Source organism: Patiria miniata, unplaced genomic scaffold (assembly GCF_015706575.1).
Source record: "Patiria miniata isolate m_02_andy unplaced genomic scaffold, ASM1570657v1 HiC_scaffold_26, whole genome shotgun sequence".
In the NCBI taxonomy this organism is placed as follows: domain Eukaryota; kingdom Metazoa; phylum Echinodermata; class Asteroidea; order Valvatida; family Asterinidae; genus Patiria; species Patiria miniata.
In genome coordinates, this window is record NW_024037065.1 from 2048029 (window position 1) to 2120117 (window position 72089).

Consider the following 72089-nt stretch of genomic DNA (forward strand, 5'->3'; position numbering starts at 1 on the left):
TAAAACATGCTATTTTGATCATTTTTTATGTCTCATAAGTGCACTCTGAATGAAAACATGTAAATTATTTCAAAGTGTTTCTGTTCATCATTAAACTTCTTGTAACAATGTATACAGAAAACGATCAAGAGAAGTACTCAGAAAATAAAACTTCGTCAAAAAGCAACATGCTTATGTGAAGATTTCAATTGCCAGGAGGACATTTGGGAAGCTTGCACAAGTGCTTTGATCATTTGTTATTAATAATAATAGCTTCTATTTGCGGTATGATTTTCAAATGGGGGAGGGGCATTAATAAAAGGCGGCACTTCCTCAGAAAAAAAGGCACCTCCCGTCGGTGTGAAGGGAGAGAAAATTGTGAAACTGTTTTCGTTCACATTGCAAAAAAAAGTTACCCGCAACAAAATTACTAATACCAAAATACACTTTTTTAAATGTTTGCGTTAAACTTTTTTTAACATTTTAATTTCCTTACTCAAATAATTTACAGTATGCTAGCCTTTTCCTGCCTTTTTTTTTCACTTGAGAGAGACATTCGGCCTCAAGCACACCCCGGCAGTAACCTCTCTGGGTTCGCCCTTAAATTTGACTAGCTAAGCCTATGCAAAGGGACCATTTTTTATCGTGAGAGGGGCGATGTTGCTTTTGATGGCCGGTTAGTAGCCATTTTTTAGCGCATGAGGAGCACTATTACATGTTTTTTACAGGCCAGTTTTCCATCTTGAGAGGGGCACACTATAATAATGTTGCGAGCAGGGTACTACTTGTTATGCTTTTGAGGGGCAGTTTAACATCTCGATAAGTTTTTGGGAGAGGAACACTTTTGTTTTTGATAGCCAATTTCAAATCTCGAGAGGGGCACAATATTCTATTATTGCGAGAGGGGTACTTGTGCTTTCGAGTGATAGTTTTCCTATCGAGAAGTTTCACAAATCTGGAGAAGGTTCACGCAAGGGTTATTGTGTTTTTGAGGAGCAATTTTTCATTACATGAGAGGAGACAATATTTAAGCGCAATCATTATTATGCTTTCATGACTTCGTAGGGGCAGTTTTGTTTTCATCTCGAATGGGCACATTTACGACCCGGAGATGGGCACTTTTGTTGCCCGGGGGGGGGGGGGCAAGTTCCCCCTTCTCCCTAGTTCTGCCGCACCTTGGTGCCACATTTCACGTCTCCTCAATCTTGTAATATTTTAATACGGAAAGCAAGAAGTGCTCTTAAGACATGGATTAAATACATTTGTACATTTCTTCTCATTTGCCAATTGCCTGCTCATGACGGGAGGTGTTCCTTTCGTATGGACAATTCCGTAAAAAATGAACCCTTTAAGCTCCCTTCCTCTCATTGAAATAAAACAGTTCATTGCTATACTGATATTATTAGTGGATACAACAACCATTTAATTTAGAACTGGCTTGAATTAAAGCCGAATAGGCCTATATCATTATTTATCAAGGTTTCTGGACTGAACTTTAAAAAGGTGGTTGTGTTTACAATTACATAACGTGAACATTACATGAATGTCTTTATTATTATTCTTGCACTAAAAGAAAGCTGATGAATTGGGCTTTCATATCCTAGATTTTGAAAGTGCTACATGCAGAACTTATTATACTTTGTTTCACGAAAGCCAAACAAAAAACACAGTAAAATGAAAATGGCAAATGGCAATCCAGTGCGGTCACTATTTTTGTAATGAAAACTTCATTTTGATAATATTTTGCGTTCATTGTATGAGACAAAATGAAAAATGTATCAGTAAACTGAAGGGTCCTCTTGAAGTAACTTGATCATAAATGCGTGAAAACAAAACAAATAAATGAGAACAGTTTAAACCCACGATTTGTCAAAAAAGAGACCATAATTGCGGAAACCAAAATCTTCTAAGTGGCGAAATAACGCGCGTTTGCTCATCTACTCATAGTTGTGTACACGGTTAATGCGCGAATGTAGGGTAAAACACTGCCCTAGATCGACTTGACCGTTTTCACGAAGAGCGACAGTGCATTTTGCCCTAGAGCTATATGATTTTACCGCACAACGCCATGATAATATGATGCCCCAAAGCTGCTAAACCTGCTGGACTGACTGGAATCCTGCTGCTGCGTAATGTGAACGTGTTTTTTTTTTGGGGGGGGGGGGTAGAATCAAGTAATACAGTAAAGGGACCCTTCTAGGCCCCCGTACAGCTTGTGCTGTATTTAGTCGAACACTCTTTTCAGATGGCATTATCATTTCACAATTGTACGTTGTGGTACCAGACCAAAACGTTAGTCTTATGTGCTGTGTGCATCTGCAAGCTCAAAACGCTTTTAAACAAAAAATGTGAGGGGGGCCGGTGTATGTCAATTTTAGCAGGAATTATATTTCCATCTGGACACTGGAGCTGAACATTTTGTTTTAATGTTTTGTTTTTTCATATTTGGTGTGCTACTATTTCTTAAAAGCTGGAGCTTGCCAAAATGAAGAGCTTATTGTTGATGTGAGAAGAAAACTGAAAACACTGCCTCAAAACATCAGGTGGCCCACAATTGTCAAATGTGTTTTACAGGACATGCAATGCAGTTAATATTTATATGAGGTGAAAAACTTTATGATAAATGATCCAATGTATTTCATTTCTTTTAATAGGATACTATTTCCATTGCATTCCAGTTTGTCAGATTTACTATGCTAACACAACTGTCATTTTGGCTTATACAAAAAACGAGTAGATGAGAGGATATACATATTACTTCTGTGGATAATATTTATTTTATAGGTTATACAAACAGTAGATATAAGTACACATTTTTGGATTTACTGGTATTATGTTTCCTTAGTTGTTCGGTATAAAGTTGGTTCTGTAAATCAACTGTCCCGAGAAAAATATGGTAGAATATGATGGACATTTTTATGGTTTTTGTCTACATATTACATGTATTTGTGTCATTTCGAGGGTTTTAATCATACAGTGTTCATGATTAATTTTCTCCTAAATAGCCTACTTCACATTTACAGGTGGACCTGTCTTAGTATTAGTATGAAAAAATGCAATGTACTTTGTCAGGTTTGAGTGTAATAAAGGAATAAATGTGTGCTTGGCTTGTCTTGAACAAACTTTTTTTAACATCAGTTGGGCTTTGGAAACTGAATAATGACCCGAGCCGAAGGCTAATACAGCATTAAAAGCCGTAAAGATTTATCTTCCTCATTGTATAGATTGTTGAATACTTTTATATGTTAAATGAAATACATGTAGTACATGTACTCTCCATAACATGCCAAGTCCTTAACTACTGGAATCTTTCCAGACGGGTTAGAAGTGGGAAAGGTTACACCGATGCATTGAAAAATTCAGGCCTATTACAGTTTTGTCTAGCTTTTCAAAAGTGTTTGAAAATTAATTTATAAACACTATCTTTTATTAATAATTTAGTCTTTGTCCTTGTCTGTCCATACCGTAGGTCAGGGAGCAAAAGTGTTTGCTTCACCCTGTACACGTAGATGCTGTCCTGTTTACATACTGATTGGAGTGTAATTTTTCTTGCTGTAGTTATTTATATTTTGATTTACTTGATTGACAATTGACAATGTGTATTTACACAGGTTAACATGGACATAAATGTAATTGATTGGGAAAAAACATGTACATAAACTATTATATAAAATTTGAATAAAAGTGCTTAACACGCAAGTGGTACATTTCTTGAAAACTGGCATTTTATTGTAATTAATTTTTACATTTGAATGATACATCCCTCATTAATCCTGGCCATGCCCCAGTACTGATTTTCTTGCACTCTGCATGCAGTGTCCATTATAAACTAAATCAAACAGATGTTTGGTTAAATTCCTCCTCCCCCTCCAAAAAGATGGGACTTTCATCGGATACCAAATGTTTCAAAAGCAGAGTTACATGTATTTGATGTTTTCTTGCAAACCCAAATGAAACTTGGCATAGGGCGTAATGAAAAAAAAAAATAATTAATTAATAAGTACATTATCCATAAATACCAGGTCAGATTAGCATAATGCCAGCCCCCAAATCAGATTCCAGATGAAAACACATCACTTACAGGGCTCAAAATGTCCACTGGACTGTATGCCAGGACCGATGCCAGTAATTTTAGCGTCAGCCCAGTAAATTTCTTGTTTGTTTCCCCAACAGAATACTTTTACTAATTACACTGCACTGCATACTATCTTTTTATATAAATTATGCTCAAATGTTGGCCTTGAATATAAATTGCATACATATTTGAGAACTTTTACTTTGTGCAACTTACACAATCATTGTGAGGACAATTCAGTTGCCAAGAAAGCTGTTGGCAATACAGAATGTCCTCATTTTGTCTCATATTGTAAACACATTTTTAGCACAGTGCAAATTCTCAGCTGCATTAGGCCAAGCAGTCTGCTGGATCGTCCCTGACATGTTAACAATATCATGCTTAAAAAAGATGCCATTTCAATTACTTGATTAATTTAAAAGCAGCAGTCCCCTAGTGTTCAAGAAACATATTATAAAACTGATCGGCGAAAATATCACGATGTGCCTTACAAGAGAAATTAAGGAGGCCTCTTTATACATATATATCATTTTTAAGTGATTACAGTGGAGTAGTCACAGTGGTCGCTAATAGCCGATTTAGAAATCTGTTTCAAAGCGAAACTGTCATTGATTATTATCAAATTTCATTGGACATACAGGTGTAGGCAATAGGAATATTTCTGCAATGAATATTTTTCAAGGGAAGGCACAGCACAGATATTGAAAAGGTTTCAAGTAGAATTTCTAAACATTAACTCTAGATTATTTTAGAAACTTTGTGCAATGTTTAGCAATACATGTACTGAACCTTCTGTAGCTATACATGTATGCTCTCACTTCCCAAAAATATGTTGCCGGCTTAGTGTTTTCAGCGTTGCCTGGATCCATTTCAACATATCAGGAACATTGAGATCCCCAAGCTCTGATGATGGATAGCTAGGGAAAGCAAAGGACTGTCTACCTGGATGGTGTTAAAATATTTTGCCATCAAGCATTTCCATTGCTAGTGCAATAACATCCTTCTTGTTATCTGGCATTGCATGCTTCCCGGATTGTTTCTTAACTGATGTCTGCTCATCAAGTCCACAAAGAATCTCATTTATTACCTGGGCAGCGTGACTAACCCTATCTACACTTTTGGCACTGATTTTTTCCTCTTAGAGCTTTGCATTGTGTCTTGAAAACTCTATTATGATGTTCCATCTCACGATCAACTTCGATGTTACCATTGACTTTCCCTGTTTTGTTGACAAACCGATTCCAGACAAGGGAATGTGACAGCTGTGGTGAGAAAAAGCAATGAACCTGTGCCAGAAGCCTCAGAACGTGGAAGCTGTACTTGTGTTTTCCAGCAGCTTTGAAATGGAGGAGGAAGTATTTGTATATTCTCATTAGCCGTTCACCGTCCCCAAGTCTCCTGGCATCACTGAAATTCAAGGCAAGGAGTCCCATACTTGCCGCAGAACGCGCATAATTGAACACGTCATCCTGATCAGTGTTTTTATCAGATGAGGTACTTAACTGGGTTGTATGTGCACCATGTTTTGCTGTGATGTGCTTTCGCAGACCACTCTTCGATTTGTAGATCTTTGTGCAATGTTTACACTTGAACTGAGGAGCCTGTGAGCTTAGTTCATCGTTGGAAGGGATAACATACTTGTCCGCCTGTGAGCTTAGTTCATCGTTGGAAGGGATAACATACTTGTCCAAAATGTCAGTCATAGTTTGCATGACATAAACATTTCTGTCATGATGGACCTGGAAATTGAAAGAGTTCTGTTTAGGCTCATTTGTTGCGTTGTGCATCCCAAAGAAATTCATTGCAGCTGCAATAATCAAAGACTTTGTATAAGTTTCGATCAAGTCGGTGGCCGCATTTATATTTTTCATGGGATCTTTTGTCACATTTCTTGCTTCTAAGAAGTTTCTAGCATTGTACAGAGTTCCCTTTTCTCCACTTGATGATGAATCAAAAAGGTTCTTCCAGATAACCTACAGGAAAGAGAACATGGAAATTCTATAAAAAGGCAATCAATTAAATATTTTATAGCAACATCAAAATAGAAGATTGTCATCCTTGCACATCTTGGAAAATTCACCATTTGAGAGTAAGATGCAAATTTGAACTTTTTTGAAATCTTACCCCATGCTTTAACAAAATTGGATTTAAAATTAGCTTTTGCATTTAGCCCAACATGAGTAGATACTGATACATGCTTAAATTTATTTGTAGGTGAGAGTTATATCAATCTCATTAAAACTCTTAAAAGTTACTAAAGTGCTGAAAGTTTTAAAAGTCCATAGGTCATCTTGATTGGAATCAAGTGTACAATCAATTTGGCTGTTAATTTTAACCCAAGCTTCGCCTTATCCTTAGTACTAAAACAGAGATGTGAACACTTGCATTTTTTAACTTCTGTCGGTTGTCATCGTTCATTCATATGCAGGGGGAACAAAGAATAAATGAATGTGGTATTGGTGTGAATGGGAAAGAAAGGCTGATAATGGGGATGGTGAGGGGGAACAAGTAGATAAGAAAAGCGGTAAAATTGAATATGATGTTAGTTTAAATGGGGGGTGGGCTGTTCATAAATTGAGGGGAGGGAACAGGTGAATAAGGATGAGGGTGACAATGAAAGTGGAGCTAACCAGGCCTATAGTTGGTTCGTGGTCCTGTGCAATGATAACTTCTTATTTTTGTTGGTGGGGGGGGGGGGGCCTGGGAAAAATGTTTATATAATGTGAAAACAATCATGCCAAAAAGTAAACAATGCAAAGGAAATTTGTATAATTCCGTGATTACTGACCTCCAAGAAATTTGCATGTGCATGAAAATCTGCGATGACAGGCATGAGTCCCTCAAAGCGTGAGCTTGGTGAACTTGAATTCTGCTGCTGTTCTTGACAATTGCTTTCAGTTTCACAGGTTAGTAGATCTCCAGCACTAATGACTTGACTTACATTGTCAGTCCCATGCCCTGGAACGTACTTGTGCATATAATGCATGGTCTTGAGAATGCCTTCAACTGTATTTTCATTCTACATGATGACGCCAAGATTTACCTAAGGAAAAATACAATTCGAACATTTTGGTCTTAAAAAGAATCCCAAGGAATCAGCCATAGTACATGGCACTATCCCCAAAAAAGAAGAAAGGTTGTTCAAGGAATATCACCTTTTCAGATCATTGTGCTTTCTGTTCCATAAACATTTAATACACATAGGCCCCACTGCATGGATGGATAGGTGTCATGAGTTTGTAATCTAATGTTATTTGTTAATTGGTCCATCCTAAGATTACATTTTCAAATCAACAAATTTATGCTAAATGAAATATAACTTATAAAGATTGGCTAATTGATTGATCAAGATTTGTCTAATAGGTCCACAAGTGAGAACATCATAATATTTGATGTATATTAAATTAATTATCGAAATTATGATCCAATTACCACTTCTGACTTTTGTTTCGCCTCCGACGAGTACTGGTGGTGTATGTTGTGAGGCAACTCCTGCTTTATCCATTCAAGGGCGGGAAGGTGATCTCCGATGATATGGCCAATAAGAGCAGCCCAGTTCTTCTTCAAGATGCTGTTGTCGAAAGTGGATGGAAGAAAGGTTGATAGCTCAGTGTCACAAATATGACTTAGTGGTTCACGGTTGGGCAGAGATGTTGTGACACGGTTTTTAACAGCCATAACATTAACCATGTGATAATCAAATCCATGACGCTGTCTGGGAAATGTCTAGTACGTACTGTCATATCAACATTGTCCATGACAAGCTGGAACATGGAAGGTTCTTCCAAAGTTTTGTCAACTGTGCCAGCTGATGTGCCATCGTGTATGCTTGAGTCTGTTGCCATGGCTGCTGATGAATCATCACTTATGCCTGCTGTAACGCCTAGAGATGAGTCTTGACTTTCCTTTGCCCTCTGGACACCTCCTGCCCATTCTGCAGCCACCTTCAAGAAGTGTTAACCCTGTAATTAACTGATGTGAGTTCATTTCCTGAGATCTACAGTTGAAAAGTATAGAGGCTGCAGTCATGATGGCTGGTGTAAGTGAATCTACAGTCTTTAATTTATTTCTAGATATGTGTGAACTTGTTGCTGATGATTGAAGGACATGAAGAAGAGTTGGAGCACACTCTTCCATTTCCTGATGTTGAATTGTGAAGTTGAATTTGGATAGTCCTTCGACGGAAGAGTCCCTGAAACTTGACTTGCTTGCTGGATCACATATTCTTGCACTTTCCTCACTTATCAAGTTGTTAATTTGATCTGTTGTACCCTTTAGTTGCATGACTTGTCTAATTAAGTGTCCTTTGTCATCATCTACTATGGCTCGAATTACAGGAATCCATTTCGATTTGATTTTCTGCCTTTCAGTGATGCCATCCTGATGAATCAAAACCTGTACAAAAAATGAAAAGTTCATCATCATGAAATGTCATGCCTTAAATTTTTGAGCAGCAGTTTACTTAGTTACAACAATAGTGGGAAATTTACATAATACTATAAATAAAAAATCAACAACAAAGCATTTTTTGTGCCAAGCCATGTAGCCTATTAAACAACACTGAACAATCCCAACAAGGTTGTAAATTTTCTGGCATGACACAAGTTGGTATGGGGGGAATTTTAATGCTGCACATTAGTAAATCTCCAAGGTCAATTCAAGAGCCTATGAGAGGAACTGTTATCAAATTCTTTACCAATGGCTTTCAATTTCTACAGATGTTATCAATTGATTGAAAAACTCACAACATGTTCATTATTGAAGGTAAGGTAAATGTCAATGTACAAAACTGCTTAGTACAAATACTAAAAACAAAGTATAGGTATTATTTAAACAAGCAGAAATCCATGTATCCTAGTAATTCAAATGAAATTACTCTGTGTTCAGATCAAATGAAACACTGTAGTAAAAAATACCACAATTTACCTCAATTGTAGTTGTGGAAGATCCATTGCTGTCAAAGAGAAGCACTGAGTTTGCTTTTCTTGCTGAAGATACAGGGGTCTGTTGATTTTCTTGAAGAACTCGTTTTCTCTGAGGCTGCAATATTAGATAGGAAATCGATTAGCATTTGATGAGCAAAAACAAACATCTGAAGACTGATTTAAACAACTGCTAGATTTCTAGAATTCTATTTCAAGATGCAACAGTCATACATGTAAGATGCACACTTTATTTAAAGTTTTGGAAGATATCATTGTGCAAATGTTTAGACTACAATTTAAAAATGGATCTTGAAACTTTAAGTAATCACAATGTTCAGATATTGAAGGTTTTTAGGTGGTCTCTCTCTCTATCTCTCTCCCCCTCTCTGCAGCACTTTGTATTTTCTTATGGAGGATGGTATTACTGAGAGAGTTGGAGCTTACTGTGTTTGTTTCATTTAAAACTTTTACTGCATTTCGCACTTGATTTGTAAGAAATTTCTGATGAACTAATATATGAAGGAAGGAAATAGCTAGTCTATACTTTCATTATGAGCTTTGCTGGTATATTTTATTTTGTTTGTACATTGAGAGTAACTTCCAATTCCCATTTACCATTCCATGTAAATCAGTCCTTGTTTTCAAACTGATAAGAAAGGTTTAAATACTGAATGAGCTCCATAGGGCTGTTCAGTTTCTCAAGACACCCCATAGTAGTGGAGGTAGTCTTCTTAACACAATTTGACCTTGGGCCTAGAAATAGGTAAAGGTCACATAAATATGTAAATATGGAAATATGTAGATATAAATATGAATGAATGGGGTTCTGAAATTCCGGGCACAGTTTGACCTAATGAATGGATGGGATGAATAGGGAATAGGTGTGGGTATAAGGAACCGGGTACAGTTTGACCTATTCTATGGGAAAGATTGCATAAGGTATGGAAAAATATTACAATTTTAGGAGAATATGTATCTATATGTAATTGCAACTGAGTGGTGCAATGTGAAAGTACAGCTGGTCGGATCTTTAATCCCCCCAACAATAGACGGGAAGTGGTGTTGTTGTATAACTGTCCATGTGGTCGGTGGACTATGGATTGGTGGTTAATCCGATCGATTGCGCACGAGCCTAGTGGGCTGTCGGCACGTTATGTGGGGATTAATACCGGACAATGGGCTGTAAATGGCGCGCGAATTGGAGGACAGTGTACTACCGATCTCCGAAGTGAATTTCTTGCGACGGCACAATCCTTATAAAGTTAGGGAATTTTAGAATAAAAAAAATCATCGTTCTGAAACAACATCAACATGTCTAACAGAAAGCGAAAACGGTCGGAAACACCTCCACTAGTTGAATTAGCTGAAACAAGCAATCGTTTTTCTCGATTAAATTATCTGGCTTCTGAGATAACGGAGAAACAATTGAGCAAACTGGCGTCTAATCTTTTAAAAGAAAACGATCACGTAGCTACACGATTTGGAGGTCGACCGTGGGAAGAGCTTGTTTCCTTTCTCGGTTTGTCGGCTGCAGATATTTATAAACACCGTCAAGAGAATATGTTTAACGACTGGGCTCAAATTTTTTATTCTTTTATTCAGTGGAAGCATCGTTACTATAAAAATGCCACGATCGAAAAAATAATAATAGGGTGTCAACAGTGTAATATTACTCATAGCGCGTACGACTTTTTGTACCCAAAGTAAAGGTATTTGAAGGGAAAAATATCGTATTTTCGTTTGAACCACCCACGGCGTAGTCAGCTGTGCGTGGAAAGTGCGGTGATTGCACAACATCTTTTCAATGGAAGAAATGGAAGAAATAATCCATTTTTATTGATCTGACATGATCCTATATGCCGTCATTATCTATTTTTTAGGGATGTCGTCACAATCTATTTTTAACCTCTGCGTTTCACAAGATTGCGCAATACCTTCTCCTAAAAGGGTATAAAAGCGCGTGGAACGGAGAAAGAATATCTTACTTGGCGTACAGCACTAAAAGAGGTTGAAGGGGATAAATAGAACGCTCACGGTCATCCGATAACATCAACGTATACACAACCTGAAAGAAAAAGACAAGATGGCTGCACCGAAGAATTTCTACACTCCACCTACCTCATCATCATCTTCGTCGTTACAGTACGACGCTGCTGGTAGCCGAAACGAAGTACGCGAGTATTACCCTTCCCACGCACAAGCACAGCCCAAGGGGTTAGCCGGTACCGACCCCAAACGACTTGAGCGACTAGAGCAGCGTATGATGACCCGTGCTGAAGATGGAAGTGCACCGTACCCGAATGCCGCCCCAAACAAGAGCCGTCGCGCAGAGATGAACCCATCCGCCAGGTTCGAGCTTACGGGAGTCCGCCACACCGTGGTAGAACCTTTCCAGGGACAAATTTACATTAAGATTCGGGAGTTCGTTCAAAAGAAAGATAGAGACTTCTGGAGCAGTCCACGAGGCATCAACCTGAGGGTGAACGAATGGAAGAAACTCGTGGAATTGATGCCCGCCATCACCGAAGCTGTTGAAGAACTGGAGGTGAGCATAAATCATAGTCGTTCTTCCGGATTGTTTACCTCCGTTCATCACACATGCAGTTGGCTTCCATTCCAAATACATTACGTTAAATGTTAATGAACTTTTTTTTTTCAATTTTTTTTTTTTTTTTTTAAAATTAAGAATCAAGGAAGCAAGAAGATGAAACGTGACGGCGATGCTCAGAGTGATGAGGCTACGCCGGATCCGGAAGATGGCTTTCCATGGGGGTATACGGGTGACGCTGTACCATACACCAAGCCCAGCGGGACACCGGAGGAGCAGAAGGAACGCGAGGCCTGTAAAGACCTTGCATTTAACATAATTCAGTCGATATTCGTTCCTTGCATTCTCAAGAAAGTAGATGAAATGTGTAGCGAGCAATGTTATGGATGTAATCTACCAATAGCCGAAGACTTCACCCAGAAAAATCACGAATGTTTGATGTTGGACGTGTCTGATAAGGTAGAGAGGTACTTTGATAAAGCGGTAGATGACATTTTGGAAACAGGTTTAGGAAAGTGCAGATCGGAGTGGAATACAACCGCTAAAGAGAACAAACGCATTGTCTCACAGTATTCGACTATTCACGCCAGAAATCGTCTTTTTACCAAGTATGTCGATATGCATGTCAAAAAGAGGGTCGAAGAACCTGAAAACGGAAGGGCAGTGTTGTATAATATTTGTCACATCGATGGATAGTCCCAACAACATGTTGGATTCAACCGAATTATTAATGTATATTTACCTGATGTCTCTTTGCTGACTCGATTTTTTATTTTTTGCTTCGTTTGTTTGTTTGTTTGTTTGTTTGTTTTTTAAATTGTTTATTTAACTATCATAAAGTTGTGTGTATGTGTGTAAAGATTTCATCCGTAACAAAACCAAAAAGTTAAAATTTGATATATTAATTTAATTGTGTGAAAAGTGTTAGAAAAAAAAGAAAAAAACTTTGTAAAAAAAAAACTTTGTAAAAAAAAAAAAACTTTGAAAAAAAAAACAACAACTTTGTAAAAAAAAAAAAAACTTTGGAAAAAAAAAAAAAAAAAAAAAAAAAAAAAAGGATTGTATTTAATAAATAAAAATGTGACATGTATTTTATTCTTGCACGTTTGGTTTGAAAATAAAATGAAGGAAAGAAAATATATTAATTTGTGTATGTGTGATTAATGCCTTGTAATGATAGAATAAAATAAGGGGTTATAACGGGATAGGGTCATAGTTAGTTTGGGATTGAACGAGTCAACATCATGGGGGAAAGCAAAGCACGGGTGGATTACTTAAAAACGTTGTATTACGATATTGAAAATGAAACGGGATTGAGTAGCGTGGAAAAACTTTATAAAAGAGCTAAAGCCGAGAGAGTGTTTCAGTTGTCTCGTAAACAAATAAAAGAGTTTTTACAAACCCAGGATGCGTATACTTTACATAAACAAATTAAACGAACGTTTCCAAGGAATCGCGTTCTCGCTATAGCTATTGATGAAATATGGCAAATTGACTTATGCGATGTTCAAAAACTATCGAGTTCCAATAAGGGATACAAATATATTCTGACTTGCATCGATGTATTTTCGAAGTTTGCGTGGGCAAAACCTTTGAAAAATAAAAAAAGTAAAACGATACTAGAAGCATTCCGATCTATAATAAATAGTCAAAAGAGGGCGCCTCTCAAAGTACAATCGGATGAGGGGAAGGAATTTTTGAATCAGGACTTTCAACGTTTTCTTAAACAAAATGGTATTGATTTTTTTACGGTAAAAAACGAAACAAAGGCCAGCGTAGTAGAGAGGTTTAACAGAACGCTTAAGACTAAGATGTGGAAATATTTTTCGTATCGCAATACCCTCAAGTATATCGATGTGTTGCAAAAGTTAATGACGTCGTATAATAATTCTACTCATCGGTCAATACGCATGAAACCCAGTGAAGTGACTGAGGAGAATGACGGGCAGGTGTGGAAAGCTTTATATGCTGACGTCAGACGCGCGCGCAAACCAAGGTATAAATTTAACGTGGGAGACAAAGTACGGATCAGTATAGCGGCCAGAGTATTTCGAAAAGGATATTTGCCTAAATGGTCCGAGGAGATATTTACCGTAGCCGAACGCAGAGGGCGACAAGTAAGACCGATATACAAATTAAAAGATTATGCAAATGAACTCATTAGTGGGTTTTTTTACACCGAGGAGATGCAAAAAGTCTCTAAACATGATCATGATACGTACAAAGTGGAAAAAGTAATTCGAAAGAGAATTAAAAATGGTCAAAAGGAATATTTTGTCAAATGGTTTGGATATCCATCCAAATTTAACAGTTGGGTGACAAAACTGTATTAATAAGGATGACGAGGCACTCTCCTCGCAGTAGCTCATTAAATGTAAATCATGACGGTGGAACAATTTTATCTAACGCTTCCAAGCAACGCTTCTCTCTCTGTGTATCCTAATAATATACTATCGGATTTCACGACCAGGCTGTTTAACCCGATTCAATTACACGGTACATGGGAAGTTGGTCTTAGCGAAATACAGTACCCTCACTGTTATTTTAACATTACGGATAGAAATAATTCGGTGACTTACTCTGAGGATGGTAGAATTACCCGACACTTAAAAATACCTCACGGCTTTTACAGTACCGTGCAGGAAGTTCTTGATACCATCAGTGGAAATTTTATTGAAACAGCAAGATCAAGTATAGGTTTATCTATAGATAAAAAATCTAGAAAAGTTTCAGTTAGATTAAGGACCGGAGCATTCATATTGTTTAACGGCGATTTGTACAAATTACTTGGATTACCACGCAAGTCGTGTTTTGAAAGCATTGTGGGGACTCTACCATCCGATGTTTACTTGGGAGTGTACGGCCTTTACGTGTACAGCGACGTTGTAGAACCACAATATGTAGGCGATGCCAATGTCCCCCTGATGAAGATAATCCCACTCAAGACAGGTAGTAAAACTGCGGGGGAAATGATTTCGACGTCGTACAGCATACCCCATTACATTCCAGTTAAAACAAAACATTTTGAAACGATAAATATCAATATAAGAGACGACACCGGGAGAAAGTTTGCATTTGAACGAGGAAAGGTGGTCGTGAAGTTACATTTTCGCCAGGTTCGCCCGTCCTTATTTCAGTAAACATGACGGCGTACGAACAGTATTACAAATCTCAAGCTGGAGGTGGACAATATTTCAAAGGAGCGCAGGTGCAGAGGGGGTATGGCCTAGGCGGAATTCTGTCGGGGCTATTTCGATCGGCTCTTCCAGTCATTACCAAGGGGGCCAAGACTATTGGAAAACAAGCCCTACAGACGGGTCTGCAAATGGCGAGCAATGCCCTCAATGGTCACACTACCGGCACCCCGAAAAAAAACCCACCAGGCAGAGTAAGCAAGAAACCTATAAAGAGGAAAGGCCGTGGCCGACCTGCCACTTCATCCAGTAGAAAGCGTCCGAAGAGGACACTTGACATATTCGATTCCTAATCATCATCATCATCATCATCATCATCATGGCGTTCGTTCATAAGAATTCTTCAGAGTGCACAAAATCCGAGCTTGATCTGTTCTCGGTACCTACCACACAGACCAGCGTCACCAAGGGACAGTGGGTACAATATCAACCATTGACAAACATCGTGGACTCGGGCCCCATTGAATTTTTAATCAATGGTTCCAGCGAGACTTACTTGGATTTAGCGCAAACAATGCTCCACGTCCAAGCTAAAATCGTTGACGGTAATGGGGCCGCTTTAGCCCCCGATGTACCAGTCGCACCTATTAACCTAACAATGCAGTCGCTCTTCTCTGAAGTGGACGTGTCCTTAAATGACCGAGTTATCACACCCTCTACCAACACATATCCGTACAGGGCCATGCTGGAAACGCTCTTGAGTTATGGGCCCGCGGCCAAAAACTCACATCTGACGTCGGGGCTTTTTTACAAAGACACCGCGGGAAAAATGGATGTATCGGATCCGACGATCGACGATGCTGCCAATCGAAATGAAGGATTAAAACAGAGGTTTTCGCACGTAAAAGGAAGCAAGATGATTGATTTAATAGGACCCATACACGCAGATATATTTTTTCAAGATAGACTTTTGTTAAACGGCGTTAACATGAAAATAAAATTACATCGGAGTAAGGATGCTTTTTGTTTAATGTCTTCGACACAGGGGGCCGATTACAAAGTGCACATAGTAAATTCTACCCTGTACATACGGCGAGTTAATGTCAACCCCATGATAGCGCTAGCCCATGCAAAAACGCTGGAACAGGCAACGGCAAAGTATCCGTTACGCCGTGTGGAAGTCAAAACCTTTTCCATTCCTCAGGGTAACCAATCGTTTACGAGGGAGAGAATGTTCCTTGGCCAAACTCCCACGCGCATTGTTATCGGATGTGTAAATAATATGGCTTTCAATGGGGATTACGTTAAGAATCCGTATAATTTTCAACATTTTAATTTAAACTTTTTAGCTCTATACATTGACGGGGAGCAATTACCATGGAAACCACTCAAACCTAAATTTGTCGGACCTGATAGTAATTTTCTCATGGCTTATCAGACATTATTTTCGGGTATAAATAACCTTCACCAGAACTCGGGGAACGACATTTCCAGATCTGATTATTCAAAAGGGTACACGCTGTTTGCATTTGACTTAACTCCCGACCTTTGTACGGGCGGACATTTTAATCTGTTACGAAGCGGTAACGTGCGCTTGGAGATAGCCTTCAGGGATCCCCTAGCTAGTACCGTAAATGTAATTGTGTATGCGGAGTACGATTCACTTCTGGAAATTGACAAATCCCGTAATATATTGATTGATTATTCGTCATGAATACAAAACAATTACTACGTGTTCTAAAGACCGATAAAATAACGCACCAACAGTGCGGCGGGGTTTTTCCAGTAGATAAATTACCGGGAAAAGTTACAAGCTTTCCTCAAGTGTACATCGTGAATACGGACAAGAGTACTCAACCCGGAAGTCATTGGATCGCCGTTTATTTTGACGGAGATAAAAAAGCAGAACTGTTTGATTCTTATGGTAATTCTCCGCATATGTACAATAAATGTTTAATGCGTTTTATAAAAAAGAATTCTGTTGAGTTCATGTATAACGACATTTGTCTTCAATCTCTCAACACTACGGTATGCGGACAATATTGCTTGTTTTATGCATTACATCGTTGTAGGAACGTAGAAATGAAGACCATTTTAAGAATGTTTACGAGGGATACTCATTTTAACGACACATTCGTACATCACTTTGTAGAATCCCGTTACAATATTTCTATTCCCGTTTCCGACGTTGATTTTATCGTAAATCAAATTGTAAAAAGTTTTAAAAATGTGCCGTAGTTTTTTGGTTTTTATTAGTATGACTTTTATTTTGTATTAAAGTGTGAGCGTTTGGTGTGAAAGTAATAATAAAAATAACATTTAAAAAAAAAATACACAAAAAGACAAAACAAAACAAAAAATAAATGAATTAGTTAGCCATAAAACTGTATTAACTTCTTTTATTCATGCAATGTATAAAAAACCACTAATGAGTTCATTTGCATAATCTTTTAATTTGTATATCGGTCTTACTTGTCGCCCTCTGCGTTCGGCTACGGTAAATATTTCCTCGGACCATTTAGGCAAATATCCTTTTCGAAATACTCTGGCCGCTATACTAATCCGTACTTTGTCTCCCACGTTAAATTTATACCTTGGTTTGCGCGCGCGTCTGACGTCAGCATATAAAGCTTTCCACACCTGCCCGTCATTCTCCTCAGTCACTTCACTGGGTTTCATGCGTATTGACCGATGAGTAGAATTATTATACGACGTCATTAACTTTTGCAACACATCGATATACTTGAGGGTATTGCGATACGAAAAATATTTCCACATCTTAGTCTTGAGCGTTCTGTTAAATCTCTCTACCACGCTGGCCTTTGTTTCGTTTTTTTACCGTAAAAAAATCAATACCATTTTCTTTAAGAAAACGTTGAAAGTCCTGATTCAAAAATTCCTTCCCCTCATCCGATTGTACTTTGAGAGGCGCCCTCTTTTGACTATTTATTATAGATCGGAATGCTTCTAGTATCGTTTTACTTTTTTTATTTTTCAAAGGTTTTGCCCACGCAAACTTCGAAAATACATCGATGCAAGTCAGAATATATTTGTATCCCTTATTGGAACTCGATAGTTTTTGAACATCGCATAAGTCAATTTGCCATATTTCATCAATAGCTATAGCGAGAACGCGATTCCTTGGAAACGTTCGTTTAATTTGTTTATGTAAAGTATACGCATCCTGGGTTTGTAAAAACTCTTTTATTTGTTTACGAGACAACTGAAACACTCTCTCGGCTTTAGCTCTTTTATAAAGTTTTTCCACGCTACTCAATCCCGTTTCATTTTCAATATCGTAATACAACGTTTTTAAGTAATCCACCCGTGCTTTGCTTTCCCCCATGATGTTGACTCGTTCAATCCCAAACTAACTATGACCCTATCCCGTTATAACCCCTTATTTTATTCTATCATTACAAGGCATTAATCACACATACACAAATTAATATATTTTCTGTCCTTATTTTATTTTCAAACCAAACGTGCAAGAATAAAATACATGTCACATTTTTATTTATTAAATACAATCCTTTTTTTTTTTTTTTTTTTTTTTTTTTCAAAAGTTTTTTTTTTTTACAAAGTTGTTGTTTTTTTTTTCAAAGTTTTTTTTTTTACAAAGTTTTTTTTACAAAGTTGGTTTTTTTTTTTTTTTTTTTTTTTCAAAGTTTTTTTTTACAAAGTTTTTTTCTTTTTTTTCTAACACTTTTCACACAATTAAATTAATATATCAAATTTTAACTTTTTGGTTTTGTTACGGATGAAATCTTTACACACATACACACAACTTTATGATAGTTAAATAAACAATTTAAAAAACAAACAAACAAACAAACAAACAAACGAAGCAAAAAATAAAAAATCGAGTCAGCAAAGAGACATCAGGTAAATATACATTAATAATTCGGTTGAATCCAACATGTTGTTGGGACTATCCATCGATGTGACAAATATTATACAACACTGCCCTTCCGTTTTCAGGTTCTTCGACCCTCTTTTTGACATGCATATCGACATACTTGGTAAAAAGACGATTTCTGGCGTGAATAGTCGAATACTGTGAGACAATGCGTTTGTTCTCTTTAGCGGTTGTATTCCACTCCGATCTGCACTTTCCTAAACCTGTTTCCAAAATGTCATCTACCGCTTTATCAAAGTACCTCTCTACCTTATCAGACACGTCCAACATCAAACATTCGTGATTTTTCTGGGTGAAGTCTTCGGCTATTGGTAGATTACATCCATAACATTGCTCGCTACACATTTCATCTACTTTCTTGAGAATGCAAGGAACGAATATCGACTGAATTATGTTAAATGCAAGGTCTTTACAGGCCTCGCGTTCCTTCTGCTCCTCCGGTGTCCCGCTGGGCTTGGTGTATGGTACAGCGTCACCCGTATACCCCCATGGAAAGCCATCTTCCGGATCCGGCGTAGCCTCATCACTCTGAGCATCGCCGTCACGTTTCATCTTCTTGCTTCCTTGATTCTTAATTTAAAAAAAAAAAAAAAAAATTGAAAAAAAAAAGTTCATTAACATTTAACGTAATGTATTTGGAATGGAAGCCAACTGCATGTGTGATGAACGGAGGTAAACAATCCGGAAGAACGACTATGATTTATGCTCACCTCCAGTTCTTCAACAGCTTCGGTGATGGCGGGCTGATATCAATTCCACGAGTTTCTTCCATTCGTTCACCCTCAGGTTGATGCCTCGTGGACTGCTCCAGAAGTCTCTATCTTTCTTTTGAACGAACTCCCGAATCTTAATGTAAATTTGTCCCTGGAAAGGTTCTACCACGGCGTGGCGGACTCCCGTAAGCTCGAACCTGGCGGATGGGTTCATCTCTGCGCGACGGCTCTTGTTTGGGGCGGCATTCGGGTACGGTGCACTTCCATCTTCAGCACGGGTCATCATACGCTGCTCTAGTCGCTCAAGTCGTTTGGGGTCGGTACCGGCTAACCCCTTGGGCTGTGCTTGTGCGTGGGAAGGGTAATACTCGCGTACTTCGTTTCGGCTACCAGCAGCGTCGTACTGTAACGACGAAGATGATGATGAGGTAGGTGGAGTGTAGAAATTCTTCGGTGCAGCCATCTTGTCTTTTTCTTTCAGGTTGTGTATACGTTGATGTTGTCGGATGACCGTGAGCGCTCTATTTATCCCCTTCAACCTCTTTTAGTGCTGTACGCCAAGTAAGATATTCTTTCTCCGTTCCACGCGCTTTTATACCCTTTTAGGAGAAGGTATTGCGCAATCTTGTGAAACGCAGAGGTTAAAAATAGATTGTGACGACATCCCTAAAAAATAGATAATGACGGCATATAGGATCATGTCAGATCAATAAAAATGGATTATTTCTTCCATTTCTTCCATTGAAAAGATGTTGTGCAATCACCGCACTTTCCACGCACAGCTGACTACGCCGTGGGTGGTTCAAACGAAAATACGATATTTTTCCCTTCAAATACCTTTACTTAGGGTACAAAAAGTCGTACGCGCTATGAGTAATATTACACTGTTGACACCCTATTATTATTTTTTCGATCGTGGCATTTTTATAGTAACGATGCTTCCACTGAATAAAAGAATAAAAAATTTGAGCCCAGTCGTTAAACATATTCTCTTGACGGTGTTTATAAATATCTGCAGCCGACAAACCGAGAAAGGAAACAAGCTCTTCCCACGGTCGACCTCCAAATCGTGTAGCTACGTGATCGTTTTCTTTTAAAAGATTAGACGCCAGTTTGCTCAATTGTTTCTCCGTTATCTCAGAAGCCAGATAATTTAATCGAGAAAAACGATTGCTTGTTTCAGCTAATTCAACTAGTGGAGGTGTTTCCGACCGTTTTCGCTTTCTGTTAGACATGTTGATGTTGTTTCAGAACGATGATTTTTTTTATTCTAAAATTCCCTAACTTTATAAGGATTGTGCCGTCGCAAGAAATTCACTTCGGAGATCGGTAGTACACTGTCCTCCAATTCGCGCACCATTTACAGCCCATTGTCCGGTATTAATCCCCACATAACGTGCCGACAGCCCACTAGGCTCGTGCGCAATCGATCGGATTAACCACCAATCCATAGTCCACCGACCACATGGACAGTTATACAACAACACCACTTCCCGTCTATTGTTGGGGGGATTAAAGATCCGACCAGCTGTACTTTCACATTGCACCACTCAGTTGCAATTACATATAGATACATATTCTCCTAAAATTGTAATATTTTTCCATACATATATGCAATCTTTCCCATAGAATAGGTCAAACTGTACCCGGTTCCTTATACCCACACCTATTCCCTATTCATCCCATCCATTCATTAGGTCAAACTGTGCCCGGAATTTCAGAACCCCATTAATTCATATTTATATCTACATATTTCCATATTTACATATTTATATGACCTTTACCTATTTCTAGGCCCAAGGTCAAATTGTGTTAAGAAGACTACCTCCACTACTCCCCATGAATTTTACGACTAAGTACACAGCATGGAGGTAGGAACAGCCCTGACAGTGACACCATGTGGTTGCACAGGATTTTTTTTCTAAAAAGGCACTACTTTGGAGTATGTAGGTGATGAATGATAATTTAATTAGTAGCACTGATAATTTTAACATTGCAATGCTACCTTACTCAATTTTCAACCAGTAATGACACTGTGTCATTCTAACAAATTTCTGCTTAGACTCAATTGAATTGAAGTTGGAGCTCCTCATTTTTATTTATTCATCAAATACACATGTCATTATGGCATGGTGAATATCAATTTAAAAATCAAAGGAGATAATATATTCTTACCTTTGACAACGGTGTACCGGGACTTGCTTGTGCTGCCCTTTTTTGTGACAGCTTCCCCGTGGTGAGGAAACAGGAGTGATGAGTGGAGTGATCGAAGGAGTTGAAGGCAGGTATTTTTCTTTCGTAGCCACGTAACTTCGTCGAATGTCTTCTCTTGCATTTTCAATGGCTCTGGTTTTCATTATTTGTCTTTGACAGTGATTGCATACATATTTATATTTCAGTTCCTCCGTGTCCATATTCGTGATGTTTACAATTTCTTTGATCAAAACACTCCTTGACATTGTGGTTGCAGACGAAATATTTAGCCCGACATGATGTTTGCAAGTTACCATTATCTTGCCACAAATGAGACACCAGCGCGCTGGCGAAGCCATGATGTTACAACCACCACTCGGTGCACTCGGTATGTTTAACACATGTGCTGTATATTTTTGACCTTAAAATATCATGAAAACAATAACAATACTCGTCTTCGCGCCCGCTTGCGTGCGCGTGCAGCTAGCACGATTATATAATCGACTACATACATACATATGTAGCTTGTTGCTTACGTTGCGCATATAAATATACTAGTACATCGACGATCATGAATAATTCATACCACTTTCCAACTTGATCGTTCATTGGCTCCCCCGGAAAGTCGGGGGAAAAACTATGAAATACACAAGCCCCGCGTAGACCGGGAGCCGGGGGGGGGGGGGGGGTCAGCCTAGGTGGAAAGTTAGGACGTCTGCCGGGCACACTGTGGTGGGTATGGTCAGGAGGGCCACAAGAAAGGGGCCACAAAATTGAGCTAGATCAGCTGGTGAGTTAACCCTATGAAACCTACCGGAAAATGTTGGGCCTAGTCCCAGGTATCATGAATGGCCACTGCCAGACATTTTCAGTGGTGGAAGGTGCCCGCCAGACATGACAAACCTGTATAGGAGGGGGCGTGGCCATAACCCACTCCCATTCCTTTTCGCTGATACAGTTGCAACGCCACGATATGGAAAATGTAAATCCCGTTTTTATAAGTGCTTTAATGCTTGAAGAAAATAAAAAGGTAACTTACGAGTAATTTAAGATCAGACTAATTAACTTAAGAGCGATGCCAATAGCATGGAGGGGGCGGGGCCACCCCCCTTTCCGAGCATATTTTCGTTTATATCATCGCAACGCATTCTATTAATCCTGTCAAGTTTTCCTGGCATGTTTGCCGATGCATTTTGGCTATTTTGTACCCATTTCTAAAAAAAACAAAACACAATGTTCTCATCAAATGTCTATTTCCCAAAACAAATAGGCTATTGACCAGGATAGCAGTACATGTACATTAGATTACACGTGCTGGAGTCGGAGCTTATAGAAAAGGGTACGGATAGTAAACACTTTAAAACTTACAAGAACGGGTTTTTTTGCACATTTTCCCCTGTTCAGTTATGCTTTAAAATACATTTGGGCACAAGGTAAAACATTCTTACGTTATAACACTTGTTATTTTACCCTTTTGTGGGCGTGGCCTTAATATGTAAATCGGGGTGTGATTAAGAGCACTCTGATTCAAACGAGGTCAATTTGTAATTTTGCTGACAAATGACAGTGGTACTGGTACCGGTATGTATATAAAGAAACACGTGCCATGGGGGACACACGGGCATGTAGGGATGGATGGAGAAACATATGAGAGAGATAAAGAGTAAGGAGGGGGAGATACATAGGGAATTATGCTTTGGTGAGAATGGAGGGGAGGGGGTTGGGAAGGAGGGGGCACAGGAGGAAAAAAATACCCAATTTTTAAGTCTCCTTTGATCCCACTTCTTGCCACTCTCTTTGACCCCAGCCTGATATCTCTCTCAACCCCCACCCCATTCCGTTTATCCTCGCCCAAACAAATCTCTTTTGTTCGTTGCCGGTCATTTCTTCTCCATACTATGTTCACCTGTGGATCTCTCATCAACTCCAATAATCCCTCTTTTGTGTGCTGGCCCCATACATTATTCTTGTAAATGCCATTTTGAGTTTTAATAATATTGTATTTTTAAACGCTGTGTACTCACACGAATGTAATACACCTGCCACTTTTATACGTCCCTTCTTCCTTTCTGTTCGCTTCGGTTCCGAAATATTTAACTAAATACATGTAGCGTTTTCCTCGTCGGGTCGAATTTCTAATGACTTACCATTGCCCCTACTTTCTCCCTTTGCTCCCGGGTGCGTTCAAATGCACCTTTCTTGTTCTGTAGTGATGGGGACAAACACTTGTTGCTAGGATGTATTTGTAGGGACAGAAAACTGAGAGGACAGCAGGAAGTCGACAGATCTCATTCCTAAAATTTGCATAAAAATTTTAAAAGAAACTTTCCCATAACGTGGTGACGTACCGCCCAAAGTGTGTATTTACGTGCAATCGTCGAAATTGTCCCTCTTTTGTTATTACTTTTACTTTTTAAGAAGACATCCCATTTGTTTTGTATTTGTTAAACCCAATAATGTTCAACGTCCCCTATTGAATGCAGAAACAAACAAGTTTGTCTAGTTGGAATCTGATGTACGGTACCAGCAGGCAGGGACGGCGGAATGCTTTTCAAACGGGGGGGGGGGGGGGGGAGCAACACCAAAAAGGGGCAACTGCTCAGAAAATGGGGCACCTTCAGTCGGTGTGAAAGTGAGAGCTCTTCGGCCTCCGCAATGGCCGATCTGAAACTCATTTTTTTTTTGCAGAAAAATGTGGTCCCCCAATAAGTGGGTCCACAAAATTTCGGCACGTTGGGTTCAGGGCCCGCTTAAGGCCCCGGAATAAAATGGATTCTATATGCTCTGTGGTGAGATCTGAGGCAATTTCTGAACACTGTAACCAATTTGTTTTTAGGAAAAGATGGTGTACGTAGTGGCTGCCTTTTTTATGACATCACTAAAAATACAATTGGGTTCGTTACTGTATTTTATTATCACTTCAAATACAATTGTGGGGGAGGCATGGGCCCATTGCCCCTCATCCTCTTGGATCCGCCCTTGGTCCTTCGGCACACGGCACATTATACGTCCTCCGCTCCTGCCAGTAACCTCTGTGGGTCCCCCCCCCCCCATGAATTTGACTAAAGGTATGTAGAGAGACCAATTTTTTTTATCGTGAGAGGGGCACTGTTGCTTTTGATGGCCAGCTCAGTGACTGCTTTATTTGCTACAGTGCGATTATGCTTAAACGTGTGCGTTGGAGGGGCAGTTTTGTTGTTCATATCGATGGGGTACATTTATAACCACGAAAGGGGCACTTTTGATGACCTGGAAAAATCCGAGTGTCTCTCCCCCCCCCCCCCACCCCACCCCGGTTCCGTGGCCCCTGCTGGCACTGCACCAAAACTATTGAAACGATGGAATTTACCCTTCATCAACGTTTTCATATACATTATAAACGCTGTACATGTAGGCCTACAGAGTATAGTATCACAGTTATTTACCACAGAAAATACGTGCCTATTTCAAAACATAAGACCAGTTTATTTTGTTGACTTATATAAAATGATTAAAAATGAAAGTAACAATGCACAATAATCATTATTCAACAATGCTGACTCTGTGCTTTGCCTGCAAAATCATACATTTTCCTCGTTTCATCCAGAATGCAATTATTCACACCCTGATTTAAATATTTAGGCCACGCCCACAGAAGAGTGAAAATAACATGTACTACCATGTATGAATATATTAACCAGTGTCAAAGTGTCTGTCAAAGCATACAAAAACAAGGGAAATGGAATGGGAAAAAACCCGTTTTGTAAGTTTTCATTATCTGTACCCTTTTTATACTATAAGGTCCGACCCAGCACATGTAATGTACAATGTACTGTACATATTGAACATAACCTACTTCATTTGGCAATGACATTTGATGGAACAGTGTGCTTTATTTTGTTAGAAATGGATACAAAATAGCCAAAAGGCATCGGCAAACATGCCAGGAAAATTTGACAGAATTAACAGAATGCGTTGCGATGATATAAGCGAAAATATGCTTGGAGGGGTGGTAGCCCCGCCCCCTCCAAGCTATTCGCACCGCTCTTAAGTTAATTAGTCAGATCTTAAATTACTCGTAAGTTATATTTTTGTATTCTACAAGAGTCAGGGGACTTATAGAAACTGGTTTTACATTTTTCTATATCGATGCGTTGCTACTCTATCGGCGAAAAGGAATGGGAGGGGGTTATGGCCACGCACTTTGCACTTTGTTGCAGATGTCAGCATTCAAGAATGTATGCGGTGCTTTAGGTCCTCCTTTCCAGGTGTGAACATCAGCCCAAAATGCATTTGCTGGAGGACCATGCAACACAACAGCTTGCTATGTACAAAGTAGGGTTTGGTTTTCTTAACGAACAGGGAGGGGAACTTGTGCATACCGAGTTCAACCGGGCAGGACGAGTTGTTCAAGGAATGCGAGATCCACTTCAGAAGTTGCTCAGCATCATGCACGGCTGTTCCGCTCCCATAGGCCGTGCGTAAAAAAGTCCCTGTGATGTGATTGTTCAATATAATTGCGCTTTGCACAAACATTACTCCAGTAACGCGCGTGACGTCACGCACCAACATGGCGACTCACGCGCAGCCGCTGAAAACAAACGACGAAAAATTACATTCCGTGTCAATTTTACACATTGAAACCTTTTAATGAATCGTTTTTTTGGCAGGCTGAACTTGAAACAACAAAAGTTCTTTCATCTTTTGATGCTTTTGAGTACTTTTTGAGAGGGAAAGTTCTAATAAGCGAACTTTCAACCCGTTACCTTCGTGAAAATTGAAATGAATTCGGAAAAAACAGTTGAAATTTGATGTTGTTTTGAAAACCCATTTTCTTACAGTTCTACATTTTAGTAAAATATAAAAACTCAGTTACATCCAGAGTAAGACCCACTTTGTAAATTTATTGAATAAGATTCAGCGGGCAATGACGCTATTTTTTTTAAAGGGCGAATGTTTTCCCCCAATTTCACGATCTCTCGCCTTGTTTCTGTGTGGCGACTATGCGAAAACCATGTACACATACATTGCGCGCGAAATTTAAACACGTAAAAGCAATACAAATACATGTACACATACATGTACACACCACAGTTACTTCGCGTTGCTTCACACGCATGAACGGGGTCAACACAAAACAGGATGGATATCATGGCAATATTTTCTTCGTAAAGTTAAGCTTTTATTTATTGTGTTATCATAAATTACTGTTCACAATATCTACTATGTGGAAGGCTAAATATGTACAGAGCTTGGAGTTTCGATCACCACAGAGAGGTTATTTCTAAACTGTGTAGAGTATGTGGAGGTAGAACTGCATCAGCCAGGCAACTGACAATTTCAAAACGAGGACCAACTTTGTGCAAGGACAACAGGAAGGAGATATTTGCTGTCTTTCAGATAAGCACATGGACTGATGTACCAGATCAACACCCAAATTCCCTCTGTGAAAACTGTTCTAGGAAAGTAAGGCACTACCAGGCACAAACTCAGGAATACAATAATAGCAGAGTAGCTGAAATAGTTTGGGCAAAACATCCTAGACTAGGCAGTTGTGCTGTATGTGAACGATTTGAACGATCACTCCAAGGAGGAAGACCCAAAAAATCTAAACGAGTTGTTGGAAAACAATCATCATCCCTACTCGGTGATCTACCATTCTCTGCTGTATCTATCAACATTTTCTCTGGCATTATTGACAGTGTCACAGAGACTGAACCATACATTGAGATACTTGGCAGACATGAGGAACATTCCCTTTTTACATGCCCCATCTGCCTTTGTTTATTGCCATCCCCATGCCTAGAGTCTCCTTGTGAACACAATTTTTGTGTACAGTGCCTCACCAAGTACTTTCAGTTTCGCAAACAGTCAGATGTACCATGTCCTGTATGCAAGAAACAAATTGATTTCCAACAGGTAGCCCGCAGTTCTAGAATCCTAAATGTACAGCTAAACAACTTACATTTAGTGTGTACCCAGTGCAACAAAATAGGAAAGTCTGAAAAAATACTTCACCATACATGTGAAAATCCTGCAACTCCTCTACCAAAGGTGACAATTGTCAAGTCAACTAATTTTGTAGATGGCCAAGAGTCCTTATCAGAGTCCTTATCAGTGGCAAACGCAGCCAAAATCTTGAGAGAGGAGGCCCTTAAACACGAAAGGGGTCAACCGATACCCTACGAAATAGAACGTGCAACTGATAGATGGACGTGGCTAAAGCTACAACAGCTCAACAAAGAGGCAACTTTGAACACAGGAGGACGGGTAAGATTAAATGAAACCAGAATGTGGTGGATATTTACATACTTAAAAAATTGTTGCAATTTCAGTAACTACAAATATATTAGTCTGTTAATTAATTAACAAGCATGTTAATTAAAAGATTGACTAGAGAATAATTTAATAGATCAATTATTTAATAAATATTTCTGTAAAGCTTTTCAATAAATGTCAATTGTCTAAACAAAATAGAAATTGCAAGTTGCATGAATGAAATAAATATAATTGAAAATTGCAGTAGTGATTTTTTTTTGGTTGCTTTTTTCCATCAGCCTGCACATATTCAACAGGTATCCAGAAGTAAACGAGAACAAGAATGTGATGCACCATGTCCTAACGCAAAGATATTGAAAACAAGTGACCCCCAAGAAAGCCAAAAGACCTCAACTCCCACCCCCAAGAAACAGCAAGCCAACAGAGCCCTGGCTATGATGAGGGACTGCCACCTCGCATGGGACCAGGTCAGGAAAATTCGAAGGTAGGTATTGTAGTTTGTTCCATCCATCTGTAATATAGAAAGTACATTTCACACAATTAGTCATGTGAACAGCACAATACACGTGTACTCACATGTTTCGAAACAAATAAAATGTATACTGTAACTGATCCAAGTGTTGATTTAAGTGATAGTGCATGAGACTATTTAAATATTAAGTTTTCAATTCTAAAAGGTGACATGTACATGAACATACATTTTTTTTTGGGGGGGGGCAATACAACTACATGTACATGTACATGTATATTGTACATTTGTAAATTTATCCTTTTCAACTTTTTCCTTCAAATGTTTTTTTTTCTGTGACAGGTATGTTGGATCGACTATACCATCAGAAAGATCAATGAGAAATCAGCAGAAGGAGCTACTAAAGGACTACCTAGAGGGTGAGATGGTGGAGTTGATGTTCCCCAGTACTAAAGCTGATGCGACTCAGGGCTTTGAAATGCGGATGGTACCCTACGCCAGCATTAATGATCTTGGCAAGATGGTGTTTGATTATCTTGACAGACTGGATGAGTGAGTATCCAAATAAAAAAACTGTACATCTATCTGAGTACAAATGAGGTACAACTTATAAGTACATGTATGAACAACGATTGTTTTCACTCTGTTTTATATACATGTACTTTAACAGGTGTGGCTCCCTGACCTGGCACAACGGTGTGATTCCTGCTAGTGAAATTTTGGTCAAAATAGGGGGCGATAAAGGGGGTTCGTCTTTCAAGATGGAATATCAAATAGTCAATGTACAGAATCCAAACAGCCTTCAAAATACGGTAGTGTTTGCATGCTATGAGGGGAATGACTCAACCCAGAATTTGAAAAGAACACTACCAAAAATCGCCAGCCAGATCAACAAACTGACTGAACAACAATGGAGGTAAGTTCACTTTTTCACTTTATCACTTGTTCTGATTTCTTTTTATAAGCTTGACTGGTGGATATTTGTGGTGTGTTGTTGATGTAAATTCGACCTGATTTTATCAGACATTATGAATATGGCATCATGCAAATTCATTTTTGGCTTTCCATTATTTTTTCTAGAGGGCACACCATCCGTCTATTCTGCTTCGGTGACTATGAGCTCTTAACAAAGCTATATGGCATCCATGGAGCAAATGGTAATGCATGAATGTGTACATTGTACATGATTTTTTTTTGCAAAGAATGTTCTTTGTTTTTCATTCAATGTATGCAATGGCATTTTAAGTATCAGCCCTTTTCAAAATATGAACTTGTTCTTGTTCAAAGCTCGGCACTGTTGCCTCTACTGCTTGGCCAGCAAGGACGCCATGCAGAAGCCCATTGGAGGCAGGGGTCCATCACCGAAGCGGACACTCCAGTCCTTATGCCACAACTACAGCCTTTTTGTAGAAGATGGCTGTAGGAAAACCAGGGCAAGGATGTGTCCTTCAGCGTCATTGACTCCCCCATGCTGAACATCGACATTGACCATGTACGTGTAAGCTTAAGTAATCTGTATCACTCTCTTAAGTATGTATGTACATGTGCATGTCACTGCAAAGCAATCTGCACACTTATATCAACATGTCAATTAGAGCATACATTTGTTTTACCTTTATATACAACAGGTTATTTTGCCGAGCCTGCACATCTCTCTCGGGGTGTTTAAGAAGTTGTTTGATCGGTACGAGCTGGAATGCCACAACCTTGACACCAAATTGTTCAAGCTGCGAATTGAGGGTGCTGATGACAATGATGACGAGTACAATTTTGACCAGGCCGTAACAGCTGAGGTCAACAGACAGAGAGATGTTCAAACCCAACTTGAGATGAAGAGGGAGCAGCTTGAGCAGATAGAGGATGACCTTCCTCTCCATCAGCTGCAAGGTCAAACAACACGTGCAAACAATGCATTCAGAGAGATTGTCCACAGAGCTGGTCAACTTCGAGCTGAGATTAATGACTTGGTGAGATATAATCCAAATATGGTTTGTGTGATGTTTACACATGTAGTTATACACACACTTGTTGGTTTTCAAGAATGCACATGTATGCAAAAGCAATGTGTTCACATCTGTACAGGTAGTTCCATTATTGCATTATCTGCAGACTTTGAACACATGTTGTCTTATAAAATTCACCTCTCTTTTTTTACAGGAACAACAATCCCAAAATGTGCAACTCCCTTTCGGCACTGGACCAATAGCCAGCAGCCTTGATAGTGCTCTTGTCAAACACAACGTTTGCCGACAAGCCTATCATGGCAAAGCCTTCGTGGGAAATCACGTTCATAAGTGTTGTCAGGTGAGCACTGACTTCAGTGGTTTGTCAGTACAATGCATAATTAACTACCTTTGGCAATACAAAGAAAAGAATTTGTAGTTTCTGGTTTTTTTTGTTTTTGTTTTGGCTTTCAGGTCCATGTCATCAAAGATTTCACATCTGTGCCCCTGGAAGTTATTGCCAGCACAAAATCTGATGACATTCCCATTGCGGCATTTGAAAGGTTGAGCCGGGAAGCAGCCAATATCTGTAACAAATTTGAGGAAGTTTTTCTCAAGTTTGCTGATATTCATCATGGAATTAACCATTCAAATCCAATCACACCTGAAGACAATCAGAAAATTGGTGCGTATTTTTTGCATTTTTGCATTCTTTTAGTAGCATTTTGTTTGCACGTGGTCTGTGACCTTGCAGCTGATGGAGTAAAAGGTGCCTTCTCTTCTTCATAAGTTGGGTCTGTAGGTCTTGCTGTCTGTTGACCTCACCTGTTACAGCCTGGTCAAAGCTGTATTCATCAAAACATCGGGGAAAACACCTGTTAAAAAAAAAAAAAAAATAACACCAAAAAGAATTTTCATTTTTTGTGAGTTGTACCTCATGTGAACTAAAAATATGGCTTTATTATTTGGATACTTACTAATCCAATCTGTCAAGAAAAAATAATTTCTTGTCATGTATTGACTTTTGAGCATTAAGTAGACTTTTTCTTTTATTCAGCCATTTCATTTTTTTGATACTCTGCCCATTCCTTGCACTTTGTTGCAGATGTCAGCATTCAAGAATTTATGCGGTGCTTTAGGTCCTCCTTTCCAGGTGTGAACATCAGCCCAAAAATGCATTTGCTGGAGGACCATGCAACACAACAGCTTGCTATGTACAAAGTAGGGTTTGGTCTTCTTAACGAACAGGGAGGGGAACTTGTGCATACCGAGTTCAACCGGGCAGGACGAGTTGTTCAAGGAATGCGAGATCCACTTCAGAAGTTGCTCAGCATCATGCGACGTCATCACACCACAACCACCCCAGAAGTGAGGGCATGCATCCAGACCTCAAGCAGAAAAAAGGAAGAATAATTGTACAAAATTGTAGTAACAACTGATTGCAATAAAATAATGCACATTAATATCCTCCTTAAATGCAAGTACAGTCTGTCTTGAGCCAATATTGCTCATCAGGGCGGTGTTTATATTCGGTTTCAGTAGCATTAAACTACTGAAAATAGTTTCTATCACCCCTATCTATTGCAGGTTACTCCCCAGCTAATGCCGGTACCCACTTATACTCCTGGGTGGAGAGAGGCAAGGGTGATGAAGTGGCTTGCCTATGGACACATCATATGATATAACAGCAGCTGGATTGGAACCTCTGACTCTCTTGATTATGAGTCATGAATTGTAACCACATAGGCCATACTCCCCTCTTTGTAACTTAATTATATAGTGTATAAATGCGCCATCACAGTACATGTGCACATAGACCTAGTCAACTCAACATCCCTTCACCCCCAAAAAGGAAAAAGCAACTGCAAAACGTGTGAATAAAAATGTACACATGTACATCTTCACACAAAAAAGAGAGTAATTTAGACACAACGGAAAGATTCCGAAAAAATAAATTAAGAAATTGTCTAGTGATCATCTGCAACTGTTTAATTTTTCTGACCAGCCTATACATCACTGTCATGTCTGTATCAGTACTACTACTATTCTTTGCAATTTAATATGTCCCCTTGGCCTTACATTTTTTTATTTTTAGCTTTTACAACAATCCAAAATTAGATGTTGCATAAATATACGTTGTCTTGGGCACTATCTGTCGATTATGACAGAAATCTTGGATTTAACTTCATTTTCTAAAACAAATCCTCCCGAGTTGTGAATTTAAAGAATCGGCTCCATAGCATCACCATCGACAGCACATGCACATCATAATTAACTGATTCAGTGATTGTGTCCGACATGTAGGGTACATTGGACATGTTGTACAAACTGTGTTGGATAAGTATGTAATTGAAGTAGCCTAATTGTAAATAAATTGTTTTCATCAATCATTGTTCCTGTGGAATCATCACGGTCTACTCTGGTCGTCAGTTATTTACAACTAGGCCTAGTCATGCTAGTCCTACGTCCTATTTCTACAGCAGTCCTGGCACTTATCATGCTTATGTCTTGACACTTTGGAAAGAATGTTGTCAGTAGTATCCAGACACCACTTGGTTCTAATCTAAAACTAAAAAAAAAAATTACTATTTTTAAAACAATGTTCATTTCCTAACACTCAGTTTCATTGAAAATGTTTCTCAATCCCAGATTCATGTCTTTTCATTTTTGCAATGACTGACCTTTATATTGAGATGATAGGCCTATTATAAACAGTGGCGTCGGGGCTAATTTTATTTCTTTCCATGCATTGATATTGTCTTATTGATAAGCAGATAAGGAGACAGCGTACATACATGTACGTGATGTACAAACTGAATTGTGTTTTACGCATAGCCTACACGTGTGTACGTACATGTACAATGTACATGTACATGTATGTAGGCCTGTGTGTACGCGTGTACATTGATGACATTCCCATTGCGGCATTTGAAAGGTTGAGCCGGGAAGCAGCCAATATCTGTAACAAATTTGAGGAAGTTTTTCTCAAGTTTGCTGATATTCATCATGGAATTAACCATTCAAATCCAATCACACCTGAAGACAATCAGAAAATTGGTGCGTATTTTTTGCATTTTTGCATTCTTTTAGTAGCATTTTGTTTGCACGTGGTCTGTGACCTTGCAGCTGATGGAGTAAAAGGTGCCTTCTCTTCTTCATAAGTTGGGTCTGTAGGTCTTGCTGTCTGTTGACCTCACCTGTTACAGCCTGGTCAAAGCTGTATTCATCAAAACATCGGGGAAAACACCTGTTAAAAAAAAAAAAAAATAACACCAAAAAGAATTTTCATTTTTTGTGAGTTGTACCTCATGTGAACTAAAAATATGGCTTTATTATTTGGATACTTACTAATCCAATCTGTCAAGAAAAAATAATTTCTTGTCATGTATTGACTTTTGAGCATTAAGTAGACTTTTTCTTTTATTCAGCCATTTCATTTTTTTGATACTCTGCCCATTCCTTGCACTTTGTTGCAGATGTCAGCATTCAAGAATTTATGCGGTGCTTTAGGTCCTCCTTTCCAGGTGTGAACATCAGCCCAAAAATGCATTTGCTGGAGGACCATGCAACACAACAGCTTGCTATGTACAAAGTAGGGTTTGGTCTTCTTAACGAACAGGGAGGGGAACTTGTGCATACCGAGTTCAACCGGGCAGGACGAGTTGTTCAAGGAATGCGAGATCCACTTCAGAAGTTGCTCAGCATCATGCGACGTCATCACACCACAACCACCCCAGAAGTGAGGGCATGCATCCAGACCTCAAGCAGAAAAAAGGAAGAATAATTGTACAAAATTGTAGTAACAACTGATTGCAATAAAATAATGCACATTAATATCCTCCTTAAATGCAAGTACAGTCTGTCTTGAGCCAATATTGCTCATCAGGGCGGTGTTTATATTCGGTTTCAGTAGCATTAAACTACTGAAAATAGTTTCTATCACCCCTATCTATTGCAGGTTACTCCCCAGCTAATGCCGGTACCCACTTATACTCCTGGGTGGAGAGAGGCAAGGGTGATGAAGTGGCTTGCCTATGGACACATCATATGATATAACAGCAGCTGGATTGGAACCTCTGACTCTCTTGATTATGAGTCATGAATTGTAACCACATAGGCCATACTCCCCTCTTTGTAACTTAATTATATAGTGTATAAATGCGCCATCACAGTACATGTGCACATAGACCTAGTCAACTCAACATCCCTTCACCCCCAAAAAGGAAAAAGCAACTGCAAAACGTGTGAATAAAAATGTACACATGTACATCTTCACACAAAAAAGAGAGTAATTTAGACACAACGGAAAGATTCCAAAAAATAAATTAAGAAATTGTCTAGTGATCATCTGCAACTGTTTAATTTTTCTGACCAGCCTATACATCACTGTCATGTCTGTATCAGTACTACTACTATTCTTTGCAATTTAATATGTCCCCTTGGCCTTACATTTTTTTATTTTTAGCTTTTACAACAATCCAAAATTAGATGTTGCATAAATATACGTTGTCTTGGGCACTATCTGTCGATTATGACAGAAATCTTGGATTTAACTTCATTTTCTAAAACAAATCCTCCCGAGTTGTGAATTTAAAGAATCGGCTCCATAGCATCACCATCGACAGCACATGCACATCATAATTAACTGATTCAGTGATTGTGTCCGACATGTAGGGTACATTGGACATGTTGTACAAACTGTGTTGGATAAGTATGTAATTGAAGTAGCCTAATTGTAAATAAATTGTTTTCATCAATCATTGTTCCTGTGGAATCATCACGGTCTACTCTGGTCGTCAGTTATTTACAACTAGGCCTAGTCATGCTAGTCCTACGTCCTATTTCTACAGCAGTCCTGGCACTTATCATGCTTATGTCTTGACACTTTGGAAAGAATGTTGTCAGTAGTATCCAGACACCACTTGGTTCTAATCTAAAACTAAAAAAAAAAATTACTATTTTTAAAACAATGTTCATTTCCTAACACTCAGTTTCATTGAAAATGTTTCTCAATCCCAGATTCATGTCTTTTCATTTTTGCAATGACTGACCTTTATATTGAGATGATAGGCCTATTATAAACAGTGGCGTCGGGGCTAATTTTATTTCTTTCCATGCATTGATATTGTCTTATTGATAAGCAGATAAGGAGACAGCGTACATACATGTACGTGATGTACAAACTGAATTGTGTTTTACGCATAGCCTACACGTGTGTACGTACATGTACAATGTACATGTACATGTATGTAGGCCTGTGTGTACGCGTGTACTCACACGTGTACGTTCATGCCAAACACCCAAATTTGCTACGATCAAAACCGATAATATCTCTCTAAATTGTCATTGCCCGCTACTTACACTAATAACATCCTCTGATAAATATTTCGATTCACCGATGTAACACTAGTTTTGACCTTCAAAAAGTCGAACTCCGTCGGAACATCCGTTGTTTCTGCAGACGTTTTTTCGTCACCGCACGTTGTTTCTGGATTTTTCCAAGATCGCGAAGAATGACGTACCTTCGAGCCCATTTTCAAATTATCCAGGAAAACAGCCAATCATGAGCCCACAAATGGTATGACATCATAGAACGTTGACCAAATAAGGATTTAAAAAACTTTGCATATTTAAATTACCAGTCAGCCAATCGCAATTCCGAAAAAGGTCAAAGGTCAAAGTTTGCATCTTGCCATAAAGCCTTGTACTATGCGAACGCAGTAAACAGTCGCGACGCGCAACGGAAATTTTTCCGCCTGGCCAAATAGGAACAACTGAGGGCGCTGTTTTAAACGCTCGAAACAGCCGTGCATGCGACGTCATCACACTACAACCACCCTAGTCTTGGGTCCAAGACCTTCCTGTTGTTTATTCCTCGACCACATCACTCTCACAAACGATCGCTGATAGAGGGCGCCATCTCGAGACGAACCGCTATCACAGGAAGGTCTTGGATATCTCGCACCGCTAGAGCGGGAGCCGGGGGGGGGGGGTCAACCTAGCCGGAAAGTTGACCAATGTTCATGTATGCAGCAATGTTCCACATGCATTCCAATGTAAGGAAATGGACGTCTGCCGGGCACACTTTGGTGGGTATAGTCAGGAGGGCCATGAGAAAGTGGCCACAAAATTGAGCTAGATCAGCTGGTGAGTTAACCATATGAAACCTACTGGAAAATGTTGGGCCTAGTCTCAGGTATCATGAATGGCCACTGCCAGACATTTTCAGTGGTGGAAGGTGCCCGCCAGACATGGAAAACCTGAATAGGATGCAAATTCCATCGTTTCAATAGTTTTGGTGCAGTGCCAGCAGGGGCCACGGAACCGGGGTGGGGTGGGGGGAGACACTCGGATTTTTCCAGGTCATCAAGTGCCTCTCTCGTGGTTATAAATGTACCCCATCGATATGAACAACAAAACTGCCCCTCCAACGCACACGTATAAGCATAATCGCACTGTAGCAAATAAAGCAGTCACTGAGCTGGCCATCAAAAGCAACAGTGCCCCTCTCACGATAAAAAAAAATTGGTCTCTCTACATACCTTTAGTCAAATTCATGGGGGGGGGGGACCACAGAGGTTACTGGCAGGAGCGGAGGACGTATAACGTGCCGTGTGCCGAAGGACCAAGGGCGGATCCAAGAGGATGAGGGGCATGGGCCCATGCCTCCCCCACAATAACGAACCCAATTGTATTTGAAGTGATAATAAAATACAGTAACGAACCCAATTGTATTTTTAGTGATGTCATAAAAAAGGCAGCCACTACGTACACCATCTTTTCCTAAAACAAATTGGTTACAGTGTTCAGAAATTGCCTCAGATCTCACCACAGAGCATCTAGAATCCATTTTATTCCGGGGCCTTAAGCGGGCCCTGAACCCAACGTGCCGAAATTTTGTGAACCCACTTATTGGGGGACCACATTTTTCTGCAAAAATAAAATGAGATTCAGATCGGCCATTGCGGAGGCCGAAGAGCTCTCACTTTCACACCGACTGAAGGTGCCCCATTTTCTGAGCAGTTGCCCCTTTTTGGTGTTGCCCCCCCCCCCCCCCCCCCGTTTGAAAAGCATTCCGCCGTCCCTGCCTGCTGGTACCGTACATCAGATTCCAACTAGACAAACTTGTTTGTTTCTGCATTCAATAGGGGACGTTGAACATTATTGGGTTTAACAAATACAAAACAAATGGGATGTCTTCCTAATAAGTAAAAGTAATAACAGAAGAGGGACAATTTCGACGATTGCACGTAAATACACACTTTGGGCGGGACGTCACCACGTTATGGGAAAGTTTCTTTTAAAATTTTTATGCAAATTTTAGGAATGAGATATGTCGACTTCCTGCTGTCCTCTCAGTTTTCTGTCCCTACAAATACATCCTAGCAACAAGTGTTTGTCCCCATCACTACAGAACAAGAAAGGTGCATTTGAACGCACCCGGGAGCAAAGGGAGAAAGTAGGGGCAATGGTAAGTCATTAGAAATTCGACCCGACGAGGAAAACGCTACATGTATTTAGTTAAATATTTCGGAACCGAAGCGAACAGAAAGGAAGAAGGGACGTATTAAAGTGGCAGGTGTATTACATTCGTGTGAGTACACAGCGTTTAAAAATACAATATTATTAAAACTCAAAATGGCATTTACAAGAATAATGTATGGGGCCAGCACACAAAAGAGGGATTATTGGAGTTGAGGAGAGATCCACAGGTGAACATAATATGATGAAGAAATGACCGGCAACGAACAAAAGAGATTTGTTTGGGCGAGGATAAACGGAATGGGGTGGGGGTTGAGAGAGATATCAGGCTGGGGGTCAAAGAGAGTGGCAAGAAGTGGGATCATAGGAGACTTAAAAATTGGGTATTTTTTTCCTCCTGTGCCCCCTCCTTCCCAACCCCCTCCCCTCCATTCTCACCAAAGCATAATACCCTATGTATCTCCCCCTCCTTACTCTTTATCTCTCTCATATGTTTCTCCATCCATCCCTACATGCCCGTGTGTCCCCCATGGCACGTGTTTCTTTATATACATACCGGTACCAGTACCACTGTCATTTGTCAGCAAAATTACAAATTGACCTCGTTTGAATCAGAGTGCTCTTAATCACACCCCGATTTACATATTAAGGCCACGCCCATAAAAGGGTAAAATAACAAGTGTTATAACGTAAGAATGTTTTACCTTGTGCCTAAATGTATTTTAAAGCATAACTGAACAGGGGAAAATGTGCAAAAAAAACCATGTTCTTGTAAGTTTTAAAGTGTTTACTATCCGTACCCTTTTCTATAAGCTCCGACTCCAGCACGTGTAATCTAATGTACATGTACTGCTAACCTGGTCAATAGCCTATTTGTTTTGGGAAATAGACATTTGATGAGAACATTGTGTTTTGTTTTTTTTAGAAATGGGTACAAAATAGCCAAAATACATCGGCAAACATGCCAGGAAAACTTGACAGGATTAATAGAATGCGTTGCGATGATATAAACGAAAATATGCTTGGAAAGGGGGGGGTGGCCCCGCCCCCTCCATGCTATTGGCATCGCTCTTAAGTTAATTAGTCTGATCCTAAATTACTCGTAAGTTACCTTTTTATTTTCTTCAAGCATTAAAGCACTTATAAAAACGGGATTTACAATTTCCCATATCGTGGCGTTGCAACTGTATCAGCGAAAAGGAATGGGAGTGGGTTATGGCCACGCCCCTCCTATACAGGTTTTTCATGTCTGGCGGGCACCTTCCACCACTGAAAATGTCTGGCAGTGGCCATTCATGATACCTGGGACTAGGCCTATACTGGCCTCGAAGCAAAACGAGAAAGCCCCTATCCAGTAGTTTAACCACACGGCACTAAGAAGTAAACTGGAAAACACTTGAGTTGAAATTACTCATCTTTAATCCAGAACTACTCCCTTGCCTAGATACGGTAAAACCGTAAGAAAAATACAAAAACTTGTATCGGTTATGCATGTCTACATGGTACATGTACATATATGTGAAAAAGTAAGGATTCAATAAAGACCTAACACAGTTTAAGAAAAAGACAGATACATCCTCATGTGATCATACAAAACATTCAAATACATCGGGAATCCAAAATAGTGAGAAATTCCGTGAAACCAAAATAATTACAGGTATGTGTACATGAAATGAAAAGCTACCATGTCCAGTCAACAAAAACTTACAGACTTGTGGATTTCCAATCTTCCTGGAAAATCAGAAGCTCTATGGATGTGTCATGTAATCACGCTGTAAAAACAATCCATAAATGTAGGCCCTTAAACAATGTGTGTGCAGTTGAGATGATTATACAATACACAGTACATTATACAATACACAATATAGAGCATGTCAAGGGTCGCACAAGAATAGAACCAAAGTTAGGCTTCTAACGATAATTTAAACATTGACAAACTTCAAAGGTTAACACTCACAAGGTTTAGAAAACCTAGCATACTCTTCCACGACGTCTGTCCAAACTGCAACAAGTAATAAAAGGGGACTCTAAATAATCATAACACGAAGCCTAACAACGATACATGTAGAGAATCTACTAGACATAACATGGCTTATACAAGAAAAGAAGCTTAAATTTATCCCACAAGAATTCCACAATTTAAGCACCCAAATCATCTACTCTAATTATCTGAGAGCAAAACAAATGATGTCAACTTACATAAGGACATGTGGATGCAGAACAAAAGGTAAGAAACTCTAAGAACACTCATAATTTTAGACGTTCTATTTACATAGTTGTCGAGACTGCGCGAACACGAAAAACACAGCCCCGCTGCCACAAGGTTCAGCCAGGCAGGCGCATGCGCGATGCCCTTCTAAGCATGAGTGGCGCCCTTCGTGAGGCAGCACCTTCACCGTTTTAGTTCTCGTTTTTTAATGATTTTGACATTAGTTTTTATGACAATAAGGTCGTCCATCATCGTTGTTTGACTGTTATCGGATATGAGATTACCTATAGCGACTATTCTGCTCAAGATTTCCATCAGATTGGAACGGATTGGACTGATTTTTAGTGATTTTATTTCGCCAGAAGACGGACTGGGACGTGTGTGTATACCGTGAGTTGCATTCCATACATGCCATATAGCCTATTGTCCTACCTACGTGCACGTACATTCATCTACTGTTCCAGGACTCCCTTGTTAACTGATTAACTGAATATGTGCCGCTACACTAGAAAATCTCTGCTGCACATAGGAAACAACTGTTCAAAAAACAAAGATGGCCGCAGAATTGACCAGGAGATATGGACAATCATCAAACAAGCACGTATTGCGAATATCCCCAAACGGGGCTGCAGAGCAGGTAAAAACAAACGAAGAATGATCAAAACTCATATAACTGTACGTCCAGTTGATTCGCCAAATAATCACGATCGAGGAGTTTCTTGTGCAAATTTGGCAACGTTACCAAGACTAGTGGAAAAAGACCAACCTCTTACCCTGCCTACTGTGTACTTATGTAATCCACGCTCCCTAGTGAACAAGTTTGATGAATTCAGAACGACAATACTGGATCTCAATGAGTAGTAAGGGAGGTGGGGGTATGGGACCAAAATCGAAAAAATCTGCGGCGTGCCTGGGCCCGCCGCTCTCGATTTTAAAAATAAAGGGAATCCCCCGATCTCCAAAAAAAAAAAAAAAAAAAAAAAATCTGACGCCGGGAGAGAGAGAGAGAGAGAAAAAAAATCTGACGCCGGGAGAGAGAGAGAGAGAGAAAAAAAAAAAAAAAAAAAATCTGACTCCGGGAGAGAGAGAGAGAGAGAGAAAAAAAAATGTGTGCCAAGTCAGGGCCTGTCGCTCTGGAGTTAAAAAAATAAATCTGTCATTGCTAAAATGAGGTGATGTCAACACCACGTGACCTTGAAAAATATGTTAGTCACCACCACGTGACCTTGAAACGTGTTGAGGTATGATAAAAATTTGGCGTAAACAACGCGACCTTGAAAAATGTGCGAGTCACCACCACGTGACCTTAAACTCGGGACAAAAAAAAATTAGCTCCTCTATCTGTGAAAAGGTAGAGAAGCTGTTTTTTATATAAAAATGGAGAGTAATATGTTTAGACCGACGAGTACTTGAAAAATTAATAAAAAATAATATCGGTTTTTATTAAATATATCAATGAGTGAAAACCTCGAGCTATCTGATAAAACAGATCAGTGCGATCATCATATAATTATCGAGAATGGTTTTTTAGTTTGTGAAACGTGCGGTGAAATAGTCTCACGTTACTTTGATTTTTCGGCAGAAAATGCGCAAGAAGATCGTATCAATTGGTCAATTTTAAAAAGAAACAAAAGAAAAACTGTGGAGAAACTTGTTTTGTCTGTGTGCCCAGAGCAAGGCTCAGAAGATGTTCAAGAAACAATCAATAACTATAACGAGCTCGTTAATTACAAAACATTGAGGGGGAATGGTTGCGTCAAACGATCATTAATAGCGGCGTGTTATCATCACGTCGTTGGATTAGACAAAGAACGAGTTAGAGATTTATTTAAAGTGACTCAAAATCAATTTAATAAGGCACTAAAAAGATACGATGACCACTACAATAAAGGCGGGGCCGAGGGTAACACCCTAAGAGGTGAAATAGAGGTATAACTCGGCGGATCGCTTTCATAATGTTTATTTACCGAGAATTTGAACTTGTAAGTTTTTCGATAAGAGATTTTTTTTCTTTTGCAAACCGTTCGTCTACCCGTTTTTTAACTTCTTTTTCAAAGTCTGTATCGTTTTTAAGTTTTTGAAGCTTTGTGCTGGTCTTTGTTCTAATTATTTGCTTAAGCTCGTTAAATTTTGCGAGCTCTCTCGTAATCAGTAAGAACTCTTCGTGCGATATATCTCCGTCGTTGATGGCTTGAGACACGTATTCTTCAATCGTGTTAAGTTTGGAGTCTGCTAATATTTTAATCTGGTCGTGCTTTTTTAGCTTGGCGGATAATCGCCTAGACGCGATTCTAAGCAGAATATCTACACCAAAAGCGCCTATAAACGTTCCTTCTAGCACCAATCCAACGGGGGCTGATATAACACCCAAGAGAGCGGGAATACCGACAGCCCCCGCTATAGCCCCCAATCCTTCTAATCCTATCTCTACGTAATTAATAGTGTCGATCACTCTCTTTATTTTTTTATAAGTGCGCTCTCGGTGGTCTCTCTCTTTCAAGATTAAAGATCGAATCTCTTCAATCTTTTTAAGTCTGTACACTTTTGTTTCTTCGTTACTATTTAATCGGAGTACATCTCCAGAAATATCAGGGTATAACGCCTTACCATCTACACTCATGTTTTTAATATAAAAAGATTTTAAAATTAAAAGATCTCCAACTCTATCAATACACTCACACCCTTGTTGTTGATGATCTGTCCTTTTTTCACCTATGATTGAAAATGTCAGTTTGTCGATTATACCGTTTTTAAGTTTCTTGAAATCCTCGACTCTATCAGGCTCGGGTTTGCGCGTACCCACGGGTACGATTTTTAAAATGTCGGACGGACGACCATCACAAAAGTTTTCACTCGTACTTAATTGCGGGCAGCGAATAAACAAAAATTTTAACGGATGAATGTCGTAAGACCCCGCATATACCACTTTGGGTATCAGTCTTCCTTTGGGTAAATTGAGTAATCGAGAGACTTCTCTGTTTAAACGCAATTTGAGATTGACGTCGGTTACCACCAACGTCACCTTTTTAGATTCTCTAAATATTCGAAAACTTACCCCGGGTATATAATTTAAAATAAAATCGAACCAATCGACGTCGTACCACCCAGGTGGGATGGTGACCGAACCGGTGACTCCGGCTGGTAACGGCGCTAAAAGACTCGGAGAAATAAAATCTAAATTATCACCAGACACGACAAGACTCCCACGTATTGTTATCCCAGCATTTCTAATTATTCTTACCCTAGGTTCGCTTATTATACCGTCGATATATTCTAGCGCTATCTTTTTCCTTCTACGATAAAGCTTCTTCTTTCTGATAAGATGTTTGCCAAAAAATTTATCGTATTGCGTTGTTCGTCGGTTAGTGTTCTGTCTCTTCTTTTATCATCTAAAAATCTTATACCATTTACAATTTGATCCATTTCTTCTTTGATCGATTCTAAAGCAGAGTCTAGTCTATCTTCTTCGTACGCTTCTATAAGATCGTTTATAACTCTATTGAAAGTATTTTCGTCGTTAATTAAAAAGTCGTAGGGGTACTCGGGTACCAATTGTATATTTGTAAACCAATCAATCTCCGTGGCGCTGGAAATATTAAAATATCCGGGGTTAAACATTACCCTTTTTACGCGTACAGATTTTTGACCGTTTAAATTATCTACAACGTCTTCTAATTTAAACGTCTGCTCATTTTGAAACAAGTGAAACGAATGCATTTATTTTAAAGTCTTTTTATATTAAAACTGAAACTAAAATAATGGCTGCTTTTATGTTGTTAAAAAAGCAGATACTAGATAGATTATCGTTGACGGTAGGAATATTAGCTATCGTTGGCATGGGTATTTTAGCTTACGAGGCAACGCGATAAGTCACACTCTAATCACAACACACAAAAAATAAGCCTTACCAACTTTGCGCTGGTAAGGCTTATTTTTTTGTTTAAACTTGATTACAATAACTACCATCGTTTTTGCAGGTAGGCAAACACCAAGGCTCCCACACCCAAAAACAAAGCCCACACGTGTTCGGCCAACCACGATACGGATTACTCAGCGCGTTAAATATCCAACTGAGTACGCTGCCTATGATACCCGGCAGAGCACCCAACGCGCTCACTCCGAGTTTTTAAAGAGCAGATGCAAAATTAGCGAGTTGTTTTGAAATCCACTCTTTGATACCACCTTTTGGTGTTGGTGTTGGTGTTGGCGATGGCGCGGTTGGGGCACCCACACCTCTCACGCTAGCGACGATGCTACTCACTATCGTGCTGATGGCTAAACTCAAAGCGGCTAAAATACTCACTACGGTCACACCTTGTTCTCTAAACAGAGTTCTAATCTTTTCCGCCAGAGTCGTGTCGTCGCCTAAAATTTTATTAATCGTTTCTTTGATTCTAGCGATCTGACATTTGAGTCCTCGTTCGTTGGCTTTTGCGGCTTCTAATCTGGCGGATCTTTCAGAGTCTAAGTCGCTCAATGTATCGTTTAACTCTCGTCGACCCTCTTCGCTGTGAGATTCGTCGAGTTCTTGTCTCGTGGCTGCAATCTCGTCATCGAGTTGAGTGAGACGCGCTAAATTAAGTTCTAGGTTACCTCTTAACGTCTGAAGACTTTTGTCTAAACCCTGGAGTTCTCTGTAATTCAATCCCTCCGTTTGAGCGTCGGTGTCGCGTTGTAAATCGTCTATAATCTCGATTATCTCATCGAATACCTCATCGGCGGCTCTGGGTAGTTCTGTCATGGGGATACTCTCGGGTTGTACTTTTTCAAGTTTATCTTTTAGTTTGACAAGTAGTGTTGGTTTATAGTCAGCGATTTTGAGGGTGTCGCGAATAAATGCGGTACCATATTTACTTTGTAAGGTACTTAATTTGTAATATATTCTTTGACCACCTCGTCTATAAGATAATGGTTCTCGACCTTTATATGTTTTAACGTATAGATTTCTGTCTTTACCAATTTCAAAATCGTTGGGGTCGATAAACGCGGGGTCTATATTATTTTGTTTGTAAAATGAATCAACATCTTCTTTTATTAGTTCTATAGATAAACTGCTTATTGTACCCGTGCCCAGGACGCTTTCTGTGTCTAGCGGTTGTGTAGTAGTATCAAAAGTATCGTCCCAATCTAGATTGGTCTCTGCTACATCATCATCATTGTTATCATCGTAATCATCAACGGGGTCAAGGTCAAATCTTCCCTCATCCATTTATTTAATAAACCTATTTAAATTATGCCGTTTTCATTATACTGCCCGGTAGTATACCCTGGGTCACCAACCAATTTTGCGTGGCCAGAGCTCCACTTATAATGCCCGTCAATTTAGCCGCATCTTCTACGCTTAGTTTGCTTAAATCTGGCGCTTTTATTTTGAGTAGTTTAGCTCCTACCATGGCGTGTCCCATCACCAAACCCGATATGACGGCTCCGTGATAAATCGTATTAGCTATTCCGTTTGTGTCAAAGTTACTCATCGTTTTTAATATAACAATTTTTAAATTGCTGGTTTATTCCATGTCTAGCGTTTTGGGGGCGCTGGGTGTAGTGGGTTGCGTGACTACCGGCACTGGCTGTACTACCTGCGCAGTTGCCTTACTTTTTAGTACCAGCAACCCCACTCCTATTATAGACGCTATTGCACCCCACATCACCCAAGAGTTGTAGTCCGGTGAGCTCGTAGCTTCGTCCGATGTTACGTTCATTTTTGCTAATTTTAATTTCATCTGTCTATTGTGCTCGGCTAAAGCTTTACCCTGCTGAATTCGTTTAGGATTTTTAGTCTTGGTCACTCTCGTTACCGTCGGTGACGACGTTGTTTTTATCGGTTGAGGCGTCTCTGTCTCTGCTGGTTGAGCTGTGATCGGTGCTTTCTGATCTTCCATTTATTATATGAGGTTTATTAAATTTCAAATGTTTTGTTGTGATTATCGTAGCTACTAAGGGTGATATTAAAGTTCCGTACTTGTAACAAACGTCACTCAACATACCAGCCATACTCGCGCTTATAATAGGATCAGAACTCAAGTCGTTGGTGAGTTCTTCTTCAGAATCTATAGTGACGTTATATCCTAAAACTTGTACGGGTGTAACAACAGCTAACACTCTCGAAAATAGACTTAAAGTGTATTTACCAACGGTTTTAACAATTTCATTTCCAAATTTAGTTTCGTACAGATGATACAGCTTTTCGAGTTCTTTCCTGTCAAGAGCTTCGATATGTTTAACGGTGTATTCCTTTCCCAAGTACTTTCTAGAGTTTCCGGCTGCTATGACACCGCACAAACGATCTTTATGTTCTGCGTTGTGATCTTGTTCGTTCGTTAAAGTAAGTTTTAGGTCCTCCATTTAATTAGAAAGGAGTTTAATTTTGTTGTAGCTTTTGCAACTTTATTACAAAGGCAAAGGTACTCGTAGGTGTAAAACGATAAATTAATCGATATGACGATAATAGCCAAAAACTGCAAATACTTGAATATTGCTATCATTTACTAACAGCAAAATACATTTTGTTGACGTTTGTTGATTAACAAATTGTAATGCTTGTGTAGTTTGTTGAATAGGTTGTTACTCAGCAAGCTATTAATTGTTACTCAGCAAGCTATTAATTGTTACTCACCTAGTTATTAATTGTTACTCACCTAGTTATTAATTGTTACTCACCTAGCTACTCAAGTAGCTCGTAACTAACTGGAGGTTCCGTGTATACGACCAATTTACTATATTTTACATCTCTTAAACGTCGTTTTATATAATCTCGTTCTTCAATCGGTACGACGTTATCTTTGCAGTAAAATAAAGCCAACCAGGCCGTGTTTTCTCTATAATCTTTTAAAACGCTGTTGTACTTTTGGGTCAGTAACCAACAGCTGTGATTTATGTGTCTTCCGCTAAACGCCATCTTGCTTAGCGCGCACGTCTTTTTACGATATTTAATCTCTTGATCCGAAGAGCAATCGTCCACGATAAACAGCGTGGCAACACCTTCGAATATTTTACTGTAAAAATCGATCGCTTCGTTGAGCGTCATCTTGTACAAATCCGGATCGCAGAGGTATACCTCGGGATCTGCTTGAATCCACTTTCTGGAGATGTACGTTTTGTTTTTAAATATGGTAGGGCAAATGATGACTATCGCTTCAAATGTATTTTTATAGTCTGACTCTAACAGATCCAAAATCCATTTGGTTTTACCCGAATTTGTTTTGCCGACGATTAAAGCGCAATGCGGTTGTGTCATTTTAACTTAACAGAGATTTAAAATTCCCGTCTTCCAAGGTCAATTGAGCATCCATGACCAAAAAGACGTACATCGTGAGGTCACCTTGACTTTCGGCTTCTCTGTTAAATTGAACGTTGATGCCTCCTCCGTCTCCGAGTTTCCTACCGGATCCGTGAGCGGAATTGTCGTCGTTACTTCTAAAATCGAGCCACAGACCGTACTTGTTTTTTAGATAGTCTCCGAGGTCACAACCCGTCAAATTCAAGTCTTTAGCTACTCCGCGCCCGCTTTCGGTATCGCTGTCTCCAAAGAACTTGTTAATTTCGTTCCAGTGTTGATATTGAAACATGCCTTGACTGTAGAGTTGATTGGGTTTACCTTCTACAGTCACCGATGTTTTGGTTAGTTTTGGATTATAAAATCGCTGCGGGCTTTTCTCAGTGGGATCTTTAAACAAAAACAAAATACCCTTGAGACTCCTGATGGGTTGATTGACGCTGACGTTCCAAAGCGTGTCCGATTTGTTGACGGATCTAACTTCTAGCGAGTGGATTTTATCAAACAGATATTGCATTAACCCCTTGTGTTTATTTCTGATGGTGATGGCTAGGTCTCTGTTGGTCACCACTTCGTATTCGAGAGACAAGTCTGAGATACTGTACATCGCCGCCGTATCTGAACTGTTGACTACTTTATCGTGATCGTTAAACTTTATCTCGTACGTCAGAGGTTGTTTTAAACCGCTGGGGTAAAAAGGGTGATGCGAAGTCAGTATGTCAATGTCTAGGGGAATACAATATCTGTTACCATAGGCATCCGCTATAGCCTGATCTTTACCGTTGTTGGAGCCCGCGTTAGCATCTTGAGCCCCAATTCTTAGTTTAGACACGTTTTCTTTTTCTATGCCCGAGTACGCCATGTTTCGAGTTGCCGAGCTGTTGATCCAATTGTCTTTAAAGTTGTGATACACGTCGGCGTTACGATAACTTATAATTTCGTGACCTTGAAGTCTGACGCTGATTTCGCTGACTAAATTTCTGGCCAAATTACCAAAAATGGTTCTATTGTTGTCACCTCCACCTTCGAGTTCTAAATTGAAAGCTAGTTTACAAGTGTCAGGTACGATCACGTCGTCTACGCCCAATTGAGGAAACTTAACTCTCAGCGTTTGCCCCGCCGATATACTACTAGGATTGTGGGTAATGACCACCTCTTTTCTCTCGCCCTTGATGGATCTGGGTATTTTTAATAGCCTGCTGGGATTGAGCTTTTTTCCGTACGCATTCATTTTATTTATACGAGTTTTAAATTTAAAGATATCTTTAAGCCAATAGACCCACCAATAGCGTTCCTCCCGCGATAAACACCAGCTCTCTTTCTATTTGTTGGTCGCTAGGTAGATTGTCCACTCACCTCGTTGTAGTAACGCAACGCTCGGTCTACGTTGGAAAATGTTTCTTTAGAGGCATTTTGTTTTCTGATACGTTCGTTTAGAAAATCTAGATATTTCGTTCGTTCTCGTTGCCACTTATCTTTGGCGGCCGAGAGTTGTTCTATCGCTAAATCGTGTCTCTTACGCTCCTCGTCGACATCCCTCTGTTTCAGATTTGAAAAGAAAAAGTTTGAACCCGTAAAAGCTAAAGCGTTGACGATCGCGCCTCCTAACATCATAGCAACGCTAGCCATATTATTATAAACGTCTTTTATATTAAATAATATGCAAACATTATCTAAACTGTATTATAGCCCGAGTGGTTATTGGAGAGGTGAAAGCGCCGTCGACCATTTACACGATAAAACCAAATTCGATAAAAAGGTAATCAGAGATTGGCTTAAAAAACAAGCGATCTGGCAAATTTATCTACCGGGTCCCGCGTACGTACCCAGACCTACGAGTACATTGCAAGAGTTTGAAACACCAAACGATTATCACCAAATGGATGTGCTATACCTACCCTGGGATAAAGTAAAACGCAAGACTTATAAATACGCTTTGACGGTTGTCGACGTTGCGAGTCGATACCACGAAGCAGAACCTTTGGTTTCTAAAACGGCGGATTCCACGCGGGATGCTATCGTCAAGATTTACGCGAGGTTGCCTTTGAGTATACCCTATATAAACGTTGAGAGTAGATGCCGGTACCGAATTTAAAGGCGCGTTTAAAAAATGGATGGCTTCAAAAAACGTCGAGATTATCGTCGGCGAACCCGGAAACCACCGATCGCAGGGTATCGTAGAAAGATTTAATCGAACGCTAGCCGAGAGACTGTTTGGTCATCAGTACGCTCAAGAAATGTTAAATTCCGAGAGTAGAAACACGCAATGGGTCGAGCGATTACCCAGCGTGATCAAAGCTATAAACGATGAAACGACGAGATTAATAGCTAAAGCACCGTCAGAGGCGGTTAAACTAGAACAGGTCCGGCAATCGCCGGCTAACCCCGTTAAAACAAAAGAGCAACAATTACCGCAAAAAGTCACAACGGGTCCTACTCTTTATTACCTTCAAAACGGCCCAAAAAGGAGTTTTGTGAGACAAGAGCTTCAAGTCGTACCCGAGGACACGCAATTACCGCCTAATTAATATCTAGATTGCGGTGACCATAAGCGAGCGTGTGTATTCCATCCGATAAAATGTACCTCTTGGTATCCAACGGACTCAACGACAATTTATCTAGCGATATGGTGTAAAGGATGTGTTTTTCAGATCTAATTTGAGTCATCGTTTCTGTTTTAGATTTATTTTTAAAGATGCAGTCGTAGTAGTGCCGGTGTTTTAATTTTTTGTCAGTGACCGATTTTGTGACCCCCTTGGCTTTTTTAAGAGTGATGTTGTTGTCATCCGCTAAAATCGAGTACATCTTAGGTCTTATGCAAACGGCTTCTTGAATGACCTTACCTCCAAACTCGTCTTTAAATTTACCGATCACTTTCTTATTGGTTGAGTCGTATAACTCGTGATCCAGATTGTAATTCGAAAAGTCGTAGTGTTGCCCGTGAGATCGCATGTCTTTGTATATGTCATCCGTGTAAACGACAATCAACAGACTGTCCGTATCCGTATACATCAACCTGATTTGATCTCCGTACTTGTCTTTCAATCGGTTGTAATAAAAATCGTACATCAGCGTCTTTGAGAGATCTAAGATGCTCACTCCGCAGTAAATGGGTTTGTTTAACAAGGTTTTAGTCTTGTACGTTTCGACAAACGACAGGTCACATTCTGGAAACGGCGTTGTTGTTTTATAGCTCGGTTTTTGAATTATTTTTTTGTATTTTTCTTGATCGCTCTCGTTATTGTCTCTCAGTAGGTAACCGTCTATTCGATTTCTAACGTTTTCCATCGTCTTACCAAACACGCTGTTATTCATGAGTTTAAAAAAGTCTTTCTCAAAATCAGAGGTCGCTTTTGTTCGGAGTTGTGTGTTTTTATCGATGTAAGATTTCATCCAAGGCGCTTGTTTAAATTTTAACACGCGATGTACCTTTTTTAGTTTCAAACCGAGATCGAGGTACATCTGCAACGTAACGTAGTGCAACACGTATTTTTGTTTTGGATTAAGCGTACACGTTAATTTTTGTACGTCGCTACTAGGTTCGATATCCAATAACTCGTTTTGATAATCAGACATCCAATCTTGGGGTATGACCATATTTTCGGGTGCTAGGGGATAATCGTTATGCTTAGCGTGTAGATCGTCCGGGTAATCGAGGTCTACTTCAAAAAAGTAACCGGTGTTTGACGTTTTCTTAAGCGTTAATATTCTTTCTTCGGTAAACGGTTTCGAGGGTGTCCATTTAAAATCGCTGTATGGTAGATATTGACTCATAGCCCAACCGTACAGATTGTTGGCATCCAGATAAGCGATATAACTAGAGGGTTTGTTTGAATCGTAGTTATCGAGATATTGATTATTGGCTTTGTGATGTCTCATTCCACCCACGCTCGATATGCCTCCTCGTTTTGCTTTTTCAAAAAATAAATGTTTGTCTACGTCTTGCAATAGTTCGAGTTTAACTTCCGAGTGTTTTAATAGAGCATCCCACGACAATCCGGGTGCGGTGTAATAATTGGCTGGATCTAACCCGTAGTTTGTAATGCACGTTCTTCTGAAGTTTTCAAATACGCCTGCAAGTAATAACGTATCGGTAGTCACGTACAAGTCGTGATATTCTCCTAGATTTTGTATATTAAACTCGTTCCACACGCGTTGAGCTCTGTCGTAGTCTTGTTGCGATATATGTTCGTCTTTTAGTCTGCTATAAAACTTGCCGATGGGTGGTAGGCTGGTCTCTTGAAACTTATCAAACGAGTTCATATATTCGTAGGGATAAATTCCTTTTTGTAATAGTAAGTCAGGATGTTTAAAATGCTTTTTGAGTAGCTGAAACGACTCTTTTGGACAAGCTTTCACTAATTTATCCAACGATGATGCCATAAAACTAAACGAGTCTAAAAATCGTAGATTTCCTATCGAAAACGAAATATACTTTTCTGAATTTTTAGCGATCACTTGTATTTCTGTTTCACTATCGTATTCTGAAATACTCTGCATGATCAAATGCGCGTCGTAATTTTGTAAATTGTGAAAAAAGACCGGTATCGGTGTACAACCGGGTTTAATTTGTAGTTTGAGGTTACAATAAGCGTGTGCGGCACCCCTATATTTACCAGTGACGTGGCAGTGATCTCTCACCTTTCTAAATTTATTAATGCTCTTTTTGCAGTCGAGACATTTAGACTCGATAAATCCCTTACTATTTTTGTACTGATATTCTTTCTTTTGTTTTATCGTCTTGGGTTCTCTGGGTTTCTGGCACTGACAGTTGCTCGAGTAATTGGGATAAATTGGTTTTTCACAAATCCAACACGCGTTTGTTTTATCATGATGGTCTTTAGCTCGCTCGTTAAATTTCATGGTTTGGGGTTTTTCAAATATGCAATTGATATCGCTTTGTAATTGTAACAGCGTCGTTATAAATCTAGTTGAAGCGTCTTTGCCTCTATAAGTCTCTTGATACACATTTTTACCGTCGCATCGGACGACAACTAGCGAATAACCGCTAGCTTTGTGAACGTTAATCTTTTTTGTGTTTGTCTCTTTGTCTGAGTGAGTAGGTTTAGATGTCAGTGTCTGTGTGGGTGTTGTTGTTTGTAGTATGGATTCAAAGTCAGAATAAATGACAAATGGTGCATTTTGTTTGTGCCTATAGTTTTTAAATTCTAATATCGGTACGTCTCTTTCGCCTGGTTGCCCGTCTATGTATTTTGGTTTACCCATAGGAAATACAATCTTTGATGGATGCGCATCTATACCCTTACAATCGGCGATATGTCTGTCTAATTTGTTTTGATTGGTAAAATGACATAGACATCTTCTACAAAAATATTTCTTACATTTATGTTTCGTAACGTCGTACATCAACCTCGTAAAATATTTTATCCAACAATAGTGATGCTTGTCACCTTTAGAAATCAAAAGCAGATCGATCTCTTTTGCCCCGTAGTTTTTAGACACGTATAATGGATATATCTCACCCTCATAACCATATACGTTTATCGATAAATTATTTTGTCTTTCTATCTTGGGTATCTGATCGACCGGTGTCGGAAAGTCAACGCCTTTAAAACTGAGTCCGTCGTCTTTGGTATAAATCGACGGTCTGCTTTCGTTGATTTTATATTTAGGATTATTTCTTATTTGATTTTTTACTTTGTCTGTGTATAACCCCAAGGCAGATCTCAAACACCATCTCAAACACTCGTCGTCTTTGTTTTGTATGTTGATCATCGCCTGTTTAATTTTAAGATGTTCGGGTAGGTTTATGTAAGAACTTCCTCTCGCTGGATTATATCTGTTGATGTTTATGTATAACGCCATTATCTTTTTTAAAACCCAACCCGATCCTTGATTCGTATACCTTTCATCCTTTTTGAATAGCTCTTCGATCTCTTCTCTTAAAGCCTGTTTTATTTGACTTTGATTTAAAACGGCTTTTGGCTTGCTATAATGAATAGCTTCGATCGTTTCGATCGTACCATCCGGTTTGGTTTTTTCATATTTTATTTTGATTGTGAGCTCCATTTTTAAACCTCTCAGCTCTCTCAATTCAGACTTGATTTTATTGACTATTTGTTCCTTGTGCGAATCAAAAAACTTGATTAAATCATGGTTATAAAGTCTGGGGTTTAATTCCCAGTTTCTGTAGTAATTTCTAAACCTTCTCGTTTCTCTAAAAGCTGACTCTGTAAAGTATTCGGGTTGTCTGTATGTTTTAATCGCCGAGATTAAATCTTTTTTCAAAACTCGTCCTTTATAACCCGTCGGTACGTATGCTAGATTTTGTTCGTCTACAATCTGTTTGAACTCATAAAGTTTCTTTTTCCTCAAGTTTTTAAATTTACTTTCATAATGTTTTATCCCCTCGATGTAAACTTTACGAGTAAGAGAAACATTTTCATTGTGCGGTATATTATACCGCTGTACGTAATCACGCAGCGTGGCTTTGTTCCATTTAGAATATCCTTTGACGGTCGGTCTGAACATATTACTCTCCATTTTATTATAAGAAATATAATATTTTTTTTTTCTCATTTTTTTTGGAGGGCGATCAATTATTTCATAATCCATGAGAGCTTGACTGTAGTAAAAATTCCCTAGGTCACGTGGTGGTGACTCACACATTTTTCAAGGTCGCGTTGTTTATGCCAAATTTTTATCATACCTCAACACGTTTCAAGGTCACGTGGTGGTGACTCACATATTTTTCAAGGTCACGTGGTGTTGACATCACCTCATTTTAGCAATGACAGATTTATTTTTTTAACTCCAGAGCGACAGGCCCTGACTTGGCACACATTTTTTTTTTTTCTCTCTCTCTCTCCCGGAGTCAGATTTTTTTTTTTTTTTTTTTTTTCTCTCTCTCTCTCTCCCGGCGTCAGATTTTTTTTTTTCTCTCTCTCTCTCTCCCGGCGTCATATTTTTTTTTTTTTTTTTTTTTTGGAGATCGGGGGATTCCCTTTATTTTTAAAATCGAGAGCGGCGGGCCCAGGCACGCCGCAGATTTTTTCGATTTTGGTCCCATACCCCCACCTCCCTTACTACTCAATGTAGATGTAGCTGGTATATCAGAAACTTGGTTCAGCCCCAGCACACCAATTGAACAATTTGGAGTAGATGGATTCCACCTCTCGTCAAAGTGTAGGAGCACACAACATGGGGGAGGAGTAGCATTATACATGCAGGAGAGTTTGTGTGCACAAACTACTAACATCAAGGTCCCAGACCATCTTGAAGTGGTATGGATGAAAGCGAGACCCTATCGCCTACCCCGTGAAACATCCATACTCTTCTATGCTGCAGTATATTCTCCACCCAACAACCCACATGAACATGATCTCATAGAACATCTCCTTGATGGGTGTTGATTATATCAACACCAACTATCCTCATGCCGGTGTCACCATATTGGGTGACATAAATCGATTGGACACAAGTGATCTTTGCACAGGTACTGGATTCACCCAAATTGTCAAGCAGCCGACTCACAACTCAGTGATTCTCGATAAGATTATCACTAATATTGCCAAGCATTACCACACTCCAGTAACTAGCTCCACAATCGGAATGAGTGACCATTCCACAATCATCTGGAGCCCAAAGTCGCGACATGCCCGAAATGCAACTAACACTCGGATTGTCCGCCCAATGAAAGAGTCTGCAATTCGTGATTTCGGTTCATGGATTGTCAACCATGACTGGGAAGAGGTTTACACCAAGTCCTGTGTTACAGACAAGTGCTCAGCTTTTTATGATACTCTACAAGGAGCTATAAACTCCTACTTCCCAACCCAATCCATCAAAGTTCATTCCCAAGATAAACCATGGATGACAACGTACATCAAAAACGTCATCCAGGAAAGACAGCAAATATTCCACACTGAACATCGTTCCCCAAGATGGAAGCAGCTTCGCAACAAGGTGAGGCGCATGATAGGCAAAAACAAGAGAAACTACTATACGAATCGCGTACAGCAGCACAAGAACGCTAATCCTGCTGAATGGCATACACATATTCGCACTATGTCAAATATGAGTAAAAAACATACCATCATTAACCCCCCTCCTGGCGTTAATGTACACAACTCGGAGGATGTCGCGAATTGCATCAACGACCACTTCGTCTCTATATCGAGTCACCTTAAACCACTCGAAACTGCTTCATTGCCAGCCCACTGTCCAGACCCTCAACCTGACCCAAGAGTACTGAACTATCAAGTCTACGCAGTGCTCAAGAAGACCAAATTGGGCAAATCTGCTGGTCCAGATGGTGTCCCCACCAGGATAATTCGTGAGTTTGCTTGTGAGCTCACTGGCCCTCTAACAGACATACTTAACAACTCATTTAGCGAAGGAGTCGTTCCACAACAGTGGAAAAAAGCAGTCGTGGTTCCCACCCCTAAAACTACACCAGCTACTTGGGATAAGTTGAGACCCATATCATTGACTGATCACTTCGCTAAGGTGGCTGAAGGATTCATCGCGGATTGGCTATTGGATGACATCAACAGCAAGATTGATCCAAACCAGTACGGCAATCGTAAAGGAGTATCCACGACTCACTATCTAGTGAAACTGTTGGACACCCTTCACAGAAATGCAGATAAACCGGGTACTATGAGCACAGTAGTAGTATCAGACTTCAGCAAGGCCTTCGATTCAGTAGATCACAACATACTCGCCAATAAACTCGTCAATCTCGGAGTTCGCCCCTCGGTCGTAACATGGATAGCCAACTTCCTGAGTGGTAGAGAACAGTGTGTCCGCTACCGTGGTGTAACAAGTGACTGGAAACCGCTCAGGGGAGGAGTACCTCAGGGAACACGCATCGGCCCACTTGCATTTCTGGCACTTGTCAATGATGCAGTAGGGGACATCACACCTACCGTCCTGAAATATGTTGATGACCTAACAATGGTTGGGCATCTGTGACCGGAAGACCCCATCGGATATGCACAGTCATCTTGACAACCTTGCCGAGTGGGTCCAGAACAATCACATGAGACTCAACGCTGATAAATGTGCTACCATGCAGGTTACGTTCGCTAGGGAACTTCCGACCCAACTACCACTCACAATCAACGATACCCCATCCCAGTCAGTCGATGCAGTAAAGATTCTGGGACTGCAAATATCTAAGGACTTAAAATGGGACACTCATGTCAAATCCATCCTAAAGAAAGCTAATGGCAGGATCCACATGATAAAGACTTTGAAGCATTTTAATATGCCATTACAGGACATGGTTACAATCTATTCATGTTATGTTAGACCCATATGCGAATATTCTGCTCCTACTTGGCATTCCGGGCTCACTGTGGTAGAAAGCGAAATGCTTGAGAAAATTCAACGTAGAGCCTGTAAGATCATGATGGGCAAACAGTACACTAGCTATGAAAATGCACTTGTTGCCTGCAACCTCAACACTTTGGCTGAAAGGAGGGAGCAGATGTGCATGAAATTCTTCCAATCGCTGATTGCATCCAAACACTACAGCAGCTGGCTTCCGCCAAGTAGGAGGAATGTTCATCATAGAGACCTCAGAAACTGCAACAAATACTCCCTACCTCTTTGTAAGACTAAGCGGTACCAAAAAAGCCCAATTGTTTACATGACAAAGATTTGGAATGAAAACCACTAATAATAACTATCTAGTGGGTCTGACCTCTAGCTGCAATCCTGAATTTTTATGCATTTGTGTTTATGTCGAATTTTTTTTTTCTTTTGTAACATTTGAGTGTTCCCGTTGTTTTTCTTTACCTTTGACCCCTCCCTTCCACAATCCTGTTGTTCACATAACAACCTCCCTTCCCAGGCCTTCCATCCCCAAGACAACTTCCCTATCCTACTTGTATCAACCTCTGCCCCTGTGTACACCCAACCTTTCCATCCTCTTTTCCCAACCTTTTTCATCCTGTGCGGTTTTACAGCCTGTTTGTACAGAATTTTAAAAAGGAAGCCTGGTTTTTATTGCATTTGTATTTCACTAAACTGTTTCTCTCGATTTTTACTGTTTGTTTTGTATCTGTGTACTTTAATACCATACATGTTTTCCCAGCTCCATTCCCCTCAACCCGTCCCTATCACTCCCTCCCTTCCTATGCCCTTTCATGATGGTTATTCTTTAAATCTCTGTGTAATTTTATTTTTTATGTAACTATTCTGCAATTCCGCTGCTGGCGGCGATAGAATAGAACAATAAACCATTAATAATAATAAATAATAGTATGGCACGCCTGTGTATGGAAGGCATACGCAACAAAAAGGCGTACAGCACAAGGCCCAACATTTTCCAGTAGGTTTCATAGGGTTAACTCACCAGCTGATCTAGCTCAATTTTGTGGCCTCTTGCTCGTGGCCCTCCTGACCATACCCACCACAGTGTGCCCGGCAGACGTCCATTTCCTTACATTGGTATGCATGTGGATCATTGCTGCATACATGAAAATTGGTTAACTTTCCAGCTAGGCTGACCCCCCCCCCCCCCCCCCCCCCCTGGCTCCCGGTCTACGCGGGCAGTATTTCATAGTTTTTCCCCCGACTTTCCGGATAAAACAAATGTGATGGTAATATTTAGAAAACCTGCAGATCTGTACAAGAAGAACCATCCAGACTGGGCTCCCTCATTGAAGCTCACTGCAGAATCTCGCAACAAGACGTCTTCTGCCAAGCATGATGGTTTAGAGCGGTATCAAAGAGTCTGCGAGCGACAGACAAAACGAGATCAAATGTTGCGGCAGTGACACTGCTTGAATTGTCACATAAAGCAAGAGATGTCCATATGCCATGTGATTCCCCGGAAGTTGATTCTCCATGTGTTTCTGCACCTAGCAGCTCGAGTGCATGTCTGACAGTGCTGCATGAAGGAATGAATGACCGTTGAACAACCCACTGTGCAATGTGAGGACCTGTACCAGCAAACAGTTGCTGAATGCCAGAGGCTGACTACTAAAAACAGAGAACTGAAGGAGAAGCTGATAGAAACCACCATTTCTGAGGATTCTGTCAATGGCGATAACAAGAAAGTGACTTATTACACTGGAATGCCAAGTTTTTTAACTCTTATGGCAGTGTTTGATTTTGTTAAACCATATTTTTCTGATAGCAAGAGAATTGTTTGACTAAATTTCAAAAACTTATCATTGTTTTGATGGAACTTCGAATCAATTTACCCATACAGGATCTCGCTTACAGATTTCATATTTCCCAACTACTGCATCTAGGCTTTTTCTTACTGTCATTCATGTACTTTATTTGCGACTTAAAATACTGATTTTTTGGCCAGAGAGAGAGAACAACTTAGGGAAACAATGCCAATGTCATTCAGGCAATATTTTGCTAAGAAGGTGGCAGTTATCGTGGATTATTATGAGATATTTGTGGAGCGAACTTCAAACCCCTTGGCACGTGCACAAACATGGTCATCATACAAGCATCATAACAATGTAACGTTTTTAACAGCAATAACACCACAAGGCTCAGGTGGTTTTTTTTTTCAAAAGCCTGGCATGTGACTGAAAACAGTGGTTTGTTGGACAAACTACTTCCTGGTGATATCATCATGGCCGACAGAGGATTTGATATCGAAGAAAGCATAGGGATGGTGTGTGCTGAACTGAAAATTCCGAGCTTTACCAAAGGAAAGTCACAATTGTCTGCCTTGGACACCGAGACCACGCGAAACGTAGCACATGTGAGGATACATGAGGAGCGTGTTATTGGTTTGACAAGAAATAAATACACGATACTCTCAGGGACAATGCCAATTGACTACCTGTTGAATGAACTTGGAGATGTACCAGCCGTGGACAAAATTGTAACTGTTTGTTGTGCCCTGACAAATCTTTGTCAATCAGTTGTTCCTTTTGATTAGCTGTACTGTGTTTTCAGGTACTGTGTTTTCATGCTGTGTTTCAAGAAAGTACATGAAATTTGAAGAATATGAGGCTAAGTGTCCTTTCATTTAATTCACCATCTGCAATTTGTTTTTCTATAAAAAGGCAAAGTGCTCTTTGTGCAGTTCTACATGTACATGTACAGCAGGGTTGACTGATGGTAGACTGTACTAAGCATGCATCACAAGACAGTCCGCAAGACAGACTTAACTGTTCCGGTTACATGTAACACACAAGTCCAATGAATGTGCAGAATAATATTCAAGCTACACAATCTTCATAAATAAAATTGTATTCACTGTTTTATTATATTATTTAGTACATTATGTAACATGTACATGTAGTATGTTTTTAAATATATAAACATCCCCAAGAGCAAGAATAAAATTGCCATTATCCATATGTAACATGTACCTGTTGAGAACATGTACTTTTGTGTTTCCAGATAATTAATAAATTTGTTAGCTTTTTGTCTAAAATTCTCAATATTATTGTATATTATTTTATTAACACGTTTACAGAGAGATCAAAATGTTATCCAAAAGTAGTTGTTTTTACCCACTTAACTGCCCTATTTTGTTTGCAGGTAGTCAAACCTAGATAGAGTGACAATCCGAGAGACCAGAAAAAGGGGGCCACTGTGAACAGGTGGCCACTATGCCAAAGTTTCATAGCACATCCACACTTGATCTAATGTATGTATGATGTCTGACTAAGACTAATGAATGATGAATATCGGAGCCGAAATGAATGGACAAGGGAGACACGATTGTGCAGGATGGATACCTGGTATGAGAGTGTGTAATTCAGTACGTGCCATTCAGGTCAAGGGTCATAAGCATATACTGCTCTAGAACACATGCAGTAGAAGGTGGCTATACAAATGCATTGCAATAATGTAAACATTACAGTATGTATTGTGGCGAAACAGCCGGTGGACTGGTGCGAGTTTACCATGGCTCGCCTGGTTCCCCGACGTCGTGCGTAGGGTATAGCGCGTAGTCAGAGATTTTAGGCAGTCCGTCTAAAGACGCCGTTGTGTGAACATCGATTAGTGGAAACTTAGCGTTGAGCTCCGAATCCGAGTAAACCTCGTGCATGTTCGCCGCTGCTGCTATCGGAAGTTTGGGCAACGCGGCGTGCAAGTCAAGGGCGGATGGTGAGACTTTAGAGTCATAATTAGCAAGCTAGACCTTTTGTTGTAAGGGGAAATCAGCCTGGGTGGCTGTGGGTTGAGCTGGTGACTGGAGACCTAAGGTTCGTGTGGTATGTGCAGCAGTATTCCCTGGTCGGGAATTGGGTTGCCTGTTGCCTGTCGACCTTTGTCGCCAGGAGTCACCTCGGGGTTATAAACCGCGCTCCGTAACCTGAGCCCAGTGATTTCTGTATGCTAGGTTGCATGTGAGGGTTACTCTGGTAAAGTCTTAATCAGTGTGTGCAGTTCATAACTTGTTGCTGTTGATCGCACTGGGTGTGCACAGTGAGGTTCTTGCCAATGTGGAATAATCTTTCTAGATAATCGACGAGGTTAATTACATAGAGCCTGGTTAGGCTGGTTGTTGTAAGCATTGTATAATAAGAGGTTATTGTTGTGTAAGGCTTACTTTATAGGGATAAACCTAGAGCAGCGGGGAACGTTGTTCTGCGAGGTTTATTGGCCACTCATTGAACCTTAAGCTTGTGTATTTGGATCGAATAAAGAGTTGTTTCTTGTTCTCTAAGACACATGTGTAGTGAGGTTCCCTGGTCACCTCTAGGTTGCTTGCCACGTGAACTGGTATTCCTTTAGCGTTGGTATATTTCCAACAAACGGACAGGCCTAGGACTTGAATCCTCCGTTCGTGACGTAGTCCCCCCTTATTTGCGTGTAACCGCTCATGCGCATGTAAGGTCATTAAATATTTTTGTGGGATAGTCAGCTCTTGTTGGTGTGGGTGTAATTCCTTATCCATAGACAAGCGAGCGCGCCACAGTATCAAATGTGTACATGTACATGACTGTCAGTGATGCTTATGAATGCCTGGAGTCACTCGGCAATGTTCAAATGTGATTGACATAGAAACTATTAGACTCCTTTTGAGTGTTGACAATAGGGGCACCCTCAAGTTTTTTGGCCAAACTGTTACGATGAAAATACAACACAAATAAGCTCAGGGTGCAAAGTGACCACTGACCATTTCACACAGGTGGCCAGAATACTTAGGTGCATTATTAATAATAATTAATGTTCATATAAACACTTGATGCACACATTAAAAAGATGAAGTGTTCCATGCCATGAGACAAAGCAGAGTTGAATGGAATATTGTATCTTTTAACAAAGATGTTCGTACTACCAAACAAATGAAAAAAAAAACATTCATTATTTGCTTTACTGGAAAGAGTTCCATACACGGACAATGCTATTTTTTTATGACCAAACTGCACGAAGAAGGGTGTACTTAAAGGGAAAATACAACATTTGCAAACATCAAACAATAAAACTACCAAATCATTTTGAAATACCTTGCTGGACTGTTAGTGAAAGACAGTGTAAAGCAACCTGTAAAATACGGTGGCCCACAACTGTCACGGCAAGCGCAAAAGCGCCGCGGCAAGCGCAAAAGGGCCACGGCAAAAGCAAAAGCGCCGCGGCAAGCGCAAAAGGGCCACGGCAAAAGCAAAAGGGCCACGGCAAGCGCAAAAGGGCCACGGCAAAAGCAAAATCGCCGCGGCAAGTGCAAAAGGGCCACGGCAAAAGCAAAAGCGCCACGGCAAGCGAAAAGCGCCTCGGCAAACGGAAAGCGCCGCGGCAAGCGCAAAAGGGTCACAGCAAAAGCAAAAGCGCCGCGGCAAGCGCAAAAGGGCCACGGCAAAAGCAAAAGCGCCGCGGCAAGCGCAAAAGGGCCACAGCAAAAGCACCGCGGCAAGCGCAAAAGGGCCACGGCAAAAACAAAAGCGCCGCGGCAAGCGCAAAAAGGCCACGGCAAAAGCAAAAGCGCCGCGGTAAGCGCAAATGGGCCACAGCAAGAACCAAAGGGCCACGGCAAGAGCCAAAGGGCCACGACAACAGCAAAACGGTCACGGCAAGAGCAAATTCGCCGCGGCAAATGCAAATTCGTTGCGGCAAAAGCATGATTCGCCGCGGTTTGAAAAGCAAATGACTGAGGCCAGTCTATGGTTTAGCACGTGTTCATTAATTTTTATTTCACATGCAGCGACTACAACGTTATACTGCAGAGGGGAAACTATGGTGGCCCTGAAAGGACATCACACATCGAGATCTCTGCGTAGATTTCTGCGATGTCGCACATTTTTTTCGAACATTTTCTGCGCAGATTTCTGCGATATCGCACATTTTATTGCACATTTCTGCGATATATCGCATATTTTCGCGCCTATTTCTACGATATTGCACAATTTATTGCAGAAATCTGCGCACATTTCTGCAATGTCGCACAAAATATCGGAGATTTCTGCGCAGATTTTTGTGACGTTGCACATTTTATCGCAGATTTCTGCGATGAAAATGTGCGATAAAATGGGCGACATCGCAGAAATATGCGTAGAAATGAGCGATAAAATGTGCAACATCGCCGAAATAGGCGCAGAAATGTGCAAAACAAATATGCGACATCGCAGAAATCTTGATTTTTGATGTTCAGTCAGGCCAGGGCCACCATAGGAAACCGTGCAGCGCAGCATGCATGCGCTATGATATGCAGATCAGAGCACACGCGCAGTTATACACCAAAGATCAGCGGTTTGACATGAATACCCTTTGACATAATTATACTCCATCGCGAACCGATGATGGAGGGAGGGCGGTAGAGCACGGATCTTCTAGAAGATCCGAGGGCAGAGGTAGCTGAGCTTCTTCAGTGCGAAACCATGGCTTTTTGCCGCAGCTGCGGACACGAGTTGAGCAATGCTGCCTTTTTTTGCTCGAGCTGTTGAAAAGGTGGGTAACTTAAATATGTTTCCCTCATTTTCATAATGAAAGGTTTTTAGTGGACATTTGCTCATCGTAACACTGCGTGTACATCTTTAAAACTAGGCAACGTACAAATCTGGTGTTATCAGAACACGAAAGAAGACATCTTCAGCTTTCTATAGGGATGAAATTTGTCTTTGACAGTGCTCGGCCAAAAACAACCATTTTAGTTTGAAAAAAAAAAACACATCCACGCTTTGTGCTCCTATTCAATAGTGCACACCGACGAAGCGCGCGTAAACTATTTTTTTAGTACGCATGTCCGGGTGTTTTTTATCACATCGTCAAAACGAAAAGATCAGCAACCTTGGGGGGACGTCATTCATAAAGTTGATAAAATTCTCTAAATGCTGATATAAGAAGCATTCTAATTGGACAATAAATTCCGACGACCATTTTGGGTTGAAAAAATATAGCCAGTCAGTGATTTGATTTGTTAGCCCATGTTTAGCCCACGGTTAGCCACCCCCACACACACGCGCGTGTTGTGTAACGTGAGTTCTGTAGTGTGTGTATGCAGCGCCCTGCGTATACTTGAGCTTTATTGTGTCCGTTTGTAATTGCCTATGTCAACTTTTCATTATGTGTCAACACCATGGTCAAGGTATCTAAATCATCACGATTTTAGCTATTTTTTATAAACTTGTAAGTTTAATTTCCAGCGTATGGCTCGACGGCCATGGCGAATTTATCTATCATCATGAAACTACACCAACATGGACGAACTCTGATGAGCATTTAACTTGGAGTTTAATACTCAAATTAAGATTGGCAAGTGTCCAAACAATCCAGGAAGGATACCTGGACATGCTGGACCCCTCGTGCCCATGGAGCTATAAAAAAAAAAGCCAGCGCCAGTGAAGTCCATCATGACGGGGGAACACAATGCATTCAAAGTTTAAAAGTCTCAGAAAGTGATCAAACTTGAAGTAGGGATCAAAGAAGGCGACAGGGTCTAGTAGTAGTGTTTTGTATTTGCATAAGGCCAGATAAAAAATAACATGTTTCTCGTCCGGGTTCTTGAAAAAAAAGTAGGAAGAGGGGCTTTTTGTTTCTATTTTTTTTTCAAGATGGTCGCCATTTTAAAATTTCCTACAACCGTTGGTGTTTCCACTGTTGAAAGACACTTTTAAAATGAAAAACAAGTTTGATAAGAAACTGAACTTATTGACAGTGTCATTTAGAGTTGTATTGGTCGATTCGTCAAGTATTTATTTTCAGATGAATTTGTGAAAAAATTCAATTTTATAGCCCAAATTCAAATTCAATAGCCCAAAACGGGTATGCCCATTATGACCATGACTGACTCTTTCTTGGCTTACATAAATAAAGTGCATTGGTACATGTATTTGTCAGTCAAGGAGAACATACTAGATCTACAAATTTGGCCTAATGCCTAGTAAAAATTGAAACCCAAATTTTAAAGAAAAAATACAGAATTGAGCACAGAAAAGAAGGCGATTCTCTGAAATAAACTATTAACTTTAAATCGTTATTCTCTCGGAGCCTATAGTATACAATGATGTATTGATTACTTCCGAGTTCATTTAGTGGTTCCAGAGCCCTCGTGTCTTAATTATAAATGATGAAATTAAAGTGAGTCCTTTCCAGCATATACCTCCGAGTCCAGAAAGGAAAGACTGATACATATAATGTCTTTATTCATCAGGACAGTCACTAGGCCCCTGGTGTCAATTACCCCCAACTGAGCCAGGAATGTTGACTGCTAGCGCCACAATATTGATAGCATCTAGACACCGGCCCTTTTCAATACATCTTAAAAACCACCAACGGGAATTGATTGATCAAAAAGTAGCAACCAAATCAAGATAAAAAGTATTGACAAAAAAATAGCATCAAATTGAAATAGACTTTCTCCTACCAAAAAAAGGAAATGTGGATGTGATAGTCTAGTCAAATTTCAGAAAGGGCAAAGTTTAGGGTTAGGAAGAGGCATTGATATAGTAGAAGAAAGTTTTACAGCCTAACAGGGGTGCTGGATCCGAAAATGATGGATGAAAAATTGAATTCTGTGAATAAAGGGGTATTACTACGAAAAAAAAACCAAATCAATTAATACAAGCGTTACTTTTGATTTGTTAAATCTTTGTTTAAGTCATTCCTAGATGCTGACAAACAGCTGAAACATTGATAAACTGTTATAATTAGTGTTTGTTTTTTCTGTTTATATAGAACAGACTCCAGTGGCTAGAAATGTTCAAGACAAACCTTCTTCGCCATGTAAGAACAAATATGAGAGGTACATAATTTGTATATATGTACATTAACTTTAAACTACATACTTGGCTTGATTAGATTTCAAAGTAAGAAATGGTAATCACAAATGGAAACTTTTACTAGTGCTGTTGTCACAGTTTGTCCTTACGCCAAATGTTTTGGCAAAGAATGACCATTGGTTTAGGCAAATTTCACAAACTACATAATTTTGTGCACAGCCACAATCATGAGTTCACTTTTAAAATGACAAAACTGGCTATAATTAAAAGAAAAACTTAATTGTGCTTCTTGGATCTTTCATCCAAATACGTGACAATATGGCATGACATAAATGTGGTGAAAAAAATAGAATTTGAAATCATACACGCATGTTCAGTTTTTAAATTAACTTAAAAAAAATGAAATAATCGCACAACGTACTCAAAATTCTTAAATTGAACAAATAGTCTCCTATCTTTTTGCATAGCTGCCAACAAGTACGATTTTTTCGTAATTATTACGAATTGTTTGTTAAATTACGAAAATACGATTTGCCACTAAAAAATTACGAATTTCCTATTTTCTACCATTTTCTAACGAAAAAAAAATATTTGTAAAGTATCGAAAACTTCTGGCGAAATGTCGCGATAATGGATGGACTGTTGACAAGTCTAATAAGAATGCAGTCAAGCACCTGATAGACATCAATGCAGTGTGCGCAGTGCAGTACTTGAGGACCAGACTTAAAATATTTTTCAATGGTGTGCCATTTGTGTGCATCTCGTGGATGTGTGGTTGTGTGTACTGTACATGTATGTGAGTACTTTTCAGTGACGATTGTGAGCACATTTCGTCGCTTATTGCCGGGATGAGACCCATCAGTGCACGATTTTAATCATGTAATTTAATAAGAGTATAGTTGGAATAATTGGTAATAGAGTTTGAGTTTGTCACAACGGACAGAAACGATAAATCAGCATGCGTTTGCAAGGTATGTTGGCGGGATATTTCTAATGCATACGGTGGCCTAGCTGGAGTTACCCAGCCCTGAGTTTTATCATTGGGTTGTCATTTAGGGCTGGAGCTAGTTTTTCTCGTAACCGATAGTATAGGCAGGTCCCCCCCCCCCCAAAAAAAAAAATAAAATAAGAAACATGAACATGGGTATAAATAAACATAGCATACAAATTAACTTCCCACTTTTTTCAAGTGACCGTTATTCTTAAACACAAATCTGTAGAAAAGTTTTGCGCAGTTTGATACCTCATTTGTTACACTAGCGCCGGCCCTTTTTCATACAGCAGTCATTCGAATGCAAATCAGGGCAAATCAAAAATTGCACTTGTAAGCTAGTGTTGGATCCACTTATTTGTATCCTCATTCTTTTTGATCAGGTAAACCTTGGCGTGCTGATGGAGAGCGAAAACGACACAAACGGAATTTATAACATCATGCATCATCTCCATAAGTATGTGCCTGGCTATGGTACAGAAAAAATCACCGCAGTAATCAGCGCAAGGGATCTGCTAACATGCGAGAGAGAAAGCTAATGTAAGGCAGAACAGCAGAATTCTACAACCCCCAGTGGGAAGCTGAAAGGCATTGTACCAGTCATTGCAGACTTTCACGCCTTGGCAAGCTATTATCAGGTAGGTTAAACAATCACACAAAGGAAACATTTATGTACTGTTTCCTCCAATCCCACAAAGGAAACATTTATGTACTGTTTTCTCAAATCCCACAAAGGAAACCTTTGTGCACTGTTTCCTTCCGGGGGGGGGGGGTCTGCTCTAGCCTTAATCTTCTTACAAAAGAAAGAAACATAATTGTTTCAAAATTTAATCTAAAATTAATCGGACAATCTTGAGAATAGATGCAGTTTCACAAAATATAACTGGAAAGTAAATATTTAACAAAAACAAAAAAGGAGAGGAGGGCCTTCAACTCACAAGTTACCACCGATTACCAGCCATTTTCCTCCAACATGGATGAATGAAGAGGATCCATCTCCCTGGCAAGCATTTTTGGCAATAAGTTGTCAATCAATATATATATATATTTTTTAATAGTACAACATTTTCCATGTGTTGTTTACAGAGGAGTTTGGAAGGTCAGGGTCAACCTACCCTTCGCCCCCCAAACCAGGTACCAACAAAATATACCTCATTCTGGAAGTAACAAGTTTCTTTGTTTACCAGGTGATATGGTCACACTTATACGACACAACATCAAGTGGTGACAAGGGAACCTTGTACGCAGCACGTAACTTCTTGGAGGCACGCGGAGTCACCAGTGATCCAATGAGAAACATCAATGCAGCTGCCGACCTAATAACTCAATTCACCACTTCCTTGGTGATAGCAGCATCCATGAAGTACTTTGGGATTGACTCAATTGCTGATAACCCAACACAGAATGAGTTTCAATTTGCAGTTCATCACGACCGCAGCCACTATGTGCACATGGTTCTCGAAGAAATTGTCAACAAGTAAGCCCTTCCCAGCATTGATGAGATGAAACAAGATTCGTCCAGATTGTCCTGTCCTAATTGTAACAAGACATACTCTACGCAAAGAGGTCTGAAAACTCACATGAAAAAGGTACACCCTGGGATTCAACAGCCAGCACAACAGAAACCGGGATTGTCTCCTCAGAAGGATGCTCTTTTCAATTACTCCCGAACAGCACTCAGTTTGTGTATGCTTGCCTACGATTTAATGATGCTCGTCAGATGGGTGATGGCGACCGAATAATCCGTCTGTGTACAAGTTCTTGCTTCACTTTAAAGCAGCCAACAAACCCAAGTACAGCTACCAGGTTCTTCGTTTGTTGGCACAGGTGAATTGCTTTCTCACCCCCCGATTGACATTTGAGCTGAAATGGAATCGGTTTGTGAATAAGACAGGCCAAATAAAACATAACATCGAGGTAGATCGAGAACTAGAGCACCAAAATAGAGTGTTTAAGGAGAACTGTGGGGGTCTGAGGGGGATAGTTACCAAGAACAACATTGATCGTATAAGCCGTTCAGCTCAAATCATCGATGAACTCCTAACCTCGGTAAACCAGCAGGCAAGAGTTCACAAGCCATCAGGAAAACACCCAACCAAGATCACAAAGGACCAACTGGACCTTGCATTTGAGCTTCACAAAGATAGAGTGTTTGATGTCCAGCCCGGAAGGAAACACTTCCATTTCCCAGACTTTCCCTTCTCAATGCTTTCAACAGTCAGCCTTCCAGACCTTCACAAGTGGATGAAGACTTCTTTGAAGCATATGGCAAAGCACAATGAAGAAACTACCTGAACAATCTTAGGCAGTCTAACCGTACAAAGAAGAAGGGCCAACGTTGGTTGACAATTGACATCAACAAGTAATACTAAAGTTGGTAATGTCTTATCGTACACTGTTGTATTGTTATAAAATCTTTTGAAATTATGGCAAAATCTAATTTCTTGTGCTATTTTTCCCCCGGCAAGTTTCATTGAAAGCATGAGATAAAATATAAATGCAAAAAGGGATTCAGCAGCTCTTTTGAAAACAAACTGAAGGACTGCACGAAACCTGACAAGACACAATTTGACTGGTCTTTTGATCATTTGATTGGACATTGTGCCTACAGCTTAAAGTTTGCTAATAACGGTTCACACTTGATTAAACCTGGACATAAACACACAATAGATAATTGTTTCATTGATTAAAACCATACAATTATCATTCATTTTAATATGATCAACAATCAAGTGCCATCAAAATAATTATGTACAGGTATTTTTGGTGAAACAACTTGTAGGTAAAACGTTATATTACACAACAGCCTTCATCAATAACTCAATTGTAAATAGTTTTAAATAACCAATTGAAAAGTTTTATGTTCATTCAATTTTGAAAGGTATACTGCCTAGTTAATACTGTCCAGTCATATTTCACATAGTTGTTTTGGAATCTACATATGTGACCATCACACCACAAAAATTAATGTCTGACTACATGACAACAATAAGTCATTGGTTATTACACTATATATACAGTAACCTATGCAAAGAATGAATACACCGGGTTTGTAAACACTAAGTAAATGAGACTTTATCAAACAAATTAAAACTCAAACAATACAAATTTGCAAATTTGAATAAATTAGTAAACCATTTTTTTACCAAAAGTCTTACGTGGTTGTATACATGTACAGTTGGTAGAAGCACCAATTATCAATTTAATAATGTGTCCTTCAAATGACACATAAACAATGATTATAACATAATCAGCTTCATACGGGAACAAAAAATGAAAATTCACTCAATATGAAATAACTGTTTGGTCATATTTTTTGGTCATCATTTTTTCACCAAAAAATCTTACGTGGTTGTATAAAGTTGGTAGAAGCACCAATTATCATTTTAATAATGGTTGAAAAGTTTGTTTGAAAAAACTCTGACCTTATTTATGTGTCCTTAACATGTCACATAAACAATGATTATAATATAATCAGCTTCATACGGGAACAAAAAATGAAAATTTACTCAATATAAAAAATAACTGTCATTATATTGGTCATTATTTTTTGGTAATGATACAATTATGGTTGAGTAAACAATGGGATAAGTGCACTATACATGTACCTATTGAATACTTTATTAAACTGAGTATTTACACCACGTAAATAGCATCCTTCATGTGCATTGTAATGATTAAAATGTAAAAGGCAAACTTTAAAAGATAATGTGCACTGAAGTTAATGCATACATGTACTTGTACAAAAGTCAGAAACAAATAGCAACCCCAATGAGTGTACATGTATAAATTCTTCTGTAATCTCTTAAAGTGGGAAATTCGTGTCTTAACTTGATAAATGTCAAACAAGAACAGTAAGAAATATCCAATATGGCCTTCCAATATGGCCTTCCTATATGAAATATGGCCTTCACATTTACATACATCAGGCATGCAAAGTACAGTTTGCCAAAAAATGATGAAAGTGGCAAAGTGCCATGAACAGTGAATCAATGTGTACACTGTTTTTAAATCTCCAATTTGACAGCTGAGAAACTAAAAGAAAGAAAAATCCTAATATGCCTAATATATGTGTGTTACTGTACTTACATCTTTACTGCCCACATAAAACACATGTTTTTGAACTGAAAGCTCCTATGGTTCCAGACCACCAAATACGCGTCCATAGGAATAAACGCAAAATCAAACATAAAGAGCGCCATCTTGGGGCTCTCAGGAGTGAGGCAGTGATTTTTTTTTTTCACTTGAAATTAATGATTACGACTTCCGGCACAATTTTCTGCTCAACTTTTCCCACATTAGCTGATTAGATGATTTGTTTTATATGCCCCTCCCCCCAAACCACCCCTTAAGCGGTTGCCAATGTCTGGGCCAAGGTCTACATGTATCCCCCCGCCTCTATGCGACTTAGACCTACAAGTTCGGCTTTTTGGGGCACAAAATCCCCCGAGTTGGAAGCTACAAGTCCCAAATACTTGATCTCCAGCAATATTTCTACAATCTATCTCAAATATAGGCCTCGAGGACCGCTTATACAAAATCATCGGTGGGATCACAAAATATTAATGAGCTCGCGCGCAGGAATTTACAGGGTTATGGTGGTCTGCACCCCTATGGCATTAACCCTCCTTCTATTTAAGCAGTCAAGTCCAGTCAAAATTTAGATGTGTAGAATATCAGGAAAATGAATTCATGCAAGAAAAGGTCTAAAAATTATATTTGAATTTTATTGTTTTGTTTATTTATTGGAGTTAAAACGATTCCAAGAAGGTTGCAGCTTCAAAACATTATGCACATGGGAGCAGTCATCAAGTGTTTTGTATTCCAGATCCTGAACTAAAAATTTTCACATAAGTGTTGCCATTTAATCGCTTTCACTGGTATATACAACCTCAAGCTCAGCGTACTCCCCATGAAAAGCATCCTCTTCAGAAATATCTGAAGATGTATCCGACTCCAACATGTCCAAAAAACCAGCAACATCATTAGTTGACTGGACACTTTGGTCATACACAACGGTTTTTACAATGTTCCATACTTCCAAGGCGATTTCTTTGCGTCCAAATGCGTATCGCTCACAAAACTCACTGAAGGGAAAAACAACGGACACTCATTGACTTTATTCTTTAGGTGTCAAGTCGGAAAGTCCACGTGCTATATCTTGACTTGTATACAAGTGGTCACTACTGTCTGTCAGTAATGTTTCTTTGTATTCTTGCAGCTTGCACTTTAGTTCGGAAACAGCACTGTCTGTCACAGTAACAACTTAGCATTCAGCTGATCCTAGCCCATGCAGCATGATATCCCGTATCTGCTGTTTAGCATGTGATGGTTCAGCTGAGCATGTGTTTTCATCACATGAACATGTTTTTGCACAAATGTCACAGCAGTTGTGTTTAGCTATGACTCTTTCATCACCACTAGATGGGAAGTTGTTCTTGATGGCTAGCCGTCTACATTCTTCTCCTTTCATGAATGCTTTCATGCCCTCACTAGTTTTCAAACCAGCGCTAGCACCGGGATAGTTTACAACGAGTGCCACACTCTGGTTGCCATCACGACCTGCCCGCCCACTCAACTGCATTAGGTCATCTAATTATGTTGGTTGACCTACCAATATAACAGTATGAAGCCCGCGTACATCAATTCCAAGGCAAAATGCAATGGTTGCAAAGAGTACTCGAACCTCGCCGTCCTCTAGTGCAAAGCTATTAATAATTGTCCTTTTAACATCTCCTTCAGTGTTAGTATGATACATATCGAAGAATGCATGCGACTCCTTTGGAAGAAGAGAGCAGAATAAGGAGTATAGTTCACCGACATTCTTCCGTGACTGACAGTACAATATAACTCACTCTGTCGAAC

General features: G+C 39.7%; 4 protein-coding genes and 2 pseudogenes across 4 annotated transcripts; 4 read left to right on the forward strand and 2 right to left on the reverse strand.

Moving 5' to 3' along the window:
* Positions 1–5006: 5006 nt before the first annotated feature.
* On the reverse strand, positions 5007–5757 carry LOC119733724 (annotated as a pseudogene).
* Positions 5758–10974: 5217 nt separating this feature from the next.
* On the forward strand, positions 10975–12335 carry LOC119734118. Its single transcript, XM_038207476.1, has 2 exons — positions 10975–11524; positions 11666–12335. Exons 1-2 carry the CDS (start codon positions 11063–11065, stop codon positions 12221–12223), a joined length of 1020 nt encoding a protein of 339 aa, XP_038063404.1. The 5' UTR covers positions 10975–11062; the 3' UTR covers positions 12224–12335.
* Positions 12336–18480: 6145 nt separating this feature from the next.
* Positions 18481–19756, reverse strand: LOC119733725. The gene is made up of 3 exons (XM_038207106.1): positions 19460–19756; positions 19291–19323; positions 18481–19150 (listed from the first exon to the last, which is right to left on the reverse strand). The coding sequence occupies exons 1-3, from the start codon at positions 19754–19756 to the stop codon at positions 18593–18595; spliced, it is 888 nt and encodes a 295-aa protein (XP_038063034.1). The 3' UTR covers positions 18481–18592.
* A 1402-nt stretch (positions 19757–21158) lies between these two features.
* LOC119733726 lies at positions 21159–29688 on the forward strand. Its single transcript, XM_038207107.1, has 7 exons — positions 21159–21164; positions 27520–27735; positions 28023–28228; positions 28556–28765; positions 28884–29129; positions 29294–29370; positions 29501–29688. Exons 1-7 carry the CDS (start codon positions 21159–21161, stop codon positions 29686–29688), a joined length of 1149 nt encoding a protein of 382 aa, XP_038063035.1.
* A 150-nt stretch (positions 29689–29838) lies between these two features.
* LOC119733727 lies at positions 29839–30595 on the forward strand. The gene is made up of 2 exons (XM_038207108.1): positions 29839–30180; positions 30371–30595. Exons 1-2 carry the CDS (start codon positions 30043–30045, stop codon positions 30593–30595), a joined length of 363 nt encoding a protein of 120 aa, XP_038063036.1. The 5' UTR covers positions 29839–30042.
* A 34615-nt stretch (positions 30596–65210) lies between these two features.
* Positions 65211–68519, forward strand: LOC119733728 (annotated as a pseudogene).
* Positions 68520–72089: the final 3570 nt, after the last annotated feature.

Coding starts and splice junctions, on each gene's coding strand:
- LOC119734118 (XM_038207476.1), top strand. CDS start 11,063: ATGGCTGCACCGAAGAATTTCTACACTCCACCTACCTCATCATCATCT. Junction 11,525..11,665: donor AAGCTGTTGAAGAACTGGAG/GTGAGCATAAAT, acceptor TTTAAAATTAAG/AATCAAGGAAGCAAGAAGAT.
- LOC119733726 (XM_038207107.1), top strand. Junction 27,736..28,022: donor CTTTGAACACAGGAGGACGG/GTAAGATTAAAT, acceptor TTTTTCCATCAG/CCTGCACATATTCAACAGGT. Junction 28,229..28,555: donor CAGGTCAGGAAAATTCGAAG/GTAGGTATTGTA, acceptor TTTCTGTGACAG/GTATGTTGGATCGACTATAC.
- LOC119733725 (XM_038207106.1), bottom strand. CDS start 19,756: ATGGCTGCACCGAAGAATTTCTACACTCCACCTACCTCATCATCATCT. Junction 19,324..19,459: donor CGGGAGTCCGCCACGCCGTG/GTAGAACCTTTC, acceptor AATTGATATCAG/CCCGCCATCACCGAAGCTGT. Junction 19,151..19,290: donor AAGCTGTTGAAGAACTGGAG/GTGAGCATAAAT, acceptor TTTTAAATTAAG/AATCAAGGAAGCAAGAAGAT.
- LOC119733727 (XM_038207108.1), top strand. CDS start 30,043: ATGAAGAGGGAGCAGCTTGAGCAGATAGAGGATGACCTTCCTCTCCAT. Junction 30,181..30,370: donor GAGCTGAGATTAATGACTTG/GTGAGATATAAT, acceptor CTTTTTTTACAG/GAACAACAATCCCAAAATGT.